General features: G+C 36.4%; 9 protein-coding genes and 1 long non-coding RNA gene across 13 annotated transcripts in view; 6 read left to right on the forward strand and 4 right to left on the reverse strand.

The window, feature by feature from the left end:
• Positions 1-3,295: 3,295 nt before the first annotated feature.
• Positions 3,296-8,000, reverse strand: LOC117626440 (probable beta-1,3-galactosyltransferase 14). Of its 2 annotated transcripts, XM_034358138.1 has the most exons (7): positions 7,424-8,000; positions 6,995-7,147; positions 6,797-6,879; positions 6,588-6,687; positions 6,216-6,329; positions 4,377-4,519; positions 3,296-3,684 (listed from the first exon to the last, which is right to left on the reverse strand). In XM_034358138.1, exons 1-7 carry the CDS (start codon positions 7,798-7,800, stop codon positions 3,599-3,601), a joined length of 1,056 nt encoding a protein of 351 aa, XP_034214029.1. In that variant the 5' UTR covers positions 7,801-8,000; the 3' UTR covers positions 3,296-3,598. The 2 variants fall into 2 exon arrangements, with proteins under 2 accessions (XP_034214029.1, XP_034214030.1); XM_034358139.1 differs by lacking the exon at positions 4,377-4,519.
• Positions 8,001-9,005: 1,005 nt separating this feature from the next.
• Positions 9,006-22,493, reverse strand: LOC117624188 (increased DNA methylation 1). 2 transcript variants are annotated; one of them, XM_034355329.1, is made up of 10 exons: positions 22,116-22,493; positions 17,603-17,806; positions 14,552-17,494; positions 13,978-14,101; positions 13,183-13,262; positions 11,960-12,201; positions 11,445-11,531; positions 10,321-10,420; positions 9,996-10,197; positions 9,006-9,908 (listed from the first exon to the last, which is right to left on the reverse strand). In XM_034355329.1, the coding sequence occupies exons 3-10, from the start codon at positions 17,342-17,344 to the stop codon at positions 9,058-9,060; spliced, it is 4,479 nt and encodes a 1,492-aa protein (XP_034211220.1). In that variant the 5' UTR covers positions 17,345-17,494; positions 17,603-17,806; positions 22,116-22,493; the 3' UTR covers positions 9,006-9,057. The 2 variants fall into 2 exon arrangements, with proteins under 2 accessions (XP_034211220.1, XP_034211221.1); XM_034355330.1 differs by lacking the exon at positions 22,116-22,493 and adding an exon at positions 21,945-22,032 and having other exon boundaries at positions 14,552-17,806.
• A 1,514-nt stretch (positions 22,494-24,007) lies between these two features.
• Positions 24,008-27,801, forward strand: LOC117624647 (protein DJ-1 homolog B-like). The gene is made up of 8 exons (XM_034356027.1): positions 24,008-24,228; positions 24,345-24,545; positions 25,186-25,335; positions 25,461-25,643; positions 25,826-25,906; positions 26,343-26,543; positions 26,639-26,779; positions 27,419-27,801. The coding sequence occupies exons 1-8, from the start codon at positions 24,064-24,066 to the stop codon at positions 27,623-27,625; spliced, it is 1,329 nt and encodes a 442-aa protein (XP_034211918.1). The 5' UTR covers positions 24,008-24,063; the 3' UTR covers positions 27,626-27,801.
• A 7,198-nt stretch (positions 27,802-34,999) lies between these two features.
• On the forward strand, positions 35,000-37,691 carry LOC117624648 (protein DJ-1 homolog B-like). The gene is made up of 8 exons (XM_034356028.1): positions 35,000-35,059; positions 35,156-35,353; positions 35,983-36,132; positions 36,220-36,402; positions 36,590-36,670; positions 36,868-37,068; positions 37,152-37,292; positions 37,387-37,691. Exons 1-8 carry the CDS (start codon positions 35,033-35,035, stop codon positions 37,591-37,593), a joined length of 1,188 nt encoding a protein of 395 aa, XP_034211919.1. The 5' UTR covers positions 35,000-35,032; the 3' UTR covers positions 37,594-37,691.
• Positions 37,692-43,685: 5,994 nt separating this feature from the next.
• LOC117626503 (cold-responsive protein kinase 1-like) lies at positions 43,686-49,244 on the forward strand. Its single transcript, XM_034358221.1, has 8 exons — positions 43,686-43,990; positions 44,104-44,185; positions 45,127-45,249; positions 46,025-46,140; positions 46,275-46,485; positions 46,562-46,799; positions 47,250-47,400; positions 48,590-49,244. The coding sequence occupies exons 3-8, from the start codon at positions 45,177-45,179 to the stop codon at positions 48,974-48,976; spliced, it is 1,176 nt and encodes a 391-aa protein (XP_034214112.1). The 5' UTR covers positions 43,686-43,990; positions 44,104-44,185; positions 45,127-45,176; the 3' UTR covers positions 48,977-49,244.
• Positions 49,245-49,942: 698 nt separating this feature from the next.
• LOC117626217 (ABC transporter G family member 10) lies at positions 49,943-51,778 on the reverse strand. Its single transcript, XM_034357875.1, has one exon. The coding sequence runs from the start codon at positions 51,761-51,763 to the stop codon at positions 49,943-49,945; it is 1,821 nt and encodes a 606-aa protein (XP_034213766.1). The 5' UTR covers positions 51,764-51,778.
• A 3,311-nt stretch (positions 51,779-55,089) lies between these two features.
• On the forward strand, positions 55,090-58,507 carry LOC117626655 (multiple organellar RNA editing factor 8, chloroplastic/mitochondrial). The gene is made up of 4 exons (XM_034358445.1): positions 55,090-55,629; positions 56,658-56,755; positions 56,876-56,941; positions 57,546-58,507. Exons 1-4 carry the CDS (start codon positions 55,229-55,231, stop codon positions 58,211-58,213), a joined length of 1,233 nt encoding a protein of 410 aa, XP_034214336.1. The 5' UTR covers positions 55,090-55,228; the 3' UTR covers positions 58,214-58,507.
• Positions 58,508-60,512: 2,005 nt separating this feature from the next.
• On the reverse strand, positions 60,513-63,341 carry LOC117625328 (receptor-like protein 6). Its single transcript, XM_034356905.1, has one exon. The coding sequence runs from the start codon at positions 63,339-63,341 to the stop codon at positions 60,513-60,515; it is 2,829 nt and encodes a 942-aa protein (XP_034212796.1).
• Positions 63,342-65,488: 2,147 nt separating this feature from the next.
• On the forward strand, positions 65,489-66,264 carry LOC117626656. The gene is made up of 2 exons (XM_034358446.1): positions 65,489-65,844; positions 65,927-66,264. The coding sequence occupies exons 1-2, from the start codon at positions 65,499-65,501 to the stop codon at positions 66,037-66,039; spliced, it is 459 nt and encodes a 152-aa protein (XP_034214337.1). The 5' UTR covers positions 65,489-65,498; the 3' UTR covers positions 66,040-66,264.
• A 226-nt stretch (positions 66,265-66,490) lies between these two features.
• LOC117626657 overlaps positions 66,491-69,385 on the forward strand; it is a 3,548-nt gene continuing 653 nt past the window's right edge. The window contains exons 1-5 of one of the 2 annotated variants that reach the window (XR_004585603.1): positions 66,491-66,646; positions 66,954-67,133; positions 67,308-67,401; positions 67,699-67,972; positions 69,177-69,385. The exon at positions 69,177-69,385 is cut by the window's right edge and continues 653 nt beyond it. This is a non-coding gene — a long non-coding RNA (uncharacterized LOC117626657). The remainder of the gene's footprint in view (positions 66,647-66,953; positions 67,134-67,307; positions 67,402-67,698; positions 67,973-69,176) is intronic. The other variant, XR_004585604.1, reaches the window with a different exon arrangement.

Raw genomic sequence — 69,385 nt, forward strand, 5'->3', positions numbered from 1 at the left:
TCTTCATTGATTAAAAAAAGACGCAAGTGATTTAATCTCCTATGGTGTTAAGTGGTTGAATAACATTGATTGATCATGTGAAAAGTTCTGAAGTCCAAAACTTACCAAGAATTTGTACAAAAATTATTCATTACAGAAATAAAACAAGCTTTGACAGATGATGGTTTCATAATTGATGTTGGACTTGTAGTGGCATCTCACAGAATACAAGCTAGCTAGATGTGCTTGGATAGTCCTTTTCCTCTTTTTTCCAATGGGATTGGGATAATGTTTTAGCTATCATTGGATAGTGATGTGTTTGGAGGGTACATAAAAACAGCCTAAATAATTAGCATAAAAAACCAGTAAACCACATGCCTCTCTAAGCATGTATGTACATTGGTCTCTGTTATCTCCTCCCAATTGGGTCACCTTGGATTCCTGACCTGTAGGGAAAAGGGCTGAGGAGTTTCCCTCATGGCTTGGTTGTTAATTTGTCCTCAAGCTCATATTCCTCAGCCATTGTTTTTATTCATTCAAATCACATTGGATTTCTTTACTTTCTTCATTGAAATGAATTGAATGTTTGCTTCTTGATTTTTGTGCTGAGTATTATTAACTTGGGATTCTGAAATGGAAATATGCACCTCCCACTCCCACCACAAGAATAAGTGTTGCACGTTTTGAATCTTTTTTCTTTCTTTCTTTTAATTCTGACCACTTCCAAGAGCCAGTCAAAGCAAAAAACAAAGAGCAAAAGAACAGAAAAAAACTACTGTACAGCTTACCCAGGAAGGAAACAATGGTAAGCAGCAGAACAATGAGCAAAGCATATCAGAAAATATATATAGAGTTATATATCACCGTACCAAAACCTGCAGTTAACATAGAAATAAGAAAATTTAGACCTCTCTTTCTCTCTCTCTCGAACCCCACTCACCACACCCCCCACCTCTCTCTGTGATTCGTGCATTATGGATGTGAGAGACAAGAGTACTGATTGAGCGAATTGAGGAGCTCCAGCAAGGCACGTGCTGCCCATATGATCATATGAGACTAGAAGCAATTATATTGGTGACTTTTGAATGAGGAACCATTATTTTGGCGACTGCACTGGAAAGAAGAAGAAGAAGAAAAAAAAAAAGATATGAACATCTGATTATAAAGCTGACTGGAAGGTCAAATGTAAAACCTGTTTCTTGTTTTCTTATAGATGGAAAGATATGAGCTCCAAATGAATTGTTTAGAGAGACAGCTGAAGGAATATCAATCATAATGGGATTATAATTATAAATTAGTACTGATTCTGCTGAATCAGGATAAAGACTAAAATGGTTAACCATCATCGATCAACCCACTAAATGATGTTCTGCTCGGATCAATACCTCATATAATATTTTGCTATGGTGGGATGGGATGCTCATAATGTTCCTATTTATTTATTTACTGGTTTTTGTTTTTGTTTTTTTTTTCTCTTTCTTTCCCTTTTATTTTCTACGTAAAAATTGTGGCACTATAGATGACCTCACCAAACTCTAAACAAGGGATCCTTGTTAATCAGAATCCTATGCATTCAGCAATGACTGTAAACAAAGCAAACATCCTGGCACTAGTTTAAAAAAGGGTTCTTCCACCTCCACTGATGTGGGCAGAGGTTCGAAACCCCCAAGCACCTAATGAATATTTATGTAAACCTCTACCCTGATTACTTGTATATATAAAATAATTAATTAATTATTTATTTATTAAAAAAGGGGTTCTTCATGCTGAGTTTTGTTGTTGGTTTTTTTTTTTTTTTTGAGTCAACTGAATGCCCAAAGGCCCATATATTATGCCTTGTTCTAGAAACTTAAAAACCCTATTCATAACTAAAACTTGCTGAATAATATTTTAAGAAATTTCACTGGGGTCAATAGTGTTTATGTTTTCATCAAGAAATGTCAATCTACAGATGGGCCACAACAAAAAGCCCCTTCTTTTTTCCATGAATCATTGGATTGGATGGACCCTCAGCCAGACAGAGGTCCATGAATCCAAAGGGCCATCATGAGATGAAATGAAACATATGATTGGGAATTTGGAGGAGCTCATCTCATGTTGCCTTCAATTATCTTAACATCCACTCTTCACCCCACCACTCATAGGCTCAAAGCATCAATGATTTAACAATCACCACTACCAATAACAATAGTAATAAGAAAATCAGAAGCATAACTTCAACTCCACTGCTCAATTTTATATTCAATTGAACCTGGATTTCTAGCTCAATTATTTGGGTTAAAAATTTAGATTGCCATTATTGATCATTCCACTAGCTTTTGGTCCTGACAGATCCAATTTATTTTTGGGTTATACAGGGAACAACTGGATCTGTTTTTAAATGCAAACAAGTTAAACAAGTTGATCATGTTTTGGGTGGGGTCATGAGACAGTGGAGACCAAAACACCAACATATCAAATATTTAATGTGAACATGTCAACCTTATGCATTTGACATATATATCATAACATGGTGCATGGTTGATGGGAAGCACTGATGATGATGAAGAAGTGGCAGATCAACAGCAGAACATGGGCACCCCCATACCACCAAGTTGACATCTTGAACACTAAGAGAGAGAGAGAGAGAGAGAGAGAGGGAGTCATGGATTTTTCTGTTAGTTCTGTCTGTAGCAGACTATATATGTGAATGTCAAGTAAGACATGAATCCAATGCATCAATGCTGGTGGTCTCTGGTATGTTCATCGGGCCATCATCATGCATCATTTGTGTGTTGGCATGTGACGCTTTCACAGCTCTAGTTTCATTATGTACCCAAACCCTAGTCCAATTCATTGGTATACATATTATTTTGTTTTACCATTGTTCCTTCCTTTTGATACAATCCTTGTTTTCTTGTTCCATTCTTCAAGAGACCTTTTACATATACACCCACTCATGTTTTGTTTTACCAAGTTGTCATGTTTTGTACGGTTTTCTTTAGGGCTCTTTTCGGATTTGAATTAACCCTATGAACAAAAATAACGCAGGGAGAGCAGTAGAGAATAAACATGCCGAACAAGCACCCAACCCAAACTGTTCTTAAAATTATAAATCAGGTTCATGCCTTCGCGCTTCAATGTCTTAATCTATATGTTGTCAACTAATAAGGCAAGAAAAGAAACTGTTTCCACTTCCAAAAACCAACCTTCATTCTTCTGTAGCGAAAAAACAAATAAAAACACTTCATTCTTCGATCTTGATTTAGATATTAACTATTTTCTTAGCTGAAGTTATGTGCAAGAATTCCATCCAAAACGCAAATGCAATGCTCAATTATCTTTAGAAGATGAAGTGAAAATTTTAAAGAATGAGATTTGATTAGAAAAAATAGACATAATTGATTACAACCCTGATAACTATCTGTTCTTCCTAAATCCTGTAACTCTGACCCATACGGGCCACACCCCCTCTTTCTCATATCCCTCTCTGGGATCCTTAAAAAAATGTACATATATTTTTCTGTGTTCTTACTACATGGGGAAGAAACAAAAAAATGACATTGTAAGGTAATGCAAGTACGGGCACACACCAAAAATATGTCTCAGTCAATCAACTCTGAGAGCGGATGCAAGACTTCTAATCATCAGATTCCAGCGTCGGACCTTTTGAGCAGCTGTCCTTTTGGTGGAGTTCTAACAATTTGGTTTCTGGATTGCAGAGCCCTGCATTAACAGTAATAATGTAAAACAATCTGCACTTTTTTCTTTTCACATTAATGTGCAACCCGAATGTGTTTGTTAGGTGAATGCTGAACACTTGAGCTTGACTACTTTCAGTTTTCAATTCCTCATCTAAACTCTCATGAGGGCAAAATGATTGAATGTTTCTTCTGAGCTTAATGTGGACTCCAAATCATTTTCAATTAATCCAAATATCTGTCATGCATAGAATTATTTGAAGCTATAACAGATTTTTCAAATGTAATTGATTTAAAATCACTCCTAGCTTTTTTGTAAGAGTTTTCCAGTTCAAGCCATTTCCTATATTCATTTACTTTTTCATTTCAACTCCAACATTCCAACCTAAAGAATAGGTATTTGCCTTCAAAGGCTTGGAAAAGATAAGGGTCAATGGGATATGTAAAACATTACTTCTTGAGGCCCAAAGCCTCCTATTTGTTTGTCACTAAGGTAGGTCTCTGCAAAAGATGAAAAAGTTTGATGTCTCCGAACACTGATCTCAAGCAAAATTTTAGCATATGGAGTTCGCTTACCAGAGGAATTCATAGAGATTATAAAAACAATCTCTACAAACTCTCACTTATCAAACCAAAAAAAATAAAAATAAAAGAGTAAAGAAATGTTGGTTCATATTTCACTTTCAATTGTGTGTTGGGGTAAGAAGAAACACCAACCTGAGCACTTAGGAATATCCCACACAGCTATAGATGTTGATGTACACCGTGGTGAACACAATGCCTGATTGTTCTCATGGTTGACATTCATAGCAAGCATCCACACACCAATTGTGACATCCTCATTACTAAACATTCGGAAACTGAAATTACACAGAAGATGGAACCCATCAGCTACATTATGGGGTAGGATACAAGAAATATGTGACCTATCCAAGCATACGACCTCTATTATTTTTAACTATCATGATCCACCTTCTCAAAGGAAATCAAATGGAAATCCCACTGCACCAAAACGAAAGAATTTCACAATCTCATAAAGTTTATTTTATTTTATTCAGAATATTTGAATTTAAAGAGAAAATGAAAATGAAATAGCTGAAGACGAGTCAGGGTCAATCATGTCCTAGTTAGTATATTCAGAAGCTTCTGCTCTAGGAATTATTTTCAGAGGGTAACAACCAGCAGCACCAAATGATGCAAGAAATTCGAACCGACATATTTTCTACCAAGGGGGCAAAGGGTCTATCATTGGAGGCGGTATCACAAGCACAAAACCTCCTGATATTCATTCTTCCTTTGTGGGGTTCTATGTAGTGCCAACTGGAGTTGGACTAGGTTTATTAAGCCATGCACTCAGACTTAGCAAGACTCAACTTCTGTTTGTTTGTTTTACTTGAGTAATAAAAACTTCAGTTATTTGGCTTCTCTTTGGGCTGCACCAAGTCTCAATCAGTCAGCATAAACGACATATGTTGCTTTTGAAATAGATCAGGTTCTCATAAAGTCGAACTAAGCATTCGCTTCTAAACTACTTGTTAGCTTGTTTTGGCCACATTATTTTCCCAAAGGCAAAACAGGGCAATGAAACCTAACACTCACCACTTATACACTAGGAAAAAGAAACTCAGCCATGGCTATAATTTAAGATCCTGCCAACCTATAATTCTTTTTAGACAATCAAACAGTTAATAACGGCAATTAAGGCTGGTTATGTTCAACCACCCAGGGCTTGGCTCAACTGATAACGGAGTGGTCAGGCCTAAGTGACAATTATTGTTCAGGAAACTAAAAGAGTAGGATACAATATGGGCTATGCACATTTCACTGACAAACATTTGAAGACATGTACCATGAATAAGCATGACCTAAATATCATAAAACAACTTAAACTGGGCACTCCATATGCAACCAAATAATATTACCAACACCCACCAACTGGGTCAAGGAGGAATCATTCAGGAAATCTTCTTAAGCTTAAAATAAATAAAACAAGGAGAAATGAAACAGACCACGCCATTAGCCCCCTTCACTATATGCATGGTTATAAGTCAAGCTGCTTTGAAACGATATATCTGAAAATTTAAACAACTAAAAAGCCAGATATGTTCAGCCACCTTGCCCTACTCTAAAGGGATAATGGAATGGACATGTCTAAGGCTCAATTAATCTTCAGGAATACGGAATTGCAAGTATATTACCTATTCCACTGGAAAATATATTAAGACATATACCATGTAGTAAGGAGTCCTACATATCATAAGATGACTAAACCTGTGCGCACCATACATGACCATATAGCATTACTAAAACCAAATCACTAGGTCAAATAGGAAAGTAAGGTTAAAACTCTGCCACCAATGTATGCATGCCATGGTAAGATAGACGCCACCAGAAATAACATAATAAAATTAATAACTTTCCAATGCATGCATCTAAGGGAAAATATCAACTACTTAGTAAAGTTTGGCTGACGAACGTTAAAATGTTTTAGTGATACTAATGATACACTAGGGAGTTCCCTGCAAAGGTATGTTTTTTTGGTTATTACAAACTTGCCTGTTGTTCCTAAGAGCAACCAAACTTGCAACAACATCAGCAGAGAGAGCATATAATGGACCATAAGCATGGAGAAAGTATTCGCTCCCGAGCAAATAGGATAGTGGCTCATACCTGCAAGAATTTTACTGATCAGATACTTTGCTACTGGGAAAAAAAGAAGCTAGTTCAGGTAACCAGTGAACCACATCACTTGGCATGGATCTGGTGCAAGTGGACACGTCAAAATCTATCTTCTTTCAGTTATCACACTTCCCAACATAGTCGTAAATAAAATAGTTCCTATGACTAACAAGGGCATAAAATAAAAATGGAAGCCAAATGATATGACCGAGGAAAAGATAACCAAATCTTGACAAAAGCAGCACTAACCATTTAAATTTCGGGTCAGTGAAGACTGGGCCCTTTTTCATGCACCCAAGGTAAGTCTGAGAGTGAGAACGCTCTTTTGCCAAGAGCAGTGAAAGGCGGTCTGATAATATTAATGAAAAGTTATTGCATTACTGCAAAGAAATCTCATAATTAAATGACATATTAGACACACTAAATATGGCATGTACAAGCTGTACAAATCTAGGCACCTGGCCTTAAGTATATGTCGTCATCAGCTTTAACATAGAAGTCAGCATCAAAAAGTGCATAGGCAGCTTTGAAGAAAGCCAACCTGTAAGGAAAACAGACAAGATTATCTTGATAAGCAAAACAGACAAGATTTGTACTTTGAAACTTCAGTAACAAACTAGATCATGGAAAATAAACTATAATTATTTAGAACTAACGTTTTGTAGGGGAGCTTACTGTACTCCTCTTCAATATCCAATAGCAAGAAATCATCGTATTCGGCCACCTCCTTTGCAAGTTCGGCCATCTTTTGTTTTTCCTTGGTTTTACCAATCACAAACCTAAAAGCCAACCCAGTGGCTTCTTCCACGCTGCAACCCATTTCTCCAAAATCAATTAAAAAAGGAAAGCCAAATTATCAAGCTTCTAACTTTGTTGCTTTATTCAAGTCACTATAGCATATCATGGTCTAAATCACACACTTAACACACATATACAAGGAAAGAAAGTTGTGGATCAAATTCTCAAACTATATACATTGTCAAGGACCAAGCATTTGCAACAAACAATATACGCAGTTAAAACTAATGTGAATCATGAATCAAATGTTGATATTAATTAAAAACAGGCTTAAAGAAAATCGATACCGTTGAAGGCCCTGGGCATCGGACGGCATCCAAGTCTTCCTCAAAGATTGTCTGCGACCCGTGGATCGGAACCCAGTTTGAATACCCACAAATCCCATCACTTTCTTCCGCTTGTTATTGTCATTCCCATCTCCAACATTCAAAACGAGACCGTTTTGACTGCTGCTGCTGCTACTACTACCTGTCTCCCAAATCACCTTTACCGATCTGGACTTGCTCGTCAGGCACTTGTATTGGTGGCTTGGGTGGAGAAGCGAGACGAGTCCGAAGATGAACCCGGAGAGGCCGAACAGGAGGCAGAACCCGATGAGCAAGACGGTTGGTCTGAGAGCTGAAGGAGGTTGGCGCGCGTGGAAGAACTTGGGGGATGAAGGCATCGTTTTGCTGTTTCAGATAGAGGGAGAAACCCTAGAAAATCTAGGGTTAGTCGAAGTGCTGCAAGAGAAGGGAACCGCAATCGGAGGGAAAGAGAGAGAGCTCTGAGTCTGAGCTGATGCTTCCGTTATTGACCGTTACTGTTATTGGTCTGAAGTCTGAATCATGGAGATTTCGATTTTGAAAGGCCAACTTCATTTTCTTTTTTCTTTTTAAAACAAGAAGAAAAAAACAAATGTCACATTAATTATCTCTATGTATTTATAAATGCTAGGTTAACCACATTTTTCATACCACAATTGTACCACTTTTTAAATAGAGGTGGGTCTCATTGTATTGGTGGGCTCCACCTCTATTAGAGAAGTGGTACAATTGTGGTATGAAAAATGTGGTAAGCCTAGCATTACTCATTTTATAATTGGATGATAATGGTTGATTGAAAGAAAATTAAGTTTAGAACGTGTTTCTTGTTTTTTTTCTTTTTTTTTTCTTCTTCAGCGTGTTTCTTGTCTCTTTTTTTTTTTCTTCTTCCGCGTAATCTTCTTTTCTTTGAGGTTCAATGAAAAATTGCCCAAGGTTGAATGAATATTCAAATTCAAATGAAACGGAAAAACTCCAAAATTCTTAAATAGGTAATTTCTTTGAAGTAAGAATAAAGACATATTGATTGCAATCTGATTATGAGTGGAAGGAAAATTACTTTCCCAATCAAAAGAAAAAAAAAATTATGAGGGGAAGGAGATGATGACAAAAAAGCCCTCTTGTGAAGCCAGAAAACGCATGAAATACTGAAAAAGGAGATGACCAAAATGCAAAAAAGAAAAAGAAACTTGTTGTAAACTGAGGAGACATGAAAAGCGAAGAAATAAAAAGAACTCCTACATAATAGCAACTGTTAACAACAACAAAAACTTGATGATGTGTAATATTTTAAGTTGTTAGATTATTGTAATGGCCTAAATTTAACAAAATGCAGATAAATACACCGTCCCTAAATGTAAAAGTTCGGGATCCGACAAAATACACATGCATACAGGACCTTTAGGGCAAAACTATTCATTCGGCTTTCATTTGATTTCTTTGACATTTACTCCCATTCATGGCAGAGAGGACCCGATCCTTCTTTTATAGAGCCCAGATTCAACTATACATGCGGGCGCGTGTATATAACATATACAATTCTAAACTTAAATAATTACCCCCACACTGATTTGAGAAGACGACACTTCAAATAAGCTTAATTTTATTTCGACATGGCTCTATTTCTGCGACTGTTCGTCCACAGAAAGCTGTATTTCATCATACATGTTCAATGATTTAACATTAGCCACCGTTTCCGGCTGCCTATTTCCTAATGTTGGTGCTGGTTCTTCACAAGACAGCTTTGAAAATTGGCCCTGCAAAGTGCTTCCTTTGGCTTCACCTACTTGCACATTCTTGCTTTCCATAACTCTGACTTCTGGTTCCTTAATACAATAATTTTCCTTGCATTGCTCCACACATTCAGCAATTTCCATTTTGGTGTCAACTTCTGATTGCAGCAGATCCTTGGGATTCATTTGGCTGATATCTGATTCTGCGACGCCTACTTCGATCTGGCAACCAATTCCCTCTGATGGCTGGACAGTGAGTTCAACTTCAGCTTGTAATTCCAGCAAATTCTTGCCTTCAAGTCCAATCTCTGCATCAACGACCATTCTGTCAGCATGACATTTTCCATCCGATTGCTTTACGGACTCAACATCAGTTTTAGCACCCAATGCAGATTCCGTTTGTGTTTCCGTTTCAGCACCAGTGTTGTTACCAGAACATTTTTCATCAGGTTGCTGGACAAACCCGATAATGGTTTCTCTGGATTGAATACCTACATCAGTTGATCCGCCTGTTTCTAGTGTTGATGCACCAGCTTTGTTATCACCACCAATGAATAATTTGCTACCTTCCACTTCTTGTAACTTAACACCTTCTACAAATTCATTTTCTGCTTCAACACCAGTTTTGTTTCTGCAAGAAATATCATCCAAATGCTGTCCAAACTTGTCCTTGGGATCTTCTTGAGAACAAAAACCTTCTTTTCTCATTTCTCCCGCTCGTAAGGGTAATGTATCACCTGGTCCAGTATCACCCAAGAATATAACTTTCTCAGAGAAAAGAAGAAAGGTCAGTAGATAGAGAAGAGATGAAAAAAATAACTTACCAGAATGCCTATGTGCTATCTGATTTCCATACAAGGGTTTTTTGAGCAAAATTGTTCCAGGAAAAACCATCAAGTTGATCTTGTTCAAACTACGCTTTTCACTGTCTTCTACAGGTACAAAGCCAAAACCCTCTGTCCATGTCGCCACCAAATCTGGAATGGCAGCTACGACAAGCTTTTCCACCTTAAAAGATAATAGCATCTACAAAGAAAGAGACATGTTAACATGAATCAATTAGAAAGACTTAAATGATAAAAATCTGCTGGACCAGTGAATTCCAAAATTGGAGCTCAAACTTGTAAGATATATATTTTACATCTACACCTCTTCAATAGCAGTGACAAGGCGTCGGCACATTCCCTGGCGACGGTATCGACTGCAAGTTGCAATAAGCGGCATCTCTGCAACTGCTGTTCCATGCACCCTGCCAAAAACAAAGGTAAGCAAAATATACCTATACCCAAAAAAAAAAAAAAAAAAAAAAAAAAACAGTTACAGAGGCAACAACCCAGTCATACTCATAAGTTCAAAACTCACAACCAGGAAGCAGTAAGAAACTCTGAAAACTTAGATTTGTAAAGAATTGAGAATCCACATTGAAATTGGTTATGCCTAGTTAAAGACAGGAGAGCTAAGAAGAACAGAAGAAATGTTCAGACAGTGTCGGTGTACAGAACCACATGCATGTACCAAAATGATAGTGATGCATACACAAAGATGTCAGTGCCAAGTATTGAAAACCTCCAAACCATCAGGTCTTGGCAATGCAACCTAATTAATGCTCTCCACACAGAAGAAAGAAAAGATTTGAGAAACCATTCGCTAGAGCAGGTAATCCTACGATGTGAGCGACCAATTATTTTATATTCGAACAGTACTCTTGAATGCTAAAAGAATCCAAAGAATTAAACTTTTGCAATAGAACAATTTTTTTATTTTTTTATTTTTTTTCTCCGTTGGGTCCGAGCGGCTGGGAAGGGTAATTTTTTACTTAATGGTTGTACCAACTTCCGTTGCATTCCATACATAAAAACTCATACCCCTCAATGAATATATTGCAGCCATATGACAAGCCACATGGTGCGCCCCATCATTGAGTAAAAGAGTTCTCTAAGGGAGCATTAGTCATTTCTTCTCATTTATTATTGAAGTCAAGAAGATAATGTCCATGAACCACCGAGGTTCGGGTGAAGTGTATAGAAAAGGAAAATTATCTTACAATTTGGACGTTCGTTTTTTATAGGGAAAAAAAAAAAACATGACAACAGATATCAACGACTAAAATAATGAGGATGCAAGCTGGAGATTTAAACAATAGATCAAAATATTGATGTGAAGTCTGATATGAAATTAATACCACAAGAACTGAGCAACAAACAAAAAAAAAAAAAAAAATACACGAAAACTGGAAAATCGACTCCCTACAAACAGCTTCATTTCAGTACTACCTGATTGATGCTACAGATATCAACACATCATCTTTCTCCAAAACTGCAGCATAAAAGCCTTGAAAATTCAAACGTGCAAAATCTGACCTGAAGGTTACATACAAAATTAATAAGCAATTCATAGAAACAAATGACCAATTGAGAAGCCACTTTCACTTAAAAGAAATGACAGCAAATTTGAAGAGGAAGTGATGCTTCATATATAACTGTACCCAAAGATACACTTTAAGAGCCCTACTTATCAGAGCAATGAATAGCCATTACTGGCCAAAGAAAAGGATAATCTCATAAAAAGGTGTGAGGTGAACATGCGGAAGGGATAGAAAACACCAACCATAAACAAGACTGAAATTCTGTAGAAATAAAAAATTATATAAAAGTAACATCAGTAGTTAAATGTGCACCCATATCAGTTCAATATTTCTTAAAATAACAAATTTCACAAGCTTCACAAAGAGAGAGAAAAACAGAAGTCAGAAGATTATCAGGGCTGTTCACCACAGAGATGATCTCACCCCCAATTGTATAAAACATGGGGTATCATGTCTATGCCAGTTCTAGGATCGACCATAGACAAAAAGCATTCCTCCATGATTGTAAGAGCAACAGCTAATCTTGTATTGCATTCTGCCTTCAGCGCAAACCGTTGAGCAGAATGAACCTTTTGGTCATCATGAATGCATCTAAGAAGCGTCCACGAAAATCCATCAGCAACATGATTAATGTAGCCAACGCGAGATTGAAGACCTGAATAAACCTACACACGGACGTTAAAAAAGTAATCAAATTAATCAAAACCAGAAAGAGTAGTAAATGAAGACTGATAAATTCATGTTGCTCTCTAAAAATTTTACATTGCTCTTTCATAGAACTTATGACAACTTGGAAGAAGAAAATCACAAGGAACAAAGAAACAACTACTAGGGTCATCACTATAACCAAGTAAAGATCATCACTAATTCCTCTTTTAGTTATGAAGGCTAGTTATGCCTCTTTTAGGCTTTACGACGGCAGGCTCTTATCTTGAAACGTAAAATGAATTACATCGATGACAACTGAAATAGCAAAAGTAAAAATAAAATAAAATAAAATAGATGATGACAATGATAGAATAATGAAAGAGAAAATTCAAGTAAATTGAGAAGAAGAAAAAATTGCTTATCTTCAACTTTGTGCTTTGCATGGAATAAGAGAATTCAAATTTATCATAAGTAAAACTAATGAAATTGAAGGAAGAAACTATAAGGCAGGGCCTAACATGATCATTTGAAACCATAAAAGAACTAGAAAGCAATTGACAGGGAACCAAATGAAAATAAAAAATGTTGGCATAGTTATTTCGGATAAAATTCTTAGCTGCAAAATACCATCACATACAAGTTATATAATAAATAAATAAAACAGATTTGTTTTTGCAATTATAATCACCTCCCTTGATAGTGAAAACACCACTTAAAGGAAGGCAGCAAGTAAGATTGCTGCCCTAATTAAAAAGAATGTAGTTCTCAATATAATTTACAAGACAATCAACATTTTGCAAGTGTTGGACTGAATATTAGGATGATGCTTCGGGAAAGCAAAACCACCATATTTCATTTATAGAAAAAAGTGTTTGTAATAACATTGCAAGTCCTTACTTTACCAATAAAACAGTGCCATGAAAAATCAATAATTTATTTATGGGTTAAACATGACAGATCTTCTATGTTAGAAGATTTGTAAGATAATACAAAATTACCTCCTGACAGCTTCTATCACAGAACCAAGAATCCAGTATGGCTCCATATGCATATTTTTCTTTCATGCATGCCTCATGATCTGTTCATAAAAGTTAAAATTATTTGGTAAACTAGATAATTTAAAGAAAAAATAACATAACTAAAAGGTAGAGTCCAACTTAACCACAAGATGGTCACTAATAACAGACAGGAAATTAATTAGAACCAGAATAATAATAAATAATACTAAAAAATATTAGAAAAACATTACTAAAAATATTAGAAAAACAGTTCCTAGAGGTCTAAAAGGCAAAAAAGGGACAAGAGAAGAAAATAATAAATACGTCCTTACTTCAAAGAATTGGATTGAACTTCATTACACAAAGGAGATACAGTATGAGTGGATAAATTATGGCAATTAATTTCCCATTTTGATATATAATACTTCTGTTTCTAATCAACTCCAACATGCTTCAAAAGCAACACGTTGTCTGGAAATAGTTAAACAGTATGCCAATTGAATATTTACAATAAAAACTAAAATCTACTAATGGAAAAACATTGATTAAAATCTAGGTCACATTATGATGAAATCATCCAATTCCTTAATAAATACTTTTTCGCATTGACATATCCATCAAAGGAAACAGTGAAAATATTACTTATATACTTCTAAGAAGGGTAATTACCACATTAAATTAGGTACCATATTAAATTTTAACATGTACATGCCACATCAAACTATTCCAAAGTTATCTACATGTACTGAAAGCAGTTTAGGTACAAGAAAGATAATCTAGAAACGAGAATATTACATTTATGTTCACACTGTGAACATTTAAATCCATCAGAAGTACTTGAAGCCTCTTTATCATTGACGAAATCACCACATATCCAACAGGTGCAGTTTGGGCAGTACCAGCTGCCTTCAGGAAGCTCCTGAAGTTCAAATATAAAAACAGATAATTAGTTTACAGTAAGAGGAAAACAAGCAAAAACTCCAAAATAGTCACAACTCAACACAAAATCCTGATAAGAATGAAAACCCAAAGGTTATTAAATTGATAATCTATAGCCTGAAATTATGGAAACAAATATTATTGTTCTAGAAACAAAATAAAATAAAAAGAAGACATTCAAACAATAACTGATTAATATGACAACTATTCCTCCAACGGCATCAAGACTTAAAATACAAAGCTAGCATGCGTTCTGGAGCAACACAAACAGAAGCTTGTATTCAAATCAATTAAGAACAACTTCTCCTCCCAGACGTACATGATGCAAAAGTTATGCCAGCATAGCATTGATGAGTATGGATATATAAAATAAGGAGAAGAATTCAGGAAAGAGAACCAGCATAAATATACAACACTAGCGAAAGCAAACCTGCAGAGACAAACAAGCCTGATGAAAAGTAGAGGGGCAGTTATCACAGCATATCAACTCGCCACCATCACCACAAAGTCCACATGAATCATCATTTTGATCATTTTCATCAGCTCGCACAACTTGGGTTCCCCTTTTCCTGCTTTTGTATTCAGCTGACCAGGCTTGAAGCTGGCATAAGGTGAAGGGCTGACCAGATTCCATAAAAAGATTCAAACATGGACGATTCTGTTTGAACCCACTATGAGTCTTGAACTCAGAAACTGTAATTACTTTACTGCAACACTTACAAAAAATGCCATCCCTGGTAACCAGACCATCTTTAAGGACAGCACCATCCTTGGGGTTCCGATACTGAATGACATCATCCAAAGATATGACACCAGCATCAATTAACCAAGACAAAACTGTTCGCACTCCTGCAGAATACCACTTTCCATCCTTAAAGTGCTTTCCCCCACTACCCAGGCTTCTTGGAAGCAACTTGCAACGGCTCTTTTGGCTTTTACCCTTCCTATGTGCTCTTGATTTGCTGGCTTTCTTTCTAGAAAAATATCGAGCAGGACTAGGGCTAAAATCTTTGTTTTTAATAATAGCTGAAACCAACAAGTCATCATCTTCAATTTGGCATCGAGACGATTTCCTTTTTCCAGTTTTAAAATCATCACATTCACGATTAATCCTCATCAACTTTGAGCATTTTCTCCCAATCTGTTGCTGGTAGGAGTCGAGAGGTAAGGACGTCCTGCGACTTCCTTTACATATTTTATTACCTGCAAATTCATCCTGGACCTCTTTCAACTTTGACTGGGTACCATTAGCATCAACACACTGTGAATCAGCATTCTCAGTAGAAGTAAAACCAAAAAGGCCACTTTGGTATATCGAGCTTGGTTCAATTTCGGATATCTTTTTAGACTTCCTACGTATTTTTCTTTTCAAAAGATCACTTGTGCAGTTTCGTTGGTAATCTAATGATCCCTGCAGAGCACTTTCCAGCTTATCATCAACCTTGTCTCCCTGCAATTCATCTTTTTCCTCAGAATAATCCACTGATACATCTTCCATAACTTCCTTAGTTGTTTCTACATCAAGTCCAGAACTCTGTTTATTAAAGCTTAGGGAATTTGCATTGCTATTTTGGTGAGGAGATACAGCTTCAGAACCTCCATGCACATTGTTACATTTTCTGGAAGTAATAGGTTCATCACGATGAGTAGCTGACTGGATGCAAGTGCCACCAGACCCACAAACTGGTAAGGAAATGAAATCCAGACTACTTGTTCTATTTTCAATTCTATTCCCAGCATTCACCAAGCACTGACATTCTACATTAGCTGAATCATTAGATTGGCCCGTAAGCAATTTCACTTCCTTGCGACTTGTCTGTCCATAAAATCCCTCAGGAACTGCCAATCCAGCCCTGCTGACCAGAGTTGAATCACAGAGGGGAGCTGACACATCTTCCTGAGCACAGCGATTTTTTATATTATTGCCACTAGTCAAGGCCAAAGAAGAATCAGTCTCATGGTTCGGATCAATAACTAAACTCTGACTTGCTTTAACAATCTCTCCCTTTCTCAGACTACCAATCTTTCTCTCAATGAACACGACACTCACAAAAGGATCTAAAAGCCTCCACCAATAAGCCAATGCAGTATCAGGTTCTGGATGATTCATCTCTTTCTCAATATTTGCTAAAGCACCAGATAGATCTGACCAGAACTGACTGATATCGGCCCACTCCTTTGGATCATCTTCCTGCAGCAAACTGTAACTATCCGCAAACAAAAGTTCTCCACATAACCGCCAAGCTTTGGGGAACTCACGAATATATTTTCCCTTAGGTGTTTTATAAACAGACTCCATATAACTTCTACTAGGTCTTTTTCGCCTCTCAATATACCATCCTGCAGCTTCAAGTAAGCGAGCAACATGACATTGGAGAACTGGACGAGGGTCCTTACTAGCGTCTATCTTCAAGGCAACATCGGATACATCCAAATCAGGAGCTTCGAATCCCTTGGGTTTTCCCTCAGCATGTAGAGGAGTTTCCAATTTATCCAGAACAGTGACTACTGGACTTGCAACCAGAAGCCTGGCTGAGAAGCTCTCATGCAAAACAGGTGAAGCAATAGCTTTACTTACACATACTTCCTTTCTATCATCCCCATCTGAGGTTGGCAATCTGCACGTTGGAACATCTGGGTCACCTACTATGCCCGCTTTGTCAAGTTCTGCATGTTTCTTTAACAAATAGCAACTAGTTGTGACTCCCTGACTAGAAGATTCGACCAAACGAAATGTAACCGTATCAGAGACAGAGTTTGTAGCTGGGTCAGACGTGCCAGAAACCATTTCTTTTGGAACTACTGATGAAATGACCTTTCCTAAAAGAGGTTTGGTATTAGAAAGCTCATCAACTGAAAACTTCATTCTCTTAACAGTCACATCGTCTTCATTCCTATCTAACAAAGCAGATCTGTCCAAGCAAAATGCCGGTGCAGAGGTTTCTCTAAATTCTTCGGTTGCATTATAAAACTCCTCCAAACAAGTATTTTTAGAGGATGAGTGACTCGTCACAACTGAGTTTTCACTGTTGGATGACAGTGCTCCGTCTGTGTTCTTACTTGAATTATCACATTCAAAGTTAATCACTCCAGTAACAAGACATCTCTTACTAGCGCCAACAATGTCTTGACCAAAGAAAACCTCTGTGAATATACAACGCTCAGTTTTGGATCCTTCAACCCCATCATCATGCAAATCCTCAATTTCTTTGCTGAGAAACATCTCTAACAACTGACTGCTGTTCCACTTTACCCACAGTCTTCCTTATGTTTCCTTATTTGCTCTACATATAACCACCAGCACAAAATGTGACCAACTGATCTACCATGCTGTAAATTATTCTGTTGAAATATGGAATCTTCTCTTGACAAACTAATGCATAGGAAAGAAAAAGGCGAACCTCATCATTGCTGAAGTAGAGGTATAATTATTTAATAATTACCATAAAACACTCAAAGCCAACATGGAAATGCTGCATACTTTCATTGATTAACATCTCCAACAATTGGCGGCAATTCCAATTTGTTCAGTCTCTTCCTTTCTTTGCTGAATATGTATATCCAGCATCAGAAAAGGTAAGCGCTACTACATTGCTTCATTCACAAATCACTGCATATAAAAGAATAGTGTTCCTCATCATAGCTGATGTTTTAGCATAAAACCATCCAAATATTGCTACAAAATCTGCAATAACAAGGAAAAAAGCATATTAAACTTAGAGGATGCAGATCATATAATTATATTAATTACGTGTTATTGGAAGCCAGTATAATCAACCCAACTAAGATTAACAAAAACTTAACGTCTTTCATCAACTGCATAGCAGATTAACAACAACCAAACATCACTATAAATGCTGCAACAATACTGCAAAAAATAACTACTAGCATTAAACAGGTATGGCAGAACTGAACTATAAACTTCAACTCTGGCATTATCTCAATAGCTTCTAATAGACAAAACAGTCAAACTCCCCTTCCCCCAGTTAGGACAATCACACAATTAACTCTATGCATTGCAGCAGCCAACAATGTTCTGTTAAAATTCAAATCCAATCCAAATCCATCCCACTAAGATTCAATACCATAACAAAGAAATAGATCCAGCAGTTAATTCAAATTTAACTCTTAGCAGCTGGCCATAATCAGATCAAAGCTGGAAGCCAGTATAGTCGACCCAACTATAGTTTTGAAATCCATTTAAATGTTTTGGTAATAACGATTATTATATATTCACTGATAGCTTATATAGATAATTTCTTAAAAAGAGTGTACATATACTACAGATATTCAAGTTTTAATGGAATTTCAGTATGTGGACGTTTTGTTTTCAGATTCCAAATTCCATATTCTCTCTCTCACATAGGCACACACATAAGGTTTCTATATAAAGTCTTGTTTGTCATATGTTGGACTCGATATGGATGGTTGAGATGTACGGTAGGTGAGATGCATCTCAACCATCCATATATGATCTCATCTAAGAACCTTATTTAAGGCCCATATGAGACAAGTTTTGTGTAGGTGTGTACACTACTCCAAATAAGTTACGTAACCTAAATAACATTTTACCAAAAAAGTGCTCACATAGTTTAACTTCACTGTCTTTTCTTCTAATCAGAGTAATTGCCTAGACGAAATTGCAAAATGCATTTAATTACTATATTGTTACTAAATAAAAGAAAATTACAAGCAAACAAGATTTGCACTCACTGTGTTTTATTATTCTAACTTCGCATCAATAACAATTGCAATCACATCAATAAATGAACAACTATAATAATAAATAAGAGGGACTCCTAGAACATAAACTATAAGAATCGTACATTTACACGTTCAGACATGTTTACTAAAACTTGTTCAAGTGAAAAGAACAGCTTCCGTTATGAGTGAAACTTATAGGCATTTGTTAACTACGTTCTTGTAATTCCAACATCATGGTACCATGAATAACCTTTGCACTCCCATCACTGAATTAATATCTAATAACAAACAAAAGACAACCAGTAGCTGGAAATCTTTATTCTTGTATTCTGCTTTATAAATTAACTCCTGTTCAGACATCCTTACTTGGACTTATCTGAAGATCAAGTCAAGAGCTGCCAATTATGGGCAGATATAGGAAATCAGTATGACTACGGTCCTGTCATGATCTTACATAGAAGAAGAATATATACTATAACATATATTTGATGGATTTCAAAAATATAGATATCTCCTTAAAGAAACAAAAAATTTAGTTAAATCTATATATGGTCCCCCTAACATAAAAATTCTAGTTTTGCCTCTGCTTAGGGAGAATGAATCTTCAACAATATTATTAATGACACAGGTTTTCATTCACAGTACACCACAATTTATATTAGAAGTACCCTTCATGCATCGATGACTGCACAAATAAATATCTGCAGTCTTGAAAAGTGGGAAGAGGAGATATTAGAACCATTCTACAATGGCACATTCAATATTTAAATAAACATAAACAAATGGAGAAAAGAATGCAGAAATTGAATTTGACAACAAACAAGGCAATCACTGGGCTTGTCTGAAGTGTAAAAATGTCTACACTGCTTTCCTGCAACAACTCTGCCAGTATATACATGATACAGTAAAGGAAACAAAATGCTTTGCAAAAACTTCAAAGTTTGTAAGATAAGATGTTAAAGAGAGAAAGAGACACTGAGGGGGAGATAGAAAGAGAGACTGAGGGGAAGAGATAGAGAGACCAAGGCGAAGAGAGAAAGACTGAGAGGAAGAGACAGAAAGACCGAGAGAGAGAGAGAGAGAGAGAGAGAGAGAGAGAGATACCACTAAGTGATGCAGAATGACACAAAAAGAAATGTTAAAAAAAGAGCCATATATACGTCTGTTTACATATATGCATTCATTTCATACAAATACAAGGGGCACACACATGCACACAGAGAGCAGGAGAAGGAGAGAGTGATAGAGAGAGAGTGAGGGAGAGAGGGAGCATAAATAAAAAGGGATTTAACTTCAGCTTCAAGCCTTCAGTACCATGAAGTGGATTAGATCCAATCAGGAAAGATGGTTTGCACCCCCTTAGTTAACTGAGCAGAAGCCCCACAAAAATGCAAAACTCATAACTCAATTCACTATATGTCTTAGAGAATGGCATACATCTCAGGGTGATAAGATTTGGTAGTTACAATAGATGTTTTTGCATATTGTTGACTTCTTAAGATCTGCGGTATTTCGTGTACAGTATGGCTTTCCTTTTTAGGGCAACGGTAGGAGGAAGACATATGATATACACACACTTATACATCTTGAGAGAGAGAGAGAGAGAGAGAGAGAGAGAACGTGACAGAAAATGAGTAATAGTCACAAGAATGGCACTTGGCTATCATTTAGCGTAAGTGCATGGCAACAGCCAAAATGACACCCAAAGCTTTGACTTGAAAGAAATTAATTTGGAATGTAAGATCAGTCATTGCATCTACGATTTCCACTGGTTCCTCTTCATCTGTTGTAAAATGCAATTGGAAACAGCAACTAATAAAAACCAAAGTGACCGAAATCTTAATTCTAATGATATTGTTTTGGAACATAGGATCAGTCATATTTATGGTCTTAAGTAATCGTCCGGTTTTAATTGCATGGTGAAGAGGACCCAGTTGAGACCATAAATACAATGACTAATCTCACAATCCAAAACAACATTATTGTCTATTAATCTTATGTTCTATGTTGCTTTCACTAATCTTACATTCCAAAACAAGATATAAATACAATGAATGTTATGTTTCTTATAAATAAATATAAAAAAATTATCAGTTACTAACTTGCTTCTGCCATGCATTTCACACCAAACTAAATTTCGAGGAAAATAAATAAAGAAAAATTATTGTTCTAAACCATCTTGTTCATCACAAGGCGGTCATTGTCAAATATCAACCTAGTCAGGAAATAAACACACACTGCAACAAAAAACAGTCCAATGGCTCTATAAAGGAGTGAAGCCTCATAAGAAAAAAGGATAAGAAACTTCAGGAAAGAAGACACGCAGATGGTTCAATTCCCCCACCCATAGTGCAACCTCTTTTTTACTTTCACATGTTGTAATTTAGCTTAGCTTTCATGAATTTAAAAATTAAAAAAGGCCCCTCAAAAGAAAATCCATCACGAAATAAGTGCAATGTAAAAAAAACAAGCCGGCAAAAAATGGCACCTCCTAGGCTTGCATGAAGTCTACAGCTCTTGTAAATGCTTTTTTTTTCTTTTTAGTTCAGTAAGACTCTGCTAAATGTTTTCCCCAAAAAGCCTAAATTTATCCCTCAAATCACCTAAGAACTCTCCATTGTGACCCCAAAGTAGAATACAAAATAATGTTAAGATTTATATGCAAATTCCTAAATCTAGAAAAAACAGTAAATAGATATTAATCAAAATAAGACCGATGACAAAGCCGTTACCAGTATACAAATCCCCAATCATACACACAACTGCACTAAGAAATAGAGAGAGGGTATGAGAGCTTTCCTAGGCAACCATAGGATATACCACCCATGCATTCAATCCTAGGGGCAAGAAACCTCATTAACACCAAAGAAAACGAAAAATCATCAACATTTAACCACAATTTAAACCCGTTATGAGAACTGAATGAAACATCAAAAGCAAAACATCCTAAAAAATCCCACCATTATGCAGATCAAAACCCATCAAATAAATCCTGATAAAATTCACATTTTCTGATTGAAGAAATCACATTTCAGTCCCTCCCATACACCATTCAGCAAATGCGCACCACAAGAGTAAAAAAGATAAATAAACAAATCAACAAAAACCCAGAAAGGTACCTCCTCACCAATGCAATGCATTTTCTGATCAACATGCAAAGTAGATAGAAGCACAAATTGGTGATAGGGTTTCAAAAATTGGTGAAAAAACTTAAAGGGTTTTGGCAATTAATGATAAAACAAACAAATCAGCTGAAAAACAGGCGAATTGGGAGAGGAAAAAAAACTCACCTTGCGATACAGTTTCTAATCAACATGCAAACAAGATCAGAGCACAAAATTGGGATTAGGGTTTTGAAATTGGTGAGGAAAGGCTAATGGGTTTGGCTGAGTGGAGATTCTGGGAAGATAAAGAGGTGGAGCATAAAAGGGTATTTGCTTTGGGCCTCATCACTTAAACCAAAACTCCAGCAGAATGAGGGCTTTTGAGAACCCGGAAAGTGCTCCCATGTACAACAGATGGCAGTACTTTCTTCTCTCTCTTACTCTATACCATTTCCCATGTGAATGTAAGTCATCTCGTTTGTAACCTCCACCCTCTCTCTCTCTCCAAAGCCACTATGCTTTGTCCCTTTCCGTTTATTGAACCTCGCATAAACCCCCCAAATTGGGGTTTATAATATTGTCACGCTCATAATGGTTATAGATATGTTATTGATTTAGTTGCTTTATCTGGCTTTACAATTTTGGTATGCTTCTTGGTGATTAAAAGAGGGGGTTCTTACTTTCTTGTAGCCGGTATTGTAGACTATCATGTTATGGTTGTTGACATTAAAGATTGCTTTGTGCTGCATCTGCTCATGTGGGTTTACAGAGTTTTTCTCCCCGTTATGGTTGTCGACATTTGAGATTGTATGTGCTGCAGCTGCTCAAATAACAAGAAAAACTGTTAAATTCTCGATAGATATAATCATTTGCAAACCCCATATGTTAGGTCAATTAATGTTTTTGCATATGTGACCAGTATAGGGTGACTGTTTACTAAAAACACACGTCTATACAAAGTCGTAAAACCATGTATGGAACTGAAACTAATACTAAGAAAGCAAGAAAGTTGGTGACCTGATGACAAGGAAACCGGCATCAAATGTAATTACCTGTCTTAAGGTAGCAAAATTCCTTGTTAGATAAGTTCTAACATATAGGAAGTACGTAATAATCTCATAGCACTATCTCATAGGGAGACTCGATGAGATAGAGATGTGTGTAGATGCAGACTACCTTCACTTGGATTGAAGGACCCTATAAAACTTCACTACTCCGAATTTACAACGCATCTCATTTTCACTCTTTTATTACTTTTTCTCTTTACAGTTGGTTTAACGTTGATTTGAATTGAACTTAGGGTCATTATTAGACTGCACACACACCTACCTATGTGCTTTGTGTCAAAGATTTTTGTGTACTTTGAAGAACTAGTTATTAGATTATTAGATCGATATATATGGGTGGATTGAAACAATAGTGTAACTGTGGAAGAGACACAAGAATGGAAACTTTGACTTCGTAGATTTGTGGGCAATAACGTCAATGCATTTATATATAGTTTACATGGTGTGCAATCTTCAAAACAAGAAAAAAGCAAAGCCCTTGATTTGGTTCTCTCATAATTGCTACACGCACGTACAAGGAATGCTCGTTCTCAAATAAACGAGACATGTTGTGCCTTTAGATCCATGTACTTATTTTACTAAATTTGGGTCTAGTAGTTGGAATTCTATCTAGTAATTTTGGGTATCATCCAGTAGGGGTTTGGTCGTATTCAATGCAAAATTCATACAATGATTGGCATTGCATGCATGGCCAAGCTACATCTCAAGCACGCCTTCGACCAGGAGAGCGTGTGGGACGTAGATTCGTGAAGCTCGAGACTCATGAAGCTCCAGCTTTAGACTTCTATACCGCACTTCACAATAAGAGTTCGACTCTCATCCTCGTAGGTAATAACTTAATATAATCATGACATAAATAATGGAGGGAAATTTCTTGTACTTCTTATTGGGCTTTTTGGGCCTAGAAGACAAACTGGTCTATATCATAAGAGTAAAGATTGGGCTTCTGGGTCGGCCCATAAATGAGACAGCAAAGCAAAGATTGAAAATCCTCCATATCCATAGCTTCACATAACCCAGAAGCCATTGAGACATTCTAGAAGCACCGCAAAACCTCCGGAGGCCAAATGGCACTGTGTCACTTGATCCCTCCACGCTCATTTCTCTTGGGCTCGTCTCCTTCTTATTATATATCCAAACTCAAATTGAAACCCACTATCCCTTCTCTCAAAAAGCGCTTCTTCTCCTTCTCAATCTCAGCAGCAATGGCTTCTGCTTCTCCTGCTAAGAAGGTAACGACCACCACAGCTGAACTTCAGCTCTTTTTCTGATTTTGACAATTTTTTGTTTGTTTTTGTGTGTGTGTTTGTGTTTGTAAGAGTGAGATTGACTGTGAAAGTGGAAGCAGGTTTTGGTTCCGATTGCGAATGGCACGGAGCCGATGGAGGCGGTGATCACCATCGACGTTCTGCGTCGAGCTGGAGCCGATGTTACTGTGGCTTCTGTGGAGAAGCAGCTTCGCGTTGAAGCCTGCCATGGCGTTAAGATCATCGCTGATGTTTTGATTTCCGATTGTAGCAAAAGCGTCTTCGATCTCATCACTCTACCCGTACATACTCTCTTCTATCTCTCTCTCTCTCTCTCTCTCTCTCTCTCTCTCTCTCTCTCTCTGTGTCTCTGCATATATATGTATGTGTTAGTGTTTGTGTATTAGAACTTCGAAATTTTGCAGCTTGTTTTGTTGCTGACAAAAATATAAAGAAAAAGGAAAATTTGTGCTAATATTACTTCTCCACAAAACTATATTGGAAAACAACTTGGATTTTTGAGTGAGTCTTTGCTTCTGTTTACCTTGTGATGGACCTGGAGAGACTGAGAGTTACGCTTAACTAAAGCAGCTGTATTTAGTTTTTAGAGTGTAGGCTTTTTGGTTGCTCATGCCCAAATGACCATAGATATATGCATAAGATTACATATATTACCAAATGGCACTATTTTATTTCCAAGCAATGTCCCAATGCACCCCCAACTGCCTTTTAAAGGGATGTTTTCATGTAACTTTGATGTCATCCATAACATATCAGTGTTGGAGGAACTCTTTCTATCTTCGTTTGCTTGTATTATTCCCTCTCTTCAGCTTGTTTGATTGTGATTTATTGCTTTATTATTGCAATGTGCGGACTCCTTTTTAGTTTAATTCCAATTGAATTTGAATGATCTGTTTTTTTTTTTTTTTTTGGGTGCTACAGGGAGGCATGCTAGGTGCTGCCAATCTTAAGAATAATGAGGTTCTGGAAAGCCTGGTGAAGAAGCAGGCTGCAGATGGGAAGCTCTATGCCGCGATCTGTGCTTCACCTGCAGTGGCATTTGGGTCATGGGGTGTGTTGAAGGGACTGAAAGTAAGATCTCTAAGCACCTGCCAATATTTCATTATTTGTTTTGCATATTAAAATTATGATTAGTGTTTCTTATGGTTCCTGAAATGACTAAATCTGAACTTGTGGGCTGTATTGGTTTTTGACAGGCAACTTGCTATCCATCATTTATGGATCAGTTAGCATCTAGCGCAACTACTGTTGAATCAAGAGTGCAGGTGGATGGCAAAGCTGTGACTAGTCGTGGACCTGGTACTACCATGGAGTTTGCTGTTGTGCTGGTTGAACTATTGTATGGGAAAGAAAAAGCTGATGAAGTATCTGGGCCACTGGTATATACTTCTCAATATAATGGCTGGTTGTCATTCTACTGGTGGCTTTATTGTCAAGTGATTTCAAAGCTGTTCATTGTCTGGGAAAATGAAAATAAATATGATCTGCTATTTTCTGGCTTTCACCTGTTAGCTTTAATTCAAGGCTTGTGATGCGCGTGTAACTGCATTTTTGTACTCAGGTCATGCGTTCCAACCATGGTGATGAATATATCATAACTGAGCTAAACCCAGTTGGGTGGACTCCCAATGATTCCCCAAAGGTAAACATTTGATTTTATTGTATATTTCTGACTGGGGCATTGCCTGCTGTTACTTTAATTTTTGGGCTTGTGTTGGTTCACTTTTGAGCGAAGGACAATATTTGAAAACAATATTGTGTGTGGATTACTTTGTCTACTTGTGTTAGGCGGCTTTAAGTAGCTTTAGCGCAAGTTGCATTCAGATGGGGGAAGCCCAAAAAAGGGGAAAAAAGAAGTAGCTATACTGGAGTGCTCTACTTGGTACTAGTGATTTACATATGCAAATTTGCCTAGGATTATTTCAGGTTTCCACAAGTTACCTTTGAATTAAGAGTGGTGGTAAAAATTTCACAAATGAGCAACGATAATTTGTGACATGACAGTAAGAATTATTGACTTGATTTAAGGTGCTATATAATGTAGTTTATAAACTCTTTCGTGTCTGTTATTTTTTTAGATTCTCGTACCTATTGCAAATGGCACAGAGGAAATGGAAGCTACTATGATCATTGATGTTTTACGACGAGCCAAAGCAAATGTTGTGGTGGCCTCTGTAGAGGATCAACTAGAAATTGTTGCTTCTCGCAAAGTTAAACTGGAGGCAGATGTGCTTCTTGACGAAGCTGCCAAACTTTCATATGACCTAATTGTTTTGCCTGTAAGTCAGGTTTCCATCTAGCTCGCTGCTGTTTAGCCATTACTATTTACCAATTCATCAGCCAAACCATATTCTTTGTTTTTTTTCTCTCTCAGGGTGGACTTGGTGGTGCCCAAGCATTTGCAAAATCAGAAAAGCTCGTGAATTTGTTAAAAAAGCAGAGGGAGTCACAGAGACCTTATGGAGCGATATGTGCCTCCCCAGCTCTAGTTTTGGAACCCCATGGCTTACTCAAGGTATGCCCTATAAAATGTTTTGAGAACTTTCTTTTCACCTTAAATGGACCACTCCGCTGACTTTGATACCTTCATTAACGTTGCACAACCCTGACGATCGCATGTACAATTTTGTGCAACTCCATTAACACTGCCCAATTCTTACTGCAGCTCATTGGATTCTGGAGTGTACTAACTGGAACTACTTTGTAGTCAATTCACTGAACCATTCTGCTTCTTGTATTGTATAAACCCACAACAACTTATTTCTTTCCAAACCTTATATTTCTCTATCTATGCTATTTGAATTTCATGTTATTGACCAATGAGTTGTTAGTCCAGTGGTTGGGACTCTAGTTGGGCCCTGGCATGTGGTCAGGGGTTCGACTCTCATCAAGGTACCTATCTAGCAATTTGCTAGTGTTTCCTTCTCCCAAAAATTGTAGGGTTCGGCGGTGGGCCCCAGTTTGGAAGCTGAGTCACCAAAGTCGACAAAGTGGAGTTCTTGGTTTTAAAAAAAATAAAAAAATTCATGTTATTGACAGTGTCTGCATTTTGAAACATTTTAAAATAACTACTTTTTATGTTCTTCCCCTTTAGTGTTTGTTATTGTAAATTGTTGCTGCATCCAGTTGTGAATTTTGTTTTCCTTTGATTCAGGGCAAAAAGGCCACTGCGTTCCCTGCAATGTGCGACAAGCTGTCAGATAAAAGTGAAGTCGAGAACAGGGTAGTGGTTGATGGCAACCTCATCACCAGCAGAGGACCAGGAACTTCCATGGAGTTTGCTCTAGGAATTGTTGAGAAGTTTTTCGGGCGCAAGAAAGCAATAGAGCTTGCTAAGGTAATGCTTTTCGTTCACCCTTAAGAGTTTTTGGTAAGCGTTAAATGTGTACCTCCTTACTTTTGGGACACTACTAGCAAAAGCAGAAAGCTGGAGTCATATTTGAGTATGAATCCTTTGTGAGGTTATGTTCAAGATTTTGTATATAAATAAATGTGTAAACGACTGAATTATGATAAAGCTATGGTTAGTATCTCTAATTTCGCTGTCTATAAAAGAGTTTACTTCTCATATTATTATTTTTTCTTTTTAAACAAAAAGTACAGCTAATCTTAGCCAAAGTTTGATACCTAAACCTCTCTCTCGAGTTGAACTTGAAACCCTTCTTAGTACTACAATTCGGCTAAAACAGCACTTCTTAACATACACCCCAGACGTTAATGGTGTTTTTGGGCCTTAGGCAGTATAGTCTTTGGCAGTAGGATTTTTTTTCTTATATTTTTTGTATTTACTTGAACTAATTGGCATTGGAATTACTAAGAAAGTGTCTGCTAAGTGCCAATCTCCTCAAAAATACAAATTAAAAATTCAAGAACTTGATGTATTGAGTTGAAGTTTGAAAGGAATATACAATAGTTGATGAATGTTCTGTAATGGGACAACTCGACATATCTCATTAATCGGTTTAATTAAGGGATTCGATTTTCTCATTCCTCTTTTGTTTATTTACGCTCTCTTTTGTTTTTTGTTTTTAATACTTTTGTAATTACAGTGTAATGAAAAAGGAGTGGAAAAATCACCACCCTTAATTATCCGTTTAACAATAAGACATGTCAAATCATGGAGTGGAAAAATCACAACCCTAAATTGATTCATTTTATGTTGAAATTCGAACGTGTTTAGTACAGAAAATTCATTTCTATATTGACGATGCCCAACAAAAACAAAACAAAAATTGTCAAAGGAAACGATTTCATTACCAAATTATATCGGCGGTTGCAACACGTGGGAAGATCTTTTCGTTAACTTGACTTTTTCCAGGTGTTGCAATATTTTCCCAGTCCGAATTCATGCATATGTGAAGGTTTTTTTCACACACCACCAATTATGTGGTTGTTTACTTGCGACCAATAGGTAATATTTCTTTAAAATTGGGGAATTTAAGGGTGGCATCCACGTAACTTTTAACTCTTATATAAAAAGAAGTCTAGAGATAAAGAAAAGACAGACTCAATTTTATCTAACTTTTTTTTTTTTTTTTTTTTATCAAATCAAAATTTTTTCTTTAGAACTGTATGGGTGGGAGAAATGTAAATTTGTTGTTTTTATTCTAATTTTTAAGTGTGGTCTTTTCATTTTACCCTCGTTTAATAATTCATTTTTCTTTTAAAATTTTAGCTAAGCAAGACATTTGTTAGAAGAGATTTTCTATTTAAACCCCACACTTCTCTTTGTCTACATCATGTTAAGTTCACCCTAAGGATACTTCATGTTTAAAACTTTATAAAAGTTTACAAAACCCAATAGGTCGGATGAAAATAAAACTATTGTGACAAAATATCTAATAGTAAGAGATCAATATACATCAAATGAACCGATAAGCTCTTTCCAATTGTCAGTGCAATCTCGATATAGACTATACCAATTAAATACTTTGAGGTTGGAATTATTTAGTTGTGTCCAAAATACTTTCTATCCTGATACTATGGCTTGGAGTAAAAGTATTTTGTTGTGTGCCACAAAAAAAGAAAGAAACATAACTCCAATTAAAGATTACTATGCTATAGAACACATTAGAACTCCAAGATTGCTTTGATCCATTACAGTAATTCAATAAATTTCTGATTGTCTTTTGTATACAATAATTCAATAAAATTAGATGCGTGTTGAGCAATAACTTGAGTGCAAATAGTTTTATCTGAATTCAGAAATAATATTGAATAAGAGAGAATATACTCTGGCACAGGCAGCTCTGCATTCTCCAACAGACATTCTGTATGTCATTTAAATAAACAATACAAACTATAGAAAAAGCATATATCTAAACTGAATAGTGGGGGAAAAGATGAAGAAGGCCCCTATTTTTTGAGAAGAAGATGAAGGTTCCCATGCTTACCTCAAGATAGACAGACTCGCTAACTATTATAGTATATCGTTTACTGTCGATGGAAAGAAATCCTAGATCAAATAAAGATTTCTAAATTAGAAATTGAATGAGGAGATATTTATTGCATTGTAGACAAGAGGGTGCAACTTACCTTGGCAAGACCAAATTTCACTTACACAAAGGTACAGTAATCATCTACTGTTTACTTTTGAGCATATAAGAAATTAAGTAAATATAAAATTTTAAATCAGAAGAAAAAAGAGAGAAAGAAACCAAGCAATCAACAAAGGGAAGAGAATAAGATCATTATAGCCGAGCCTTTCCATTAGCTCCTACGCAGATTTTAAAGAAGTAGGCTCCTCAATGTTCTACATCTTTGAAAAAGAAGAGTAATGTGGCAATATGATTAAGAGGAGTTTATATTTTTCTAAAACTTAATATGAAGAGTGGTGATGTGTGTGTATAGATGTACTACGGTTAAGTATTAAGTTGGATGACCGTTTTTGTCTTTTTACATAATAATATAACTTACAGCTTAATGATTTAAGTATTGGGGGTGAACAAAGAGAAGTGTGGGGTTTAAATAGAAAATCTCTTGTTGGAATAACTTTTGACAAATAGATGAAGACTTATGTTGCATAAAGTTAAGCACGTGATTGACCAAAAAAAAAGTTAAGTGCATGTGAGCGATTTTTCAAATTAATATATTGATCATGAATGTATGTGTGACTCGTATTTTATCAACACTTAGAGATTTCTTACACTCTCTTATGTAGTGCCAGTTTGGCATTGCTTATTTGGGATGATAAGTGATTTTTTAAATTTTTTTGGGAAACCCAGCTTGTTTGGTAAATTATGAAAAAAAATCATTTATTGTTAAAAATTGTTGTTAAAGAAAGCTATAAGGGAAAGCAACTAATGAAGTGCTTTTATTTTCTGATTGTGCACCCAGAAAATCTCTCACTCTCTCATAGTAAATCTGACAACGATTATTTTCACAACACAGCAATGCCAAATTGACCCGTACTTACCTTCACAAAACCTTTTGTAAAAGTAACACAAAATTTTCACTCTTTTATTCATGTGGAGCTAGAAGTTTCTTCTTTTTGCTATAAAATAATTGGGAGGGATCAAATATAAAACACAAATAATATTATATATCAACCGATCTAAACCAAGGTCACACACATCCGCCCACGGGTTTAGCAATAGATTAGAGCTATTCCACCGGAAGGGCCCAGCCCGAGGCGAGGGGAAAAAAACAAAAAAATTTTGTTCCAACACTAGCCCAAGCCCCGCGGGGAGGGGGGGTGTGTGGGACCCACCAACTCGGGCCAGCCCGAAGGCGCGACGAGCCTGAGCTCCAGCCCGCGATCGCTGACGTCAGCGCGACGCCAGCTCCAACGGGAAGAAGCCACGTGTCGCCTCCCCAGTCCTCCAATCAGCATCTCTGAATCCATCCAACGGCTGAGGCTTTTTTGGGCCAAAAAAATATGAAAAAAAATCGTAAATTTTTTTTTTTAAATTCTAAAAAATTCTGATTTTTTTTTTCTCTATAAATACCTATCAATACCCTTCACTTTCAACACCAATCCTCATACATTTCATTATACTTCTACTATTATTCACTCTTTACTCAACATTTTCCTCTTTTTCATCTAGTATTTTGATTTCATATTTTTATGGCTTCTTCTATCGAAACCGGAGGGGCTTGGAGCACCATGGAAGATGTTTCCTTGTGTGAGGCTTGGCTCCAAATTTGTCATTGTCCCGTGTCCGGCAATGAGATGAAATTTTTTCATATGTGGAAAAAAATTCATGCCGAATTTTGTGAAAAAATTCTGGGGTCTACTCGTACGGAGATGACATTATCCAGTAGGTGGAAAATTCTCAATAAAGAGTTAGGAAAATGGAGAGCTGCCCTAACAAAAGCAATGGACAACTATAGAAGCGGGGAAAATCGTACTAACGAGGTAAGTATTTTATAATTTTTGTTTTATTAAGTTTAAGATCCTAATATATATATTTTGTTAATATTGCTTGCATTTTAAATATTTTGTTAATATTTCTTGCATTTTAAATATTTTGTTCATATTTCTTGCATTATCAATATTTTGTTAATATTTCTTGCAATTTAAATATTTTGTTCATATTTCTTGCATTTTCAATATTTTGTTAATATTTCTTGCATTTTCAATATTTTGTTCATATTTCTTGCATTATCAATATTTTGTTAATATTTCTTGCAATTTAAATATTTTGTTCATATTTCTTGCATTTTTCAATATTTTGTTATTATTTCTTGCATTTTCAATATGTTGCATTTATTTGTAAGGTTAATTGCATTTCCATTATTAATTTTTTTGTTACTTGCATATCCAATATATTTTAAATATTTCTTGCATTTCCATTTTTTTGTTAAATAGATGATTCAAGCACAAATGTGGTTCGGTGCAATCGGGGGTGGCAAAAAAAGTTTCAACCATCATGAATGTTGGGAGGTGGTGAAATATTGCAAACGCTTCATAATTATTCCGACGGGTCCGGACGTTGTGTTAAACGAGACGCCACTCCGTGATTCAATGACATCGGATTCACCTCTCGATTCTCCTATGAGTCAAGACTCACCCATCGAAAAGGAGCCGAGGCCCATTGGCCGAAAGGCCGCGAAGGCAAAGAAAGCGGGTAATTCAAGCAATCATAATTCACAATTTTTGGAGGAAATTGCAAGGCAAAACGGCATAAGAATAGAAATGGAGCAAAAACGCCAAGATAACGAGTTGGCCCTTCAAGTTGAGTATGCACGAGAAAGGGAGTATTTGCGCAAAAAAGATATGGACAAGACGGATCGGGAAACCATGGTGATGGATACAAGTCATATGTCCACTGAAACAAAACAATTTTGGAAGCTAGAACGAAGGGATGTTATGAGAAGAAGACTTTTCCGGGATGATGGGCCTAGCAACACGGATTGGTTAAATGATGGAAACCATTAAATTAGTTAGCATACCTTTTATGTATTTGTATTTTTCATGTTTTCTATTAAAGTTGTTGTAATTCATGTATTTTATTTTAGTAGTAGTAATTCGTAATGACTTGTATTACATTTCGTTATTTAATAAACAAAGCATTCAATAAATTACCTTTTTATTTAACCTATTCCATACTTCAAACAAAACATAATAAAAATAAAAAAAAGTACAAACAAGGCACAATAATAATAACCAACCACAACCAAACCATAATAAATAAAAATACAACACAACCTAACCATAACTAAATAAAACATAACCAAAGCATCTATGCTCCATCATTCATCTTCATTGACTTTCACCGCCCATAGATGCTCCATCAAGTGAACTTGACGCATTTCATGAATATACGAAGATTGCATCTCTGTATATCGATCTATCATTCGGGTCATCAAATGACCATCCCTCACCAACGGTTCTGGCTCAAACGGTTCTCCACTTGGCCCCATGGGCCTTTCATAAATCCGTGTCAAGGCCGTGTTCATTGGATCCGGTTCGTAGACCTCTAAAACATCATAATCGTACTCATCCTCCACAATCATATTATGGAGGATGATGCAAGTCATCATAATGCTTCTGAGGATCTCCTCATCAAACATACGGGCCGCACCTCGAATAATCAACCACCGAGCTTGAAGGATGCCAAAACACCTTTCGACATCTTTCCTGTAAAGCCACTTGTGAACCACGGCGGCGACCTTGATTCTCTTCATCTTGCAAAGCCACTGCTATGAGAACTTGTTCATCGACTTGCCTCTGCAACTCATTTATTTCATCTGCTCTACGGTTTCTCTCATTTGTTTCTCGCTCTTGCCTCTCCAAGCATCTCCTAAATTCTTCCATTGAGAATGAATGAAGTATGAATTCTAAACTCTGAGAAATGAAAATATAGAAAGATGTGGTGTGTGAGGTATGAACTGAGCCTCTGGTTTTATAGAAAATTTTGGCAAGATAGACATGCCACGTGGCTTGATTTTATTGGATGAAAATCTTATCTGAAATTTGAAATTCATCCGAAATTTGAACCCTAATTTGTATGAAATTTGAATTTTGAAATTCATCCGAAATTTGAACCCAAATTTATCTGAAATTTGAACCCAAATTTATCTGAAATTTGAATTTTGAAATTCATTCGAAATTTGAACCCAAAAATTTATCTGAAATTTGAATTTTGAAATTCATTTGAAATTTGAACCTAAAAATTTATCTGAATTTTGAATTTTGAAATTCATCCGAAATTTGAATCCAAAAATCTTATCCGGAAATTTTATCTGATTATGAATAGTCTTGACACGTAGGAACCCGAAAATCTTATCTGAAAATATTACCCAAATTAATTATTTTCATTAGCAAATAGGGGAAAAAATAAAAAAATGAATAGTAATTGCACTTAGCCACGGCAATGAGTGGAAACACAAAATACTATTTGCAAGGGCAACCACTATTCACGTGAATAGTGGCTGCCCTATCTCCACCCTTGCCATGGCTAAGGACAAATGGGTGGAGTTGCTCTTAGATGCTGGCCTTCACATTTGACCATGTTCCAATTATTTATTCTAGTAATCATTCACTTCTTTTAACAATAAAAAAGAACAAGAAAAAAATGGCAAAGCTTGAAAAGTTGGAACCTTGCCTCAACTTTTGAGAGTTAAAATTCCTGAATTTTGGGTTAGATCGATCACACCATTATGTGTATGTGGATTTGTTCGCATAATCCTTGTTACTCTAGTTTTTTTTTTTAATTAAAAAAAAAAGACATTCCTCATCAAATACTTGTATATTTTGTTTAATAATTTTCCCAGATGTTAAGAGTATAGCATTTTTTTCGTTAAAAATCTGATAGCCAAGACTTGAAAAATAAATGATTTGAATCGTTGAAAACAAAATTTGTTGGAACCTAAAACGTGTCTCTTAACTAATTATTTGAAGCTATTATGATCATTGATATCCTCCATTTCCACACCTCCATATAACCCCCAAGCTACATTCTAGAAGCAATGTGATACCTCCAAAGGCCAAATGGCACCGTGTCACTTGATCCGAGTCATTCTATAGTAAGGATCTAAGAGCATCCATAATGGTTGTTCAATAATTCAATGCAATAGTTCAATAAATATAACTATTTTTGCATCTATTGAATTGAATTACAATTTTACTTACAATGGTATAGTTCAATAAATCTTCCTTCGGCATGCAAAGTCTTTAGTCGCGGGGCCCTCACTATAGAATTCTTGCACTTGACCTCCACGCTCATTTTTCTGGGGCTCATCCGCTTCGTACTATATATCCAAACTCAAACCCACAATCCCTTCTCTCAAGAAGCTCTTCTTCTCCTTCTCCATCTCAACAGCAATGGCTTCTGCTTCTCCTGCTAAGAAGGTAACGACCACCACTGTTCAGCTCTTTTTTTGATTTCGACTATTTTGTGTGTGTGTGTGTTTGTAAGAGTGAGATTGAGTGTGAAAGTGGAAGCAGGTTTTGGTTCCGATTGCGAATGCCACGGAGCGGATTGAGGCGGTGACCATCATCGACGTTCTGCGTAGAGCTGGAGCAGATGTTACTGTGGCTTCTGTGGAGAAGCAGCTTCGCGTTGAAGCGTGCAATGGCGTGATAATCTCTGATGTTTTGATTTCCGATTGTAGCAAAAGTGTCTTCGATCTCATCGCTCTACCCGTACATACTCTCTCTCTCTCTCTCTCTCTCTCTCTCTCTCTCTCTCTCTCTCTCTCTCTCTCTATATATATATATATATATCATTGTGTTTGTATTAGAACTTTGAATTTTGCAGCTTGTTTGGTTGCTGACAAAAGTAGACATGAAAATGAAATTTTTTGCTAACATTACTTATTACTTATCCACAAAACAAGAAACACAAGAATATTGTGGAACAAACTTGGGATTTTTTTAGTTTGTAGTTCGCGATTGAGAGCAGATAAAAGTGAGTTCGTAGTTCTCTAACTTGTATTTAGTTTTGTTGAGTGTAGGCTTTTGGTTGCTCATGCCCAATGACCATAGATATATATGCATAAGATTACATGTGTTGCTTAATGGCACTATTTTATTTTCCAAGCAATGTCCCAGTGCACCCAAGCTGCCAATTAAAGGGATGTTTTCGTGTAACTTCGATGTCATCCATAACATATCAGGGTTGGAGGAACTCTTATTATCTTCGTTTGCTTGTATTATTCCCTCTCTCCAGCTTCTCTTATTGTGCTTTATTGCTTGCTTATTGCAATGTGCTGACTCCTCTTTAGTTTAGCTCCAACTGAATTTGAATTTATCTATTTTTTTTGGAGCTACAGGGAGGTGTTCTAGGTGCTGCCAATCTTAAGAATAATGAGGATCTGGAAAGCTTGGTGAAGAAGCAAGCCGCAGATGGGAAGCTCTATGCGGCGATCTGTGCTTCACCTGCAATGGCATTTGGAACATGGGGTGTGTTGAAAGGACTGAAAGTAAGATCTCTTAGCACGCACCTGCCAATATTTCATTATTTGTTATGTATGCATATTAAAATTATAAATTGCATTGGTTTTTGACAGGCAACTGGCCATCCATTATTTATGGAGCAATTAGCATCTAGCGCAATCGCTGTTGAATCAAGAGTGCAGGTGGATGGCAAAGCTGTGACTAGTCGTGGACCGGGTACTGCCATGGAGTTTGCTGTTGCGCTGGTTGAGCAATTGTATGGGAAAGAAAAAGCTGATGAAGTATCTGATTTCCTGGTATATACTTTCTCAATATCCTTCTTTTTGGCTGGTTGTCATATTCTACTGGTGGATTTCTTGTCAATTGATTTCAAAGCCATTCGTTGTCTGGGAAATGGAAAATAAATATGATCTGCTATGATCTCGCTTTCACCTGTTACCTTTGGGCTTGTGATGCGTGTGTAACTGTATTTTTTTTACTCAGGTCATGCGTTCCAACCACGGGGATGAATACATCATAACTGAGCTAAACCCAGTTGAGTGGACTCCCAATGATTCCCCAAAGGTGAACATTTGATTTACACATGCAAATTTGCCTCAGATTATTTCAGGTTTCCACATGTTACCTATGAATTGAGAGTGGTAGTAAAAATTTCGCAAATGAGCAACGATAATTTGTGACATGACAGTAAGAATTATTGACTTGACTTAAGGTGCTATTTAATGTAGTGTATAAACTCTTTCGTGTGTGTTATCCTTTAGATTCTTGTACCTATTGCAAACGGCACAGAGGAAATGGAAGCTGTTATGATCATTGATATTCTACGACGAGCCAAAGCAAATGTTGTGGTGGCCTCTGTAGAGGATCAACTAGAAATTGTTGCTTCTTGCAAAGTTAAACTGGAGGCAGATGTGCTCCTTGACGAAGCTGCCAATCTTTCATATGACCTAATTGTTTTGCCTGTAAGTAGGGTTTCCAGCTCGCTGCTGTTTACTATTTACAAATTGATCAGCCTAACCCTATTCTTTCTTTTTTTCTCCTTCAGGGTGGACTTGGTAGTGCCCCAACATTTGCAAAATCAGAAAAGCTCGTGAATATGTTAAAAAAGCAGAGGGATTCACAGAGACCTTATGGAGCCATATGCGCCTCCCCAGCTCTAGTTTTGGAACCCCATGGCTTACTCAAGGTATCCCCTATAAAATGTTTTGAGAACTAACCATATGCTTCTTGCATTGTACAAACTCATCACAGGAACTTATTTTATTTTCCTTTCAATCCAGGGTAAAAAGGCCACAGCGTTCCCCCCAGTGTCCGACAAGCTGTCGGATACCAGTGAAATCGAGAAAAGGGTAGTGATTGATGGCAACCTCATCACCAGCAAAGGAGCAGGAACTTCCATGGAGTTTGCTCTAGGAATTGTTGAGAAGTTTTTCGGGCGCAAGGAAGCAATAGAGAGTGCGAAGATAATGGTTTTCGTTCATCCTTAGAGTTTATATTCGCGTATAATGTGTACGTCCCTACTTTCGGGACACTACTAGCCAAAACGGAATGCTGGATTCATCTCTGAGTATGAATCCTTTGTGAGGTTATGTGCAAGATTTTGTATATAAATAAATGTGTAAACGACTGAATTATGATAATGCTATGGTTAGTATCTATAATTTCAGTGTCTATTAAAAGAGTTCGGGCATGTTTGGTATTCAACTTGAATCCAATTTTTTAAACTCAAAAACAGAATTTGAGTCCAAAACAAAGAAAATCTGTTTGGTAGCCCTATTTTTAAAAACTCAAACTCAAGAACAACAAAAAAACACCCCAATTATTAAAAACAAAAATTATCTGTTTTTTCAGTTTTTTTTTAACAGCTCACAAGTTCTCAAATTTTTAAATTTGAAAACAATTTTCAAGTTGCATACCAAATAAGTTTTTGAAACTTAAAAATAGATTTAAGAACTCCTTGTTTTTAAGAAAAATAAAAATTTTTGAATTCCCTATTTAAATAGGATACCAAACGCTTACTTTTCATATTAATTTTTGTTTCTTTTTGAACAAAAAGTACAGCTAACCTTTGCCAAACAGCACTTCTGTTCTGTATAAGGAAAAAGGAAATGTCTATATTAGCATACAGCCCAGACGTTGATGGTGTTTTTGGGCCTAAGGCAGTAGAGCAATGTCTATAGCAGTAGGATTATGTTTTTTTTTTTTTCCTTCTTTTCTTTCTAATATTTACTTGAACTAATTGGCATTAGAATTACAAAGAAAGTGTCTGCTAATTGCCAATCTCGTCAAAAACACAAATTAAAAATTCAAGACCTTGATGTATAATACAAAGAAAGTGGCTGCTAAGTGCGAGACAAGTTAAAAAAAATATCCATTTATAAGACGCGGATTCGAATTCAGGACATTTTTTAGAGGAATAATTGCTCCAAACTACTACACTAGTGAATTCTTTACTATTAAGCATAAAATTAATTAACAGTTTAACAATAAAACATGTTAAACTATCTAGTCACGGAATGTTGCAAAAATAATTTTAATAATGTAAAGAAGATGTCATGGTGTTTTGAAATAACAAAAGTATCCCTAGATGATAGCTACCTAGTTGTGAGTTGTTTAAAAGTCTTTAGCGTACGCAACCCATTTTTGACCAAACAACAAAAAACAAAGACCAGAACTTTTTTGGGCCTAAATTGATAAAATTGATTAATTGTATGTACACGTGTTTAGTACATAAAATTCATTTCTATATATGTCCATAACTTTTTTTTTTTTCAAAGGAAATGAACATTTCATTATCAAACAAATAACGATCTTTGCAATATGGGGAATATTTTTACTCACCACTTTAACTTAAGGTGTATCATCGTTATCATTCTCAACATTTGACACATATCATATCAATGGGCATAACTATAGTTAACTATTTGCTTTGTATTTATAAAATCATGGACATACGTCAAATATTAAGAAAAATAATAATGATACACATTTAATTAAAGTAATGGGCAAAAATATTTCACGAAAAGATATTTTCATTAGCATATCTTTTTTTCCGGGTGTATGCAATATTTATTATTAATTCTAGCCTTTTGGCTCACGTGGGCATCAATGCACTTTTTAAAATTATTATACTAATATTTTATTGTTACAATTTTTTATATTTGTTGTTTTAAATTTTGTTTTTCTTTTTAGGAGTAACAACTTTTTAGAACTCTATGGTTGGGAAAATGTAAATTTTTTGTTGTTATTCTAATTTTAGTTTAGTCTACCATTGTACCCTCGTTTAATAATTCTATTTTCCTTTAAAATTTTAGCTAAGCAAAGGATATTTGTTGGAATCAATGGGATGTTAGTTGGATTGATTCAGGTATTTGGTGTGCTCTCAAGTGGTTCGTAAAAACCTCCATGGTACTTCTTTACTTGAGTTTCGCCCTCCCCTTTCTAACTTTGGCGAAAAAAAATAGGCATTTGTTGAAATAACTTTTGACAAATAGATAAAGACTTTTTAATGTATAAAGTTAAGCACGCGTGGAGGATTTTTAAAATTAATATATTGATCATTAATGCATGCATGACTCGCATTTCATCAACAATCAGAAATTTTTTTGCACTCTCTTACACTTTTGCCTTCACAAAATCTTTTGTAAAATTAACACTATTTACAAAAATTTCCCTCTTATTCATGTGGAGCTAGAAGTTTCATTTTTCCAACAAAAGAAATGGAGGGATGAAATATAAAACACAAATAATATATATCAACACTATATATATATATATATATATATGTACGTACAGAGAGCTTCCATTGATGGATCCCTCAAATAAGCTTAGTTGAGGGTTATCCCTTGTAGGCCCCACTCTGGATTGTATTTCACTAATCCAAATGGTCTATTTTGTAGATACTCATTCAAATATCATCTCTACAAAAAATCACTTGAATCGGATATCATTTGACCACTCAATTGAGTTATTTAAAATTTAGTATTTTCTTGAAGCACCGTGTTCATTGATTTTGTAAGACACAATTGGATTTTCGATTTGTCTAATTTTTTGTAAAAATGATCTATGAATGAAGACCTAAAAAATAAATGTTTTGGATTATTGAGAAAAAAATTGTAGAATTTCTTAAATAACGTTTCTCAAATAAAATTATTAAAAAAATTCCTCAATAAAAAAGGACTATATATATATATATGCTCACCTCTGTGGAGAACATTAGAGGAGAGAGGCGCTGTTATCCCCATTGCTCACCTCTTTCTTTATCCCTCACAATCAAAATTTCAAACCACTTTTGTCCTCGATTGTTTATGGCGCCGACGACTAATCTAAACCAAGGATTTTTAATTAAAAATGAAGAAATGATTAGATGCTGACCTTCACATTTGACCAAATTATTTCTTGGAGTAATCATTCGCTTCTTTTGACAATTACCCAAAAGAAAAAAAGGGCGAAGCTTGGAAAGTTGGAACCTTCCCAAAACTTTTGAGAATGGAAATTCCTGAATTTTTGGTTAGTTCGATCAAACCCTTACGTGTATGTAGATCGGTTCGCATAACTTGTTACTCAAGTTATAAAAAAAAAAAAAGTAAAAGACGTTCCTCATCAAATACTTGTATTTAGTTTAATAATTTTTCCATAAGTACTTAACCGTCCCGATCTCTTGGACAACATGAGTCCAAGAGATTTGTGATCATCCACCGTTGGATATAAATTCACGGTTCACTCATCGTTGGATATATATATATATATATATTATTGGTCATAATTAGATGTCAAACTATTTTTAAATTTTTTAAATTTTTTTCAAGAATAGTTTATGGATAAATACTTGAAAAATAGACGACTTGGATTGTTAAAAAAATTGTAATGGACCCTTAACTAATTATTTGAGGGATCCTAAATAAAGTTATATATATAATCAGTCCCGATCTCTTGGACCACATGAGTCCAAGAGATTGTGGTCACCCACCATTGGATATTAATCCAATAGTTGAAAAAAGTTTCTTAAAAGGAGTGCAAGAGTGAGTGAACCGTTGAATTTACATCAAACAATGAGTGACCACAAATCTCTTGGACCCATGTAGTCCAAGAGATCCGGACTGTATATATAATATAGAATAAACGTCAGTTGAGGAATCTTATTTGAGGGACACTATTGTGGGGCCGGGCATATTGTATTTTTTTAAATCTGAATAGTCTATTTTTTAGGTATTTATGCAAAGGTCATCCCTGTAAAAAATACTTTAATATGAAATCATTTGATCACTTAATCGATGGTTGTAGTTTGAGTATTTTTTTAACCATTAGGATCATCGATTTTGTTAATCACAATTAGATGTCTTAAAAGTCTCCAATTTTGTTAATTTTTAATAAGGATGAACTTTGAATGAAACCTAAAAAGAGATTCTTCAGATTGTTAAAATAAAATTTGTGTCGGACTCTTGTAAGGTGTAAGAATTGAAAAATGGAAGCCGCAGTTATTGTAACTTTAATTCGTGTAGTTAAATTAAATCAGTACTATGTCGGCAAATACCAACTCTATGCACAAATTAATATCTTCAGTTAGAGCTTGGATGCTTTTATGCATTTCTAAAGACGATCATGACTGAGGAGATCGTGAGTCGTGACTGGTGGGTCTGATGACTTTAGTGCACAGGCCACATTTATTTTCTTTTTTATTTTCCTCCTTCAAATAAATTGACTTTTTAACTTTCTATTTTTAACTTTTTATTTATCTGAATGTTAATTTAAAGACTGTTTCTAAGGGCCAGTTTGACATTACTTATTTGGGGTGATAAGTTATTTTTAAAAATTTTTGGGAAGCCCAGTCCATTTGGTAAACTATGAGAAAATCACTTATTGTTAAAAATTGTTGTGAGAAAAAGCTACAAGGGAAAGCAGCTAATTATTTGCTTTCATTTTCTGATTATGAAGGAATTTGTTTCGAAGAGGAGCTGGGTTTAATAATTATGCGGGAATCATTTTCTGATTATGGGAGAATCAATACTAACAACACTATTAACAAAAAGTTTACTAAACGCCAAACTACTTTCTTTCACAGCTGATTTCTCTTATAGCAAATCTGACAACGATTATTTTTAGAGTACGGCAATACCAAGGAAAAACCAAGAGGATGGATGGTGAACAAAGACATATTCAAACTGTTTGTTTTCCGTCTGTTCTGCAAACTGAGATTCCAGTAGGTTATTTTGGGCTACTAGACTTATTAATATTTAAAAAAAATTAATAATTTTTTGTATTTGGTTTTCCAATTTTATTCTAATCTTGTAGATAAATTTTTTGTAATTTTAAGTTCATAACAAAGAAACTGAACAAAGACATGATTAATCATACAATATCTCTTTCATTTCTTCTCACCTATCTTCATCTCTCATTTTCTAGTCTCATTTCTACATCCTCCTCCTCCGTTTCTCATGTATTTTTCCTTAAATTCTTTAATGAAACTAAAACACAAACCTTACCAAACAAAATAATATTATACAGTCAACCCTATACTTTTGTATTTCTAGTGCATTTGTATCTAGGTCCTCAGTCTACCTCGTAACGTAAATTAATTTTCCATATACGAGTCCTGAGTTTGTTGATTCTTCAAAGGAAATATACGAACCTTACACACACGTACATATTTTCTGGACCCTTTTTTTTTTTTTTTTTTTTTTTTTTTTTTTTTTTTTTTTTTTTTTTTTCTTTTTTTTTTTTTTTTTTTTTTTCTTTTTCTGTGTTGGAAATCTTGACCTTTCTTGTTGAATAGTTAATGGTATGTTGGGACCATGTCTAAGACATGATTGATTATATTTACAGAGCATAAACTAATCAGCTTTCCAAATCTTTACCGTTTATATATATATAATTGCATTCTAGATCCAGTTGTTAAGATATAATACTGTATGCATGGAGAATATGAATGTTAAATTTCTAACCAATCTAAAATCTCTAACTATTTCATCTATCAAGTGATCTTACTCCTATATATATGTCATACTTTAATTGAATTCAAATAAGATTAACTTTCAAAATACGATGTATTAATTTCAATAAAGAAAAAGTAAGATAATTATATTTTAAGTTGTTAAGAGCAATCACTCATGTTCTGTATTCCCTCGTCTCGATATTACTTTTATAAATGAAAGAGACATGTTCAATAAAAAAACCTTGAAGGATTGAGCAATTTTTGTATTTTCTATTATAATTAAGAAATAAAAATTTGCAATCTGCAGACCTCATGGCATTGTTTAATTTCTCTATTAGGCATTAGCCCTGTTTCTTATTTTATAAAAAAAAAAAAAAATTTAAAAACTTGTTCAAGGTTTTAAGCATATTGACTTGTGAGTTATGAGTTGTGTAATTGGAAGTTTCCTTTAAAGCAAAAAAGAAAAAAAAAAGAAAAAAAAGGAAATTCCAAAATCCATAGTAGTCCTATTCCATACCTTGCACGGCATGACAAAGGAGAAAAGTCAATTCCAAATCCCAGAAAGCTGTTTTCATTTTCTAATTATCCGAATTATTTTGATTTAGACAGAGTAGTAAAAAAAAAAAAAGAATAAAAAAAAAAGCAGAAAGCGAAACACAGCAGTACGAGACGACTATTAACTGCAGCTCTGAAACTGGAGGAACGGAAAGCCATAATATTTTCGTCTTCCTCCTCTCTTCTCTCTCTCCCTTCATTTGTGCTGCAATCACCACAAGTGACGTTCTTCATTTTGAATTATCTTGTATTCTATCTGGGTTTTACCTATACCTTTTATGTCTGGTAGCTGAGAGAATGTAAGAAAAGCTTACCTTTGATCTACCCATTGGAAATAAAAAGAAGAAAAAGACTTTGGATCTGTTTCTGGCCTCTGGGTGCTTAAGACCAAAAGAATGGTGAGTTTTTCTTATATAGTTGTTATACTTCTGAGTAAATGAGTTTTAGTTATTTTGATTCAATCAATGAAAAGCTCATAGTTTGACTAATCCAAGTACTTGAATTATGTTAGCATTGGCTTCTGCGTTCAAAAGGACACTTCAAGGTGGAAATATAGCAAAACCCAGGTTCAATTCCATTGGAAAGTTATAAAGGTAATCTTCAAGAAACTTATTCATAACCATCATCATCATCTTCATCTTCATTTTCAATTTTGGTGCCTTCTAGATTGATTTATAAGATTTACAGTTGCTCAAACCCATAAATCTCTTCCATTTTTTCAATAATTTCTCTTTTACATTGCTCCAGAATTATTTTTGTCTTTTAATTGAGTTCAATGAGAATTAGAGTGATAGTTCTATTACAAAAATCAAATTTCATGAGCTTAAAGGTCTAAGTATTGATAGTAGATTGACCTGATGTATTACAGAACTGAACTTGATAGATCTTAAAGGACATTAGATTCTATGCTGTTACTAGGTTGCATTTCCAGACCTTACTGTTACTGGTTGTCCTTGTAATGTTTCCCATTAACTTGTAGATTATGGCATCTAGATTTTAATTTTAATTTTTCTTTTTGTGCCTCAAGTATGGAACGCTAAATTTTCAAAAGACAGGCATAGGCTATAGTCAAAACTTAAAATATGCTATGGATAGATGCACAAACTATTCTTTATCTTTTATGATTATTTATCGAGGTTGTTTCCTATTGGAAAAAGTTCCTTTTTGAACATTTTTATCTCTTATGTACATATGCTACGGACTATAAGCTGACTACTAAAAAATTAAGTCAAGACTTGTATACGGAAACTACAGTGTGTTTGAGGAGAATGATTTCAGGCAAATATGCGGCTATTGCATATGCAAACATCTTCAATTATTATTGAGGATGAGATTCTGCGGGCTGTCATCTTTCTATTCGAGTTTCTAGGTAGTACATGTTGATTAAAGAGGCCACGTAAATGTGCAGTTCAGATTTCTAAGCTTTGATTTTTGTTAGGGTGTCTTCTTGTTGAAATCAATGACTAATGCATTTCTCATCAGACAGTTGTAGTTACATGCTGAGAAGGTTATGTTTACTTGTGTGCTTTGACAGGGCAAGGATTTTGATTGGTTGGTGATACTGGTCAACATAAAAAGCTGGTGATGACTTGTTTCTCTTTCTTTTTTAGGAAGAAGGCAGCATCCTCAGTTACAAGAACTGTTGAACTTGATGAAGGTACTGTGGATGTCTTTGTTCTGCTGTTCCTTTATTCAATTGTGAACATACTTTCTGTGTCAATGTTAGTTGCTTTGGCACAATGCCAGCTGTCAAATTAGCTGCTCACAGCAATTGTGAAATGGATGACTTTTCGAAGTCATACATAGATCTACCAAGTCAGGTGGAGCTTTTTTCTGTGCTAAGTGATTTCATTATATTAATGTTAGTTACTGTTTTTTATAAACCGATAATCTGAAGCATGAATGGAATCACCTTTATTCCGAAGAGTTCTAAGTTTGCTGCTATTCGAAGCCTATTTTATCAATTTGCTTCCATCCAGATAAATTGTTCTCTTTCAATTCTTTTTATTGATGACCGGGCCTCTTTTCAGAATCTTGAGAACCCTGGCCTTCTCAGCTGGCCACATGGTCATGCTAAATGGACTGTGATCCTTAATTTTGAGTCTGCAGATTGCTTTCTATTTTACTAGATTTTGCTTGATCTTGGGTTTAGGTGTGCCCGTTTTGGCCGTTCTCTTGAATAACTTTAGTACAACGGCACAAATGATTAGTTTTGCTTACTTTCTTCACAATGTATGCACTCAAGATTTTTGATGCAATCTCGTTTTGTTCACTTTGATTCTATTGCGCAAAACTTTGTTAATAAGTCCTTTGCGTTTAACTTAAATTTGGATGTCAGCATTTTCAACAAAAAGGAACCTAGCTTCTTTCAGAGGTTTAGCATTGTATCTTTATCCTACCTAAAAGCTTCTAACAGGGTCCTATGGGTACAGTGGTTTCAGGCATTTTAAATGTTACTGTGTACACTTACAAGGAACTGCGAATTGCCACTGAGAACTTTCGTGAAGAAAATAAAATTGGTCAGGGAGGCTTTGGCTCCGTGTACAAGGTAACTGCCTTTAGAAAGATATTGCTGATGACTTTTGTGGAATACTTGGTCATGAGCACTTGATTGTGCTAAAGACTTTTTGCTGACATTTACCTCTACAGGCTGACAGATAATTGTAAAATGTGTTTGATCAGGGAACACTTAAGAATGGCACTTTGGCAGCTATAAAGGTATTGTCAGCAGAGTCTAGGCAAGGGTCAAGGGAATTTTTGACAGAAATCGAGGTGATTGCAAACATTGAGCATGATAACCTGGTTAAGCTATATGGTTGCTGTGCAGAAGGCAATCATAGGATACTGGTTTACGGCTATCTCGAGAATAATAGTCTTGCACAAACACTTCTTGGCAAGTAATATTACTTGGTTCTTATTTGAATAAATTAATTGTGTGAGTAATGACTTACTCTCTCTGTACTTTATAGGTGGAGGCCACAGTAGTATCCAGTTTAGTTGGTCTGCAAGGTGTAAAATATGCATTGGTGTTGCAAGGGGGCTTGCTTTTCTCCATGAGGAAGTTCAGCCCCATATTATTCACAGAGACATTAAAGCTAGCAATATTCTCCTTGATAAAGACCTCTCACCAAAAATTTCAGATTTCGGTCTGGCAAAGTTTATTGCACCCAACTTAACTCATGTTAGCACTCGTGTTGCTGGAACAGCGTAAGTTTTCCAGTTCCAGTTCTACTCTTTTTCAATGTGTTTAAATTTACAGTGGACATTCAGCAAGGGAATGGATGATTGTGGGCCTCAGTCGATTGTAAAGATATAATGTAAAAATTATAGTTTGAAATGTAACGACCAAAAACAAAATCTATTGTGCTAGTGAAATGTTTGGTATGGGCTGCATGGTGTTCTATGTGTCAGGCAGGCAGTCAACAGCGATTTGTTCATGTTGAAGGTTGTCGGAACGTGAATGCAGCCCTAAATTCTGGTTTAAACATTATCATAGATGTCTTCAAATATGTGACCATGATCAGATAATTATACAAATTGACCTTTGAAGTCTTGCCCATAAATTTTCACTAAACTTTTTATCTCTTTTTCTTTTCACTATTACCAGATTACTTGTGATTATGTTGACATAGTTGGTTCCCTGTTTGATTTTTGCAGAGGTTACTTGGCACCTGAGTATGCCATACGAGGTCAAGTGACAAGGAAAGCAGACGTCTACAGTTTTGGTGTTCTGATCTTGGAAATTATTTGCGGGAGGTGCAACACAAACAGACGATTACCATTAAAAGAACAATATCTTCTTCCAGTGGTATGAACCTTTCTGAAATATCGTATAATTCTATGAATTAGTATTTGCTTTCATGACTAAATTGAACCCTTTCGACTGGCTTATAGATTTTACTTATATAAGATTTATTACATTAACATGTGCGGGAGTGATGATCCTTGATGAACCTAGTGTGTGAACTTTTTGACCGAATAATTGAAGTGCTACTAAGCATGAATATTCAGTTCAACTTCACATTCATCTACAAACAGGGTATATTTTACCCTGTAAACTTCTGCATTTCTTTAGATGTACATTCATCTACAAACAGGGATTGTATTTTACCCTATAAACTTCTGCACTTCTTATTCTAGATGTGCAACATCACATTCATCTACAAACAGGGCTTATATTTTACCCTGTAAACTTCTGCATATCTTATTTTAGATAGCTTTGTGCCCCAGCTCCCCCTCACTGAAACAGTTGCCTCTTTGTGACTGTATCATGTATTATCTTAAGATTGCTCTTACAGTTGTAGGAGGGAGCAAAAATTAAATTTCTGATTTTCTATGGAAGATGTATTTCCTTTCATAGTGTTAGAATCCTCAAAAGAAAACAGTGTAAGAAAGACTAGGTATTTACTCTGTAGTTAAGGTGCACTAGCCTTGAAAGAAAGCTTGCCAATTTCTTGGCCAGCAGCAATGATAAAACCGATGTTAACAACTTTATGGCAATTCTTTTGCTGATTAATGGCACTACAGCACATGTAAAAGAATTGTCATGATCACAACCTTATAACTTTCAAAATTCTTTTGATGGATCTCTTTTTCCCCACCAAATTCTGAATAGTTATATAACCTGGATATTCTAGCATTCTTCCTTATAATTATTTTAGTTCATCAGAACCATTTTTTATATAAAATTGTTAATTGACTCAAAACATCATAGATTGACTTGATAGCTAATTACTTTCCTTCAATTTGTTGGGTATCAATATTAATACTAGAACACAGTTCTGAGACTATGTGACCTGTTTGTTCATGACTGCACCAGAGCCTCTTGATGAATCCATCAAGCTTCTTTAGGTGCTTATTTTTAGTGAAAACCCTTTACTTTTTTTTTAAAAGGTTAATGATCTCTATTAGCTATGAAATGGTTGATAATTTTTCAATTTGATAGAATTACTACTAGAATCTTGAGAAGACTTATCAAATAAACGTTCATGTTGCAGGTATGGGAACACCATGAGAGGGAGCAGCTGGTGGAGTTAGTAGACACAGCATTGAATGGAATATTCAATGTTGAGGAGGCTTGCAGATTCCTAAAGATTGGCCTTCTCTGCACTCAAGACATGCCCAAGCTCCGACCATCCATGTCTACTGTTGTTGAGATGCTGACAGGTGAAAGAGATGTGAATGAGGAGAAGATATCCAAACCAGGACTGCTTTCTGAATTCATGGATCAGACAGAAGGCCACAGAGATAAGGCCACTGCAAGACCTTCATCTGACACAGTATCTGCCTCAGGGAGGTTTATCAATACATCATCTTCATCAGAAAACATAACTACTTCATTTGCCACTATGACCTTCAATTCTATATATGACCGAAGCAATTAGGGCAGGCAGAATCTGTTTTTGGTTATTGTCTGGTTTGGCCAGGCAGTCAGCATATGAATTCTTCTAGGTTAATATCATTTTTTGCTTGGGTATGTCTTGAGTGCATTGGCACACCCTGTTAGGGGAACAAGTAGTAATATGCTATGAAAGAATACTTTTGTAGGGCTACAGTTGGTGTAAATGTTTATAATCAATTAACTTTATCTTTTCTTGCTTTGTAGAGAAAGTTTGACTATATGAACAATACTTCCACCCCTTTCTTCAGTTCCAGGCATTGTGTGTAGACAGGGTTTCTTTCCAAGTTTTACCCAACTGGAACTGCACTCCGAAATAAGCTTCCTACACTCTTTGTAAACTCAGGCACGAGGAGTGCATGAGGCTTACTCAAATTGGAATTTGTTCTAGCTACAAATGGAAATCAGGTCATGGTTGACCAGCAAAGGGGCATTGGAGCCTTCTCATGGCAGCATCTATTTGTGACAGAATCATTTCTCAGCTAAGTTAAATTATTTAATTATATATGATGATGAAGTAATTTTTTGGGTAAGGTGGCATGCCTACTTCAGCTAAGTTTCTTGATTTATGGTGCACACGTCTTCAGAAATGGTTATTCTCTTCACTGGATAATAGAACTGTTGATGAACATTGAAATGGAATCAAGATCATACAACTTTGATGAATTCTGTCTAATCTGATTCCGCTTGAATTCGGATGCATGGTACGAAATTATGAGGAATCAGGATATTTTGAAGGCATGCAAAAATCAAAATTTTAAAATCGATCCAAACTGGCACCAATAACGTTCTATGAATCAGGATGTTTTGGATTTGAGGCACCAAACCCAGTTTTGGAAGAGAGTAAGCAGTACATGATACAATAGTTTGATCATCCTAAAAAGAATATACAAAAGAATTAAAAGGAGAAATAACATTAACGATTGTATATCCTTGTATAAGAACTATCTAGCTAGTTTCTGTTTCTGCAGCATCTGTACCACAGAATGAGAAGACAAAGCACTCTATAACCAATTATGAAACCAAACATCACAGCTAAATTGCTCCACTTTTGTGTCTCCCTTAAACCCTGTTGTCTTAAGAATCCATCCCCAAATAGATTGCATCCATCTTTGTCAATTTGTATGCACCTTCTTCCCTGCTCGCCTCCATACTCATTTATTATAAAACACTCAAAAGGGTACTTGAAAAGACTTGAGTAGTGCATGAAAATCCAGTAACTTGGTATGCTATCCTTCGATATGAAGTACCCAGAAAAGAGAAAAAAAGATCCCATGAGCCCTGAAATCAATGAAGTTCCCATGATGAAGTTTGGCACGAGAGCACTGAAACAAGCCACAACAGAATTGGACATCAGAAGAACCATCCAGACCACCAGAGAGAAGTAGAGAAATCCATCAATGTTCCTCCTTAATCCAACCAACCAGTACACTGGAGTGGAATATAGAAGACCAACCATGAAAAGAAAAGGAAGAAATATGAGGGTGTTTGCTATAACATAGGAGGAAACTCTATAAGCTCCTTTGGAAGTCTCACTCATTAGAATTCTTCTCTCTTGTAAGAAAATTGGTAAGCCTTCTGTTGTGGAAGATAGCAAGAAAGTGAGGCTGAAGGCAAAAAATCCAGTTTGGGTTTGTAAGGCAATGCTCCCTTTTTCCCTGCCAACATTTAAGAAAATGGTCCCAAGTACCAACCCAGCTACCAAGGCTTGTATGACTCGTGTGACAAACAGTTGCTTGGTTCTAAATATGTTGCTGCAAAATCTTTGTCCTAGTATAACAACTTCCTCGAGTCGAGAATTTGGGTAGATTAGAAGCTTTCCTTCCAAATTGTGAGAGCATACATGCCTTTCTTGCAAAGGGAAAGGATGGATGTTCAAGGCTTCTGAAGTTGGTGTACCATCCAAGCTGCCGATAACATCAATGGCGAATTCGAGCAGATTAACATGGTTGGGGATGCAATGGCCAGCAGAATTGAGTCTTTGTTGGAGAAGATGCAATGATCCATTATGCATGACCGTGCCATTGGAAAGCAGAATAATGCGGTCGAATATCTCTAGGATTCGAAAACCAGGTTGGTGAATGGTCAGAACAATAGTCTTGCCTTGATTGACAACCATAGTTTTGAGCAAGGACACTACATGGAAAGCTGAGGCAGAATCCAGCCCTGAAGTTGGTTCATCAATCAAAATCACACCTGGATCATGAACTAAATCAACTCCAATTGAGACTCTGCGCCTTTCCCCACCTGAAATCCCATTGTTGGATCCCCAACCAATTCTTGAAGCTGCAACATGCTCCAACCCAAGCTCCTTCATCAGCTGTCTCACTTTATATGCAGCCTCTTTTCTCCCACCATGAAGCCTTAGCAGAGCACTAAACATGAGTGTTTCTTCAACTGTAAGTAATGGGAATAGGGCATCATCTTGTGTGACATATCCCGATATTCTCCGAAAACTTTTGGTGTCCATAGGCTGATCATTAACCAGCACTTGACCACAAACTTTCTTTGGAGATATCTTCCCAGCAAGAATCTCTAGCAGTGTGGTTTTTCCAGCCCCACTAGGACCAGCAATTGCAGTGATCTCTACAGGCCTTGCTTCACAGTTTACATCCTTCAAAATGAAACTTGGAACCCTCCTTGAAGTAGCACAACACACAAACTTCATTTCATCAAATTGGGTACATAATTTGTAGCCCAGATTTCTTGTTTCAATTCTGTATGGTGTTGTTATCTGGCCACCAGAAACCAGCATTGTCACCGGCAATTCCATGGAGCAGAAGAGTGAAAAGGGAGAGAGAAATGGGATATTTTGTGGGATTGTGTGAGGAAATGGAAGAGATGAGCTAACACACCAAATTGGGTGTTGCTGCACAAGTTAAGCTCAGAGAAGAAGCCAGCTTTGATATTTTTGTGATGCATGGGGGGCTTAGGTAGTTTGAGATAACATGTATTTGACTTGGTGTTGCTCTATTTTTTTCTATGTTCTTGTTGGCAAACATAACTCCTGATGGGGTTTGGAGAGTTGGAGGAGGGCCTCAAGAAAACCAAAGAAAGAAAGTGCATAATTTACTTTGGGAAGTTTTTCAGGTGAGCTGATTATTGACTGTGTAGGGTTGGTGTTGGTTGCTCGGCAGTTTGGTGGGAAATTTGCTAATTTGACCAATTCGGCAATTACAACAATAGAGTTGCCAACTTTGGTTTTCTGGGCCTTTGCCAAACTACCATAAGAAGATCAAGCTTGTGCACTTTCTACTATTGGCTAACTTCTATTTCATGCTTATTGGAAGACAATGAAAATTCCATTAAGAAAAATAATTTAGGGAACTTTTCTTTTTCTTCTAATAAAATTATACAAATTTCAACTCTCTAATGTTACATTAGATTTCACAAAAAATTGAAAAAATTAAATTAAAACAAATAAAACATAAGTGAATTGATTATGAGTTTTTCTATTTAAACCCTGCACTTCTCTTTGTTCACCCCAACTTGTAATTCAAATTTTCACAATTTCTAAGAAAACCCCACTATCTTCTCAAACTACCCCTAAATATACACCCATAAAACAAAATTTTTTTAAAAAAACAAGAAACTCATCAACCTCTGAAGTTGATGACCTTTTTTGTCTTTTTATACAAAAACTTAAGAGCTTAATGATTTAAGTATTGGGGTGAACAAAGAAAAGTGAGCGGTTTAAATAGAAAAACTCTTAATCATCTATGGCAACGTGGCAAGAGATAGTAATTTGATATGAAATGGTTAATGATTTTGCAATGATCTCTACTAGCTATGACATGGTTGATAATTTTGCAATTTGATAGAATTACTGCTAGAATCTTGAGAAGACTTATCAAATAAAAGTTCGTGTTGCAGGTATGGGAACACCAAGAGAGGGGGCAGCTGGTGGAGTTAGTAGACACAGCATTGAATGGAATATTCAACGTTGAGGAGGCTTGCAGATTCCTAAAGATTGGCCTACTCTGCACTTATGACATGCCCAAGCTCCGACCATCCATGTCTACTGTTGTTGAGATGCTGACAGGTGAAAGAGATGTGAATGAGGAGAATATATCCAAACCAGGACTGCTTTCTGAATTCATGGATCAAGACAGAAGGCCATGGAGAGAAGGCCTACGCAAGACCTTCATCTTACACGGTATCTGCCTCGGGGAGGTTCATCAATACATCATCTTCATCAGAAAACATAACTGCTTCATTTGCTGCTATGACCTTCAATTCTATATACGACCGAAGCAATCAGGGCAGACAGAATCTCTTTTTGGTTTTTGTCTGGTTTGATTGATCATCCTAAAAAGAATATACAAAAGAGTTTAAAGGAGAAATAACATTAACAATTGTATATCCTTGTATAAGAACTATCTAGCTAGTTTCTGTTTCTGCAGCATCTGCCCCAGAGACTGAGAAAACAAAGCACTCTATAACCCTCTTGTCTTAAGAATCCATCCCCAAATAGATTGCATCCATCTTTGTCAATCTGTATGCACCTTCTTCCCTGCACGCCTCCACACTCATTTATCATAAAACACTCAAAAGGGTACCTAGTACCAACCCAGCTACCAAGGCTTGTATGACTCTTGTGACAAACAGTTGCTTGGTTCTAAATATGTTGCTGCAAAATCTTTTTCCTAGTATAACAACTTCCTCAAGTCGAGAATTCGGGTAGATTAGAAGCTTTTCTTCCAAATTGTGAGAGCATACAAGCCTTTCTTGTAAAGGGAAAGGATGGCTGTTCAAGGCTTCTGAAGTTTGTGTACCATCCAAGCTACCGGTAACATCAATGGCGAGTTTGAGCAGATTAACATGGTTGGGAATGCAATGGCCAGCAGAAGTGAGCATTTGTTGGAGAAGATGCAATGATCCATTATGCATGACTGTCCCACTGGAAAACAGAATAATTTAGGATTCGAAAACCAGGTTGGTGAATGGTCAGAACAAGTCTTGCCTTGATACATGGAAAGCTGAGGCAGAATCCAGCCCTGAAGTTGGTTAATCAATCAAAATCACAGCTGGATCATGAACTAAATCAACTCCAATTGAAACTCTGCACCTTTCCCCACCCGAAATGCCATTGTTTGATTTTCAACCAATTCTTGAAGCTGCAACATGCTCCAGCCCAAAGCTCCTTCATCAGCTGTCTCACTTTAGATGCAGTGCAGCCTCTTTTCTCCCACCAGGAAGCCTTAGCAGAGCACTAATCATCAATGTTTCTTATAATTAAATAAAATAAAATAAAATAAAATAAAAAGATATATATATATATATATATATATATCAAGAAAGTAAATTTAGATTCATTTTATTTTCTTCTAATAAAAACAATAAAATTTCAACCATCATGCAACATTAGATTCCACAACAGATGAAAAAAAAAAACACCTTAAGTGAACTAATTTAAGAAAGGAAAAAAGTTCGCTCCTTAGAACATCTCCAATCGATATGTTAAATTGCCACATGGACATAAAATGACAAAAATTGAAGGTTAAAATTGCTCCAACCGAGTAGTCAAATCCTACATGGATTTGAACGCTGTAAAAGATGTCAAAAATAACATATCAATGCTACTTGGTGCCGCAATGGTAGGGGTTCGAAACCCGTTGGAAGCACTTTGTGGCTAAAGGCAAGCCGAACTTCGAGCGGGGATTAATACCACCTTCAGGTGTGGGGACACCTCGTGGTATTTACAAAAAAAAAGAAAAAAAAGAAAAAAAAGAAAAGCTTGATGTCCAATATTATTTTAATATTTTTTTAGACATAAACCCCACTATTATTTACTATCATTTAAAACTTTATGCATTATAAGCCCCATTTGCTTTTAAAAATATAATAAAATAATATTATATTTGGTATTTCGGATAGAATTAATTTTTTTTTCAAAGTGTGAAATTACCACATTAGCCATCAAATTCAAATATAATATTTTGCATTTGATCTTTCTCAATTTTAATGAGCCAAGTCAATATGCCAGTAAAAAACAACAATTTACATCAAAATAAAATATTTTTTATATTAGTAATTGATTAAATTAGAAATAAAATGATAAGAAGAGACATTTCGAAAATCAAATGCCGTCTGATCTGCTGAAAATGAAGAGGTATTTAAGAACCACAGTCCCACAGTACACTGCTATTATAAAACCTCCGCAAAAACCCTAATCCCCTTATCTCCTACTCTCGCTCTAGGGTTTATCTCAGAGCCCCAATCCTTTTCGCGATCAACCATGGCGACCCATTTCTTCTCTCGCTCTCTTCCCAAAACCCTAGCCATGAGCTCCTTCCTCTCTCGCTCTCTATCCACAGCCACCTCCGCTGCTTTCCTATCCACCGCCCAATCTCGCTCTTCTCTCTCTCTGTTCCACCGCCTTCGTCCCCTCGCTGGATTCGTCGCCTCCGCCGGTAAGCTCTCTCCTGCGTCCGTCCGGTGCTTCTCGACCAACTCGACGACGTCGTCGCTTAGAGATCCAAACCCTAACTGGTCGAACCGGCCTCCCAAGGAGACGATCCTCCTCGATGGGTGTGACTTTGAGCACTGGCTGGTCGTCATGGATCCGCCTGAGGGTGATATCACCAGGGATGAGATCATCGATAGCTACATCAAGACCCTAGCTGCGGTCGTCGGAAGGTAAGTGCGATTGTTTAATTTTTTTTTTTTTAATTGATCATTTTTATTTGTTAAATGTTTGTTTGGATTATGAGAAATTGATGGGACGGAAATGAAATGAAGTTTATATATTTTCTGCCAATTTTTTTTTTTTTAAGAAATTACCAGGAGATAATATACATATGTATGTCTGTGTTTGTGGTAAACAATATCTTTTAATTTAAAGAATATAGCTTTTATTTTATAATCACTTCTTAACTCTGTATTGGGGGTAATGTTTGGGTTAGTTTGATTTCTGTTGAATAGTGGAACTTTTGGCTGTTCCTTCTATCATCTGATTCTATTTTGTTTTCTCAAATTATCTTTGTTGTGCTAGAAATTTGATTTATATTAGAGCATTCTTTTTTGCAAAGGTATTATTGACTTAATTTCTTCGTATAGCATTTCACTAAGGCATAGTTTAGGTCTATGTCGATTAGCTTTCTGCAGATTTCTATAGATTTGCTTTTGGTAGTTTCTATTGCTCTTTGTCATTGGTCCTAGGGCCCTATGGCTCTCTTAGCCACGTTTCTTTCTTGTATCCTTCTTGTCTTTGGCAATATATTATCCTTTCTTTTCAAAAAAATGTTTCACTAAAGTTATACTGTTCGTCTATATTAGCTGCGTAGTATGGGATTACAAATCTTGGTGATTGGCATTGTGGTTAGTAGTTCTCCAGAAAAGAAAAAACTCCCAACTCCTTCTGGGGCCTTTAGTCTTTAAAATCGGACCTGTAATAACTCTATATCATGGGCATAATGATCTGATGTATATAGCATGGTTTTGATCACTTTTACATACTACATTTTAGATAGATTGATATCTTTGACGTTTCAACAAGTACCTGCAATGGTATCATATACATCAATTATTAATGTTGCCTGAAATTTATATTTTGTACTAACTACCACACGTAACCAACTACGGTATAAAAGATATGATCACTCTGTAATGTAGTTCACATTGCTTGTATTAATTGATTGATGCATTTGTTTGTGTCTCAACTACAGTGAGGAAGAAGCAAGGATGAAGATCTACTCAGTTTCAACTAGGTGCTATTATGCATTTGGTGCACTTGTGTCTGAAGAGACTTCGTACAAAATCAAAGGTACTTCTGCTTCTATTGCTTGGGCTTTTGGTTGTTTTTTTGTTTTTGTTTTTGTTTTTTTTTTGTGTGTCCGGGTTCTCATTTCTGTTTTGAACTTTTTTTTTCCCCAAATTATTCCAGAATTGCCTAAAGTCCGGTGGGTACTTCCTGATTCTTACTTGGATGTTAAGAACAAAGATTATGGAGGTAAGAATATTCTCATTTCTTCCAATTGCATTGAAAAAGTTAAAGTGTTTGTAGCATTTGAATTAATTAAGTTATAAACTTATAACTACGATTGCCTAATCTGTTAGGGCAGTCATTGCCATGGTTTAATTCTTTTTCTTCTTTTTTTTTTTTCCTGGGAAATGATATTGTGGGACTAATTAGTTAACTGGAGTTATGATATGGACTTAGGCCTCTGTTATTTTGGGGATCTTTTAGTTGGGTCAGGTCTCTAAAGCCTGTTTGGTTTTTATTTCTAATTCTGTGTAGTTGCTTCTCGGATGCATTGCCCTCCCCACCCCAGTTCACAAAAGAAAAATAGACAGTTTTGGTCTCTAGAATTCGATGATGAAAATTTTCCTCTTAGGCAGTCAATGTTAGCCCTGGAAGTTCGCATAATTGCTTTTTGAATGCTGTGTATGATAGTAATTGCCTTTTTAATACTGATATTATAGTAATCTTAAACTGCCATTCTGTTGTACATTGTCTACCTGTTTATTCATTTGTTTTGAATTAGTTTTTCGGCAATAAAGTATTCATTTATACATGATTGTCTGCTTTCTTGTTATTTCTTTTGTTTTGGCAGGCGAACCTTTTATTAATGGTGAAGCAGTACCATATGATCCCAAGTACCATGAGGAATGGATAAGAAACAATAGCCGAGCAAACGAGAGAAACAGACGCAATGACAGGCCTCGAAATTATGACAGATCAAGGAACTTTGATAGGAGGAGGGAAAATATGCAGAACCGAGATTTTCAGAACAGGGGTCAGCCTCCTATGCCTAATCAAGCTGGGCAAAATCCTGGGCCTAACATGCCTGGACCTGCCAACAACATGAGGACTCCCAACAATATGGGCCCCCCGCCCCCCAACGCGGGTCCAATGCCTCCCCACAACAACATGGGTCCAAACTACAGTAATGTGCAGCAGCCAAACAACTGGAGTGGTGGGCAGCCCAACAACAATAGCAATCAGATGCCTCATAATTATAATCAGATGCCGCCGCCACCGCCTAACTACAATCAGATGCCCCCCAACAACATGGGAGGTGTGCCACCAAACAACATGGGAGGTGTGCCACCAAACAACATGAGAGGGATGCCACCAAACAACATGGGAGGAGTGCCCCCACCACCAAATAACATGGGAGGTCCACCGCCTAATGCAGGATGGGGGAGTCCTGGGCAATACCAAGATAACTACACACCAGGCAGGGACGATGGAGGCATCCCCGGTACAAACCGTTACTGAGCTTGAGGCTATGTCACCATGAGTCTTGTAGGCATGCTGTAGATAAGCAAGGAGGCTGCTCGAGATGGGCTGTAGGTTTTTTATGTCACCGGTCTGGAATGATATTTTGTTTGACTTATTGCTGGGTGCGAACCTGGTTGCCTTTTTATCTGAATATGATTACACTTTCAGGGTCGAAGCTGATTGTATTAATCGTATCTTTGCTTTGCTACTTGGTACTGGTCTGGTCAGGTCAGGTCATGTCATGTCATGTAGTGCACATATTTGCAGAAAGCAGAAGACTCTTTAATGAAACCACTATGATAGGGCAATGCTCTCTTATTTTTCATCGATTAGTCATCCTCCTAATCAATTGAAAAATCTAAACAAAACCCAAAAATCAATTATATGTATAATTTTTTTTTCTGTCAGTGCCTGAGCTTGTGCTTGGCTCAGTAACTTACAGGAAGAATGGTGAATACAACCCAATTCACTTCATCGTTAGTTCATTCATCCCATTCAACAATACAAACAAAACCTACAAAGCAATTATACGAAGAAATTATTCTCTCTCAGTCTCCGTACTTCTGCTTGCAGCTTGCTTTAGTAACTTAGGAACGAGTGATCGGAGCCCATTTAGGTTAACCCAGGGTATGACAGCTGGAAGTTCTCCCGAAAATAGGTTTCCGGAAATGTCCAGGAGTACCAGAGTTTCCTTGCTTATGTTCCACATCCAGTTTGGCACTTCGCCATGTATTTGGTTTCTTGCCATATCCAACTGCTCCAACTTTGTCTGATTTCTTAGGAAATATGGGAACTCTTTTAAATTGCATGAACTCAAACCCAGAATAGTGAACTGTCGAACAGTTGCATTCATCATATTGGATTCAGTAACAAATTCAAAATTGTTCCAACTCAATTGGAGTTGGTACAGATTTTGTTGCTTCTCAAACATTTGAAATTCCACTACACCACTCAGGTTATTTGAATGTAGATAAAGGATCTCGAGATTGATGAGATTGGAAAATGAGGCCGGAATTGAACCACTCAAATGATTAAAAGAAAAATCTAGGTAAACTAGTTTGCTAAAGTTACCTAGCTAAGATGGAATTGGACTTCCAAATCTGTTTGTTGAGATGTCTAGATAAGTGAGCTGTCTAAGATTACCAAGTGCAGATGGACCCAAAGATTCTGAAAAATTGCAATTAGCCACATCCAACTCTTTCAATGAATTAAGCTTTTCAATTGATGAAGGTATTGTTCCAAAAAAACCTAGTAGAAGCAACTCTCACTGATATGAGGGGACTACTTTGATTAAATTCAGGAAAATATCCAGCGAGATCTTGTTTGTATCTCACACTAAGAACTTTTAAGTTCTGTAGATTGAAAATTTGCCAAACAAATCGCAATTCCTGAGGCCAAGGGATGTTAAAAATGATAAATTTGTCAAGGAAACGGGTATGATTATTATCAGAGAGGTTTAACCTTTGAAGATGCACCAGGCTGAACAGGCTACTATTGGCCTCCAAAGAGCCGTAGAGATAACTGCTGCTAAGATTGAGGCCAATAACATGACCCGTTATCTCGTCACACTCCACGCCGTCCCACGAGCAGCAACTGCTATTTCCTCCCAAATGAACAGCTTATGAATTGTGGTACTGTTCCTAAGCACAGTAACCGTTTAGCAGCTTTAGTATATATATAATATAATTTGTAGCCTTCATTATTGAGCAAATGCTGGATTTGAGCTGAATTTATCTAGATTAACGGTATAGTATACAATCTCCATATATATGTTTTGCAAATCTATAGCTCTGATCGGGTTTTAGACAACTGATCTTGATTTACATTGTACTTAAAGTTTGTACTTGGGTAGTTTAGTCAAGTTGGCTAGGGCGAATGTTATTCCCACTCTACACCTAAGTTAAAATCCCCCACCCTACATAGTTTAGATTAGACTAAAGTGGACTATTCGCTTGTATACAAAGAAGGAAAAAAAAAGTTTGTACTTGTATAGATTCCATTTGCCATTCGCAAGTAGCAGCAACTATTGTAGGTATATTCATCTGAGGCTTTTGGAAAGCTTCAATTCCATTTCATCAAATGTACTTTGTGCTCAATTAATGATTAAAATCATTTTATTACACAGAAATTTGCAAACATTACGAATGCAGAGAATCCAAAACCTTTATTTGGATATAGCATAACCACAAGTACAACTACAAAGATAGAACAACGTTACATGGAACGAGAAGCAAAAACAAGAAAACAACTCCAAACGCATGACCTTATAACTCTTGCCTTTTCCATATCATTAGCCTCACCTTTTCCATATCATTAGCCTCACCATTCCAACAACCCTAAGAAACAACTCTTGCCTTCTTGTGATCACGACATCCGCAAGAACAACTCCCACTACAAACCCACTTCCAATTCCAGCCAAAACAAATTTCAAATCAAATTCAACCATTCCAGTTGAGCCTGAACCATTATCTTCTTCAGTTGAAGGTGGCCGTTGAGGGGCCTCTCCGCATTTGTTTGGTAATGGATCTCCACACAATCCAAGATTTCCCTCATATGAAGTGCTATTCAAGGAAGTAAGTTGGGTACCTTGCGGTATAGGACCTGTGAGATTGTTGTGAGACACATCAAAGGTCCCAAGGAATGTAAGCTGCGTTAGTTGTTGGGGGATCTGCCCTGAGAGCTTGTTTCGTGAAAGGTCCAACGATTCAAGCTTCCTTAAGTTACCCAACGATGATGGAATTGAACCAGTGAGAATGTTGTTGGAAATATTGAGTGAGCGAAGCTCTGTAAGGTTCCCAATGAACTCTGGAATCTTCCCTTCAAATTTGTTGCTTGAGAAATCAATGGCTGCAAGGCCTTCTTGAATCTTTGAATAGTACAACTCCAGACCCTTAATTGCTATTGTGATTGAGAGAGGAACACTCCGTGTAACATAAACAGTAGTGACAACATAGCGTACTTCTGCCTGCATGTATGTTGACATGTTTACAATAATATTTGGAAACAAAGGTGGAATCGCACCTGTGAAATTGTTGTAAGACAAATCAAGAATGCGTAACTTGGGGAAGTCAATATTCGTTCTAGTGTGTCCTATCACACCATTAAACCCATTATGGCGCATTGCCAAAAGTTTTAACTCTGGAAGAGTCCCCAGCCAAATGGGAAAAACATCACTGAATTGATTGTTTGACAGAACCAGATACTCAAGCATCACACAATTTGCCAGTGCCCTCGGTAATTGCCCCTGCAATTGGTTATGACTAACATCAATCATCCTCAAATTGCTTCTGTTGTTGAATGATTGAGGCATCATTCCATGAAAAGAGTTGCTTCCAAGAAGTAAAAGCATTAGACCATCACTAAAGTTTCCAAGACATTGAGGAAGCGTGCCACTCAAGTTATTTTTCGACACATCAAGGTACAAAAGAGAATTCATATTGCAAAGCAATGGTGAAATTTCTCCAGTAAATTTGTTGTTAGTGGCTCCATATTCTAGCAAGGATGGTGGAGGGATTGGTAGTGGTCCACGAAAACTGTTGTTTGAAAGCCTCAAGCAGCGCATGTTAACCCAGGGTATGACAACTGGAAGTTCACCCGAAAGGAAGTTATCAGTAATGTCCACTAATGTCAGAGTTTCCTTGCTTATGTTCCACAGCCAGTTTGGCACTTCGCCATGGATGTTGTTTCCTCGCATTTCCAACCGTTCTAACTTTGTCTGATTTCTTAAGAAATATGGGAACTCTTTTAAATTGCATGAATGCAAATACAGAATCCTGAACTGTGGAACAGTTGCATCCATAATATTTGGAAATCGTTCAGTAACAAATTCCAAATTGTTACTAGCCAATCCGAGTTCTTTGAGATTTTGTAGCTTCTGAAACATTTGGAACTCCACTACACCGCTCAGGCTGTTGTTACCTAGATAAAGGACCTTGAGATTGGTGAGATTGGAAAATAAGGCGGGAACTGAACCATTCAAATGATTGTCAGCAAAATTTAGTTCAACTAGTTTGCTAAAGTTACCAAGCCATGATGGAATTGGACCAGTTAGAGAATTGCTAAAAACCAAAAACTTATTCAATTGGGTAAGGTTTGCCAAAGAATTAGGAATTGGACCTCCAAATCTGTTTGCTGAAATGTCCAGATAAGTGAGCTGTCTAAGATTGCCAAGTGCAGATGGAACCAAAAAGTTTGAAAAATTGCATTGATACACATCCAACTCTTGCAATGAATTAAGCTTTTCAATTGATGAAGGTATTGTTCCAAAAAACCCAGTAGAAGCAACTCTCAGTTCGATGAGGGGACTACTTTGATTAAATTCAGGAAAATATCCAACGAGATTTTGGTTGTATCTCACACTAAGAACTTTTAAGTTCTGTAAATTAAAAATTTTCACTGGAAATTCGCCAAACAAATCACAATTCCTGAGGCAAAGGGATGTTAAAAACGATAAATTTGTCAAGGAAACGGGTATGATCGATGATATGTTAATGTAACTAAGACTAAGAGTTTCTAGACTAGTTAAATTTTGAACCAGACTTCTCAAATCAGATGGTTGAAGTTTCAACAATCGCGGAGGATCATAAGAAGGAGATGTTTCAATTTCAAGAACATTGCAACACAGATTAAGGTATGTCAACTTGGACAAGTGTGAGACTTCAGACGGGACTTGACCAGAAAAGAAAGAGCCAGAGAGGTCAAGATGAGTGAGGCTTGGAAAATTTCTTATGCTAGATGGAATTTGAGAGTAACTGAAATTATTGTAAGAGAGGCTTAACCTTTGAAGATGCACCAGGCTGAAGAGGCTACTATTGGCGTTCAAAGAGCCGTAGAGATAACTGCTGCTAAGATGAAGGCCAATAACATGACCCGTTATCTCGTCACACTCCACGCCGTCCCACGAGCAACAACTGCTATTTCCTGCTCCAGCTGGTTTCCATGATGAAACCTTTGAAGCAGATTTGTTAGTAATAATAAAGCTCTCCTTGAACTGCAGCAAGGCAGAGCTCTCCTCGGCATGGCAAGATAGCTGCTGCAAAGAGTCTACAAAGTTTGCAACCACAAGATGAAACAACAACAGAACTAGTAGTTTCGGGAGCATGCGAATCGACAGGTGAATCCCCATAATGTTTTGATATGTTTTGGTTGCACATCTATGAAAGTTAAAGCTAGAGAGCTATCTATTTATAGACTGGCCTGATCAAATGGTTGAGCAATAGCGTACACGTGTCAAGTAACAATTTAATATTCTTTGACATTTTGCTCAATATTGAAGTGATGGGATATGGACGGGCATGAGGTGGCTAAAGTAGATAATTCTTTGACATTTAGCCAGTATGGCATTACGGTTCTCTTCAGGTTGCCCCATAGAATGTGGAGCGATGATTTTGTTTCTTAATTTGTTTTAGTCTAATAATTTCTATGAACTCTTTAGTAGTTTGATGTGCTTTGTTTTATTGGCTTTTTACTTTGGCTTTCAATACATATTTTTCGTTTCTGTCGTTGCTCTGTAAAACTTTATTGCATGGTTAAGTACATGTATTTCTTGTTGGTGATTCATGGATTTTAAGCATTTTTTGGGTTGTGCGTATTCTCTCCAAATCAATTCAACTTCTTGTTGCGTTTGGTCACTGGAGAAGTTGTATTCATATTTGGCACCTTAGTTGCTTTGTATTTGTATTTTTTTTTATCTTATTAATAAAATACTATCGCTCTTTTGTCAAAAAAATTCACGATGTAATTAATATTAAGGTTTAATGAAATTTTACATAATCTGTTAAATTGGTAATGTGGCAAGCAAAAAAGCGGTCTCTGCTCTGTATAGCTTCAACTTGGATTCAACATAGATGATGCAGCACCGCCCAGCCCTTTGCATTTGGAGCGGTCGTTATTAAACCAGTGCAAGATTTTAATACTCAGTTTATATACAGTTCTTACTCGAGCATTGCCCTTGTATTTCCAATGTTCAAAAATATTATTTCTTTGCCCTCTTAAGCTAAATAACCTTCTATGAAAGTGAAAGAGCTATCTATATCCAACATTACATTGGCGTCCTTATTGATGTTAAACTGCAGGAGAAGCGAAAACCTTCGTAGCAAATCTTCTCTCTCTTCATTCACAAGTCACCACTAGCATCTGTTAACTACAGGACCAAAAGACGAAAGGCATAAACCATAACTAATCTAGAAATCCCTTCACCAATAGCCACACACTCAGAAAATTGATGGATATATTAAACCCAACAAATTAATATATCAGTCTCTGAGTTGATTCAATTGAACAATTTATGCTGCAAGGTCATGCAGTCTTCAGTCTTCTTTCCTCCAAGCAACGTCAACAAGGTATTGATATGTTCAAATGCTGACCAAATATTTTTGTAGAGAATGAATCTGTCACATGCCGTCGCGCTTCTATGCCCATTCTCTGCGCAATCTGCGGGTCTTGGATAAGTTTGGCCATAGCCAATCACAAAGAAATCATGTTTCACCGTTCTTAACTGTCTCTAGGGCCCCCACTGTTGCACAAAATGACTGGTTTATAAGCTGCCATAACCACACAACACAAATTATCAAAACCCCTCTGTACTTCGAAGAGAGATTTCCACAAATGAAACCAAAGCAATGACCTTGTGTATTTTAAAGTCTGCATTGACCTTCGTCCTCAAGCGAAGATCTTCTTATACTGAATTTTCTTTTTTGATTTTTAAGGCAGCTGATATGCGATATCAGCGCATCTTCCATGTCAATCAAAGTCCAAGTTCCAAGTTGTTTTCTTGTTTAAAATTTTTCAAAGGAATGTGGAAGCTAGTCATTCTTTCCAAGTTGTTCGCCCCACATGAAGGCAACTACATAAAAAAAAATATCACGTATCACTGACAAGCAGCAATCGTTCACAAAGAAGTCTTTTCTACACAAATGGCACAATATAAAATTTAGAAGGATTAATTATTGATATGGCCCTTGAAACTCAATTTGAATCTCACTTTGCTATTTAAAACTCAATTTGTCACACTTTACCCCTTGAAACTCAATTCTCCGTCTCACTTTGTCCATATTCATTAACTCCATAAAAAGTAACATAGCATTGAGTTGTGAAGAGTAAAATGTTGAAATTGATAACAGTCAAACCATATGTTGATGCCCTATTCATGTTATAAAAATATTTTCTATTAATTCATATTAGACTAGATAAAATAACTTTCATGTATTAAGAAATCAAGGGTCACAAATTTCAAATTCCCAAAAATAATCAGTGAGAAATCATAGCAAAAAACACCAAAAAGATGCACAAGACGCATTGGATGAATATGTTAAAGCCAAGATATGGAATCACAGTCCCCTTCAATTCTCTGCAAATTCTAATTCAAAGTCTCAAAAGAGAAGCTTTTTCTGCCATCTTGGGCCAAAACTGGGCCAACATTTGGAATGTGAAAGTAAACACCCGAGTTCGATATGATCCAACCCATTTCAGTTTCGGACTAAAACGGGTCGTCGTCGTCTTTCTCCAGTTCTCTACTTCTCACACAGAAGAGTCTGTAAAAGGAAGAAGAGGAGCAATGAGTGGAGAAGAATTAGCTAGCACCCCACCGCCAAAGCTCCTCCGTCTGCTTTATTTTGTCGGCGCTGGCTGTAAGTCATGAATTTTCATTTCAATTTTAAGTCTTCTTCTTCTCCCTTTTTAAATGGTTGGCTGATTTTAAATTCTGGGTAGTTATTTGCACTGTTGGAATCAACAAATGGCTTGAGCTTCAGCGCAAGTCAATTTTACAACAGCTGCAGCAGCAACAACAGCTCCCTGAAAATGCCGCAAATGCCCTTGAGTGATCTCCAGGTTTAAGGCAAATTTTCAAATTTTGTCATGGAATTTGGCAAGTAAGCTTGATCTTTGGCTTCATTTTGAGTTTGTAAGTGCTGCTCCAGCTGAACTCGTGTTAGACTGAGCTTTGGTAGTTTGGTTGTTAAATGATGTGGAAAATGGTGCAAAAATTCATGCCTTTCAATCTGTTTGAATATTCGAAATACCTATGTGTGCAAATTTCTTTGGCTTCATTTTGAGTTTGATCAAATTGCTAATCTGAGTATTCAGCGTACAAATTTGAATGGTAATGGGGATTGTCTAGATTTCGATTTTGTATACATTTGTGCTTCTTTTGTGACATTTTCTCTCTAGTTTATAGTTTGATTCGGGCAGTATACAACATTCTTGAGGATGACTCAAATAGCGAGATTATTGATATTGAGTAAGAAGGTGAGATTGTTGATATTGAGTAAGAAGGTGAGATTATTGGTGTGTGTGTGTATGTGCGCGCATGCAGTGGGGGTTTCTATTGTGAGTACCGAAGAGCTTTCTCATCTTAGAATATGTATGTCTATTGAAGCTGTGGATTCTAATCCAAATCGAGGCGAATTTGTCATATGTGAATAATGCTAGGTAAGAGTTCAGGCAGTCTTTATCTAAGATGCTTTGGCATAAGATGGCTTGGGGTTCCCCATAGAAATACAATAGAATGCATGCTTCTATTTATTCACTTTGGATAGTCATGCATTGCACTATTTTATTTGTTGGTTATCAGAACAACCTACACTTGAAGATTGTAATTATATGTTAATGGACCTTGTATTTGTGCAGATGCTACATTAAACCATCTTCAACTATAAACAAGCATGTTTTTTAAGTTATTAATGAAATTGGAACTTAGTGCCAGTATGACAATAGGCGATATGTATGTGATTTGTAGGGCGGTGAGAGTCAGTAGTTTTCTACTGTTATGTCATGGATTTTGCAGCATGCTCCCTTTCAACTATCCTCGGATGCTTATGCATAATAAATTGGAGGTTCTAACTTCTAACTTCACATAATGTAGTCTAAACCATGAGGCAATCACTTCACTGAGTTCTGCAACCCTCACATAATGCAGGTGATATGTAATGCTAGTTTTCTTCAAAGTTTTCACTCAGTTTCTAAATAAACATGTCAAAATGAGTTTCATGATAACGGAGTTTGTAAAAATTAGGGGGATGTCTATAACTGCTTTGAGATAGTTCTATCAATAGTGATTGTTTGAGTCTGACAGTCTGTTGGGTACATATAGTTCTCTGTTGCGGCTAGATGGCTGGATGCAGTTTTTCATTTGAAAGCCTTGATGGACTTTTGGAGCTGAAGCTTTCATGTTTGTTTTTGCCTAGGTACATTCTTTTGTCGACCTATATCAAATAAAGGTCATTGATTGAGCAGAATCATATCTGAAAAGAATAGCAGTACAAAAATAGGTATGTGAAAAGAAAAAAGAAAAATTAGTGTTTAGTAATTAGCATGTGCTACATTACCTACTTTTGTTTTAGATAAGGTGGATGAGTTTTAAATTTTATTTTGTTAAAGACCAATTTGTAAGCCCATGTGCTAAAAGCATGATTAATATAAGAGTTACATTTACATTTTTGCCATTTTCTGATATTTTATTTCCACTGTGATACTAAAATTAGCGATCGGCAAGGACTAGATGAGCATCGGCATCGCAACCATAGCGATCAACCTAGCGCCGAACCTTCAGGTGGCGCTCTTCAAAGCGACGTCGCACGGCGAGCAAGAAGCACGTACAGGAGATCATCATCGTCGCGAGCCGAGTATTGGCGCCTGTTTCAAAGGAGGTTTTTGTATTGAATCTGGGCTCCTTTTGGACTCTTCTCGATTGCAGTCCTGGTTTTGTTAGCCTTTCACCATAATCAGCATGAAGATCGGGTCGAACAGCCTATACTAGTATGATTGCTTTATTATGTGTTAATTGATTTAGTTTGTCCTTGAATTGGTTACCTGTGTGTTTCTTCAACATTTTAATTTGATATTGGTTGATAGGAATTTGATGTGTTTGCAGTCTGTTGTTTGGATTATTTGAGGTTTTCGTCAGTGAAATTTCTGATCAAATATGGAAATACACAATTGGGTTTTTATTATTTTGTTTAGACATTTGTATGAGTGGTTTCAGATATTTCCGATGAATCTCTAGTTAGTTATTTATAGGGATATGCGTGTTCCTTCATTACTATATAACCTTGTCGAAAGACCCTATGATATAAATAGACTATCAATAACCAAGCAGAAGCATGCAGTAATCACGTGGTTGTGATATTATACATTAGCCTGTAGATGTTATATCTAGAATTTAGGGGTCACTATAGGATTGCTTCAGAGTATCTAGCGTGCTTGTGAAGGCCTACACTCCTAGTCAAGCCTGGAGTTGTTATTTGGGGAAGAAAATGAAGCTTATGTAGAATAAATAGCAGTAAACTATTATGCTGTTATCTGATTTAGTATCAGATGACTCTTTTAAAGCAAACTTGTCTGACACACGTGCGAATCAAAACCCTGGATGGATGTTCAAATTTCCTTTATTATTACAAAATATTAGTGCTTAGTTAGTTGTGTGTGACATATGTCAAGATATTATAGAGATGTCAAAATGAAGTAACAAGATTGTCCATGATGACCTATAGCTTGTAGACTGAGAAACATCAGGTCCAAAGAAATTGGGTGATCACTGTGTAAAACTTTGTGTTTAACCTGGTATCTCGAGAGCTGAAAGGAATTTAGTTTAACTGGAGGATAATACAATCTTCTTATCTCTGGTTTTTATTTCTAATTCCGTGTAGTTGCTTCTGGGGTGCATTGCCCTCCCCACCCCAGTTCACAAAAGAAAAATAGACAGTTTTGGTCTCTAGAATTCGATGATGAAAATTTTCCTCTTAGGCAGTCAATGTTAGCCTTGGAAGTTCGCATAACTGCTTTTTGAATGCTGGGTATGATAGTTTTTGCCTTTTTAATACTGATATTATAGTAATCTTAAACTGCCATTCTGTTGTACATTGTCTACCTGTCTATTCGTTTGTTTTCAATTAGTTTTTCGGCAATCAAGTATCCATTTATACATGATTGTCTGCTTTCTTGTTATTTTTTGTTTTGGCAGGAGAACCTTTTATTAATGGTGAAGCAGTACCATATGATCCCAAGTACCATGAGGAATGGATAAGAAACAATAGCCGAGCAAACGAGAGAAACAGACGCAATGACAGACCTCGAAATTATGGCAGATCAAGGAACTTTGATAGGAGGAGGGAAAATATGCAGAACCGAGATTTTCAGAATAGGGGTCAGCCTCCTATGCCTAATCAAGCT

This window comes from Prunus dulcis, chromosome 4 (assembly GCF_902201215.1).
Source record: "Prunus dulcis chromosome 4, ALMONDv2, whole genome shotgun sequence".
NCBI classification, from domain to species: Eukaryota; Viridiplantae; Streptophyta; class Magnoliopsida; order Rosales; family Rosaceae; genus Prunus; species Prunus dulcis.

Coding starts and splice junctions, on each gene's coding strand:
- LOC117624647 (XM_034356027.1), top strand. CDS start 24,064: ATGGCACTGTGTCACTTGATCCCTCCACGCTCATTTCTCTTGGGCTCG. Junction 24,229..24,344: donor CTGCTTCTCCTGCTAAGAAG/GTAACGACCACC, acceptor AAGTGGAAGCAG/GTTTTGGTTCCGATTGCGAA. Junction 26,544..26,638: donor ATGACCTAATTGTTTTGCCT/GTAAGTCAGGTT, acceptor TTTCTCTCTCAG/GGTGGACTTGGTGGTGCCCA.
- LOC117626503 (XM_034358221.1), top strand. CDS start 45,177: ATGACTTGTTTCTCTTTCTTTTTTAGGAAGAAGGCAGCATCCTCAGTT. Junction 45,250..46,024: donor AACTGTTGAACTTGATGAAG/GTACTGTGGATG, acceptor CTATGGGTACAG/TGGTTTCAGGCATTTTAAAT. Junction 46,486..46,561: donor TCTTGCACAAACACTTCTTG/GCAAGTAATATT, acceptor TGTACTTTATAG/GTGGAGGCCACAGTAGTATC.
- LOC117626655 (XM_034358445.1), top strand. CDS start 55,229: ATGGCGACCCATTTCTTCTCTCGCTCTCTTCCCAAAACCCTAGCCATG. Junction 56,756..56,875: donor GACTTCGTACAAAATCAAAG/GTACTTCTGCTT, acceptor AAATTATTCCAG/AATTGCCTAAAGTCCGGTGG. Junction 56,942..57,545: donor TAAGAACAAAGATTATGGAG/GTAAGAATATTC, acceptor TTGTTTTGGCAG/GCGAACCTTTTATTAATGGT.
- LOC117626217 (XM_034357875.1), bottom strand. CDS start 51,763: ATGGAATTGCCGGTGACAATGCTGGTTTCTGGTGGCCAGATAACAACA.
- LOC117626656 (XM_034358446.1), top strand. CDS start 65,499: ATGCACAAGACGCATTGGATGAATATGTTAAAGCCAAGATATGGAATC. Junction 65,845..65,926: donor TTATTTTGTCGGCGCTGGCT/GTAAGTCATGAA, acceptor AATTCTGGGTAG/TTATTTGCACTGTTGGAATC.
- LOC117626440 (XM_034358138.1), bottom strand. CDS start 7,800: ATGCCTTCATCCCCCAAGTTCTTCCACGCGCGCCAACCTCCTTCAGCT. Junction 7,148..7,423: donor GATGCCCAGGGCCTTCAACG/GTATCGATTTTC, acceptor AATGGGTTGCAG/CGTGGAAGAAGCCACTGGGT. Junction 6,330..6,587: donor ACTGACCCGAAATTTAAATG/GTTAGTGCTGCT, acceptor AAATTCTTGCAG/GTATGAGCCACTATCCTATT.
- LOC117624188 (XM_034355329.1), bottom strand. CDS start 17,344: ATGTTTCTCAGCAAAGAAATTGAGGATTTGCATGATGATGGGGTTGAA. Junction 12,202..13,182: donor GTGATAGAAGCTGTCAGGAG/GTAATTTTGTAT, acceptor GTCCGTGTGTAG/GTTTATTCAGGTCTTCAATC. Junction 9,909..9,995: donor GATAGCACATAGGCATTCTG/GTAAGTTATTTT, acceptor ATACTGGACCAG/GTGATACATTACCCTTACGA.
- LOC117625328 (XM_034356905.1), bottom strand. CDS start 63,341: ATGGGGATTCACCTGTCGATTCGCATGCTCCCGAAACTACTAGTTCTG.
- LOC117624648 (XM_034356028.1), top strand. CDS start 35,033: ATGGCTTCTGCTTCTCCTGCTAAGAAG. Junction 36,403..36,589: donor ATGAAGTATCTGATTTCCTG/GTATATACTTTC, acceptor TTTTTTACTCAG/GTCATGCGTTCCAACCACGG. Junction 37,293..37,386: donor AACCCCATGGCTTACTCAAG/GTATCCCCTATA, acceptor CTTTCAATCCAG/GGTAAAAAGGCCACAGCGTT.